The sequence below is a fragment of the Nicotiana sylvestris genome, chromosome 3, assembly GCF_000393655.2.
Source record: "Nicotiana sylvestris chromosome 3, ASM39365v2, whole genome shotgun sequence".
Lineage (NCBI taxonomy): Eukaryota > Viridiplantae > Streptophyta > Magnoliopsida > Solanales > Solanaceae > Nicotiana > Nicotiana sylvestris.
The window spans coordinates 187,043,738-187,115,826 of record NC_091059.1 but is presented as its reverse complement, the minus strand read 5'-3'; the positions used below and the strand labels follow the sequence as shown (position 1 = coordinate 187,115,826).

General features: G+C 37.7%; 5 protein-coding genes across 7 annotated transcripts; 2 read left to right on the top strand and 3 right to left on the bottom strand.

Annotated features, from left to right (window-relative positions):
- Positions 1–23,555: 23,555 nt before the first annotated feature.
- Positions 23,556–28,043, bottom strand: LOC104215625 (AP2-like ethylene-responsive transcription factor AIL1). Its single transcript, XM_009765468.2, has 9 exons — positions 27,575–28,043; positions 26,980–27,487; positions 26,791–26,873; positions 26,640–26,648; positions 26,365–26,453; positions 25,827–25,900; positions 25,644–25,694; positions 24,788–24,864; positions 23,556–24,343 (listed from the first exon to the last, which is right to left on the bottom strand). The coding sequence occupies exons 1-9, from the start codon at positions 27,768–27,770 to the stop codon at positions 23,787–23,789; spliced, it is 1,644 nt and encodes a 547-aa protein (XP_009763770.1). The 5' UTR covers positions 27,771–28,043; the 3' UTR covers positions 23,556–23,786.
- Positions 28,044–30,590: 2,547 nt separating this feature from the next.
- Positions 30,591–40,979, bottom strand: LOC104215626 (protein ROS1A-like). 3 transcript variants are annotated; one of them, XM_009765469.2, is made up of 21 exons: positions 40,791–40,979; positions 40,408–40,566; positions 38,259–39,086; positions 36,703–38,142; positions 36,248–36,622; positions 36,086–36,176; positions 34,794–36,009; positions 34,576–34,655; positions 34,395–34,479; positions 34,208–34,299; positions 34,060–34,128; positions 33,899–33,935; positions 33,716–33,798; positions 32,885–33,376; positions 32,561–32,597; positions 32,431–32,488; positions 32,248–32,333; positions 32,098–32,163; positions 31,876–31,990; positions 31,736–31,774; positions 30,591–31,206 (listed from the first exon to the last, which is right to left on the bottom strand). In XM_009765469.2, exons 2-21 carry the CDS (start codon positions 40,550–40,552, stop codon positions 31,115–31,117), a joined length of 5,526 nt encoding a protein of 1,841 aa, XP_009763771.2. In that variant the 5' UTR covers positions 40,553–40,566; positions 40,791–40,979; the 3' UTR covers positions 30,591–31,114. The 3 variants fall into 3 exon arrangements, 2 of the variants coding, with proteins under 2 accessions (XP_009763771.2, XP_070027375.1); XM_070171274.1 differs by having other exon boundaries at positions 32,248–32,324; XR_011406284.1 differs by lacking the exons at positions 30,591–31,206; positions 31,736–31,774; positions 31,876–31,990 and having other exon boundaries at positions 32,106–32,163; positions 32,248–32,331.
- A 754-nt stretch (positions 40,980–41,733) lies between these two features.
- LOC138888482 (uncharacterized) lies at positions 41,734–42,471 on the top strand. Its single transcript, XM_070170351.1, has 2 exons — positions 41,734–41,960; positions 42,120–42,471. The coding sequence occupies exons 1-2, from the start codon at positions 41,734–41,736 to the stop codon at positions 42,469–42,471; spliced, it is 579 nt and encodes a 192-aa protein (XP_070026452.1).
- Positions 42,472–43,136: 665 nt separating this feature from the next.
- Positions 43,137–43,913, top strand: LOC138888481 (uncharacterized). Its single transcript, XM_070170350.1, has one exon. The coding sequence runs from the start codon at positions 43,137–43,139 to the stop codon at positions 43,911–43,913; it is 777 nt and encodes a 258-aa protein (XP_070026451.1).
- A 10,280-nt stretch (positions 43,914–54,193) lies between these two features.
- On the bottom strand, positions 54,194–55,464 carry LOC104233833 (E3 ubiquitin-protein ligase RSL1). Its single transcript, XM_009787287.1, has 2 exons — positions 54,654–55,464; positions 54,194–54,411 (listed from the first exon to the last, which is right to left on the bottom strand). The coding sequence occupies exons 1-2, from the start codon at positions 55,400–55,402 to the stop codon at positions 54,342–54,344; spliced, it is 819 nt and encodes a 272-aa protein (XP_009785589.1). The 5' UTR covers positions 55,403–55,464; the 3' UTR covers positions 54,194–54,341.
- Between the last annotated feature and the right edge of the window lie 16,625 nt (positions 55,465–72,089).

Sequence of the window (72,089 nt, the reverse complement as noted above, 5' to 3'; positions counted from 1 at the left end):
GAAGGTATGGCGGTAGCAGCCTTCCAAAATAGGTTAAATAGAAACGGGTCAAAAGCAACCAAAAAACTGCTAAGTAGACTCATGAAGTACCCTCCCACCACGTGGGAAGAAATCCATAATGCTTATTGTGCTAAAGTAAGGGCAGACGAGGATGACCTAAATGGTTCGATCCAATGGATGACGTCGGTCCAAACCGAAACAAGGAGAGATCGCCGCAATGATGGTCGAAGGGACCAACTATCCCATTTCAATCGAGAAAGGCACCAGCCCTACATCTAGACATCCATCCCACCTCCTCCACAACATGCAAACGTTATGCCTCAACACACCGCGCCACATCAAAACGAAAGAGGTATGCCTCCACTGTTATCTACTCATAACTTTTGTGTTTCTCCTTCAGAAATAGTGTATGCACTAGAAAAGCTCGGCACAAAGATGCAGCGGCCACAAAAGATGAAGTCAGATTCGAGCACCCGGAGATCGAACGTTCTGTGTGAATTCCACCAGGAAAGAGGACACAAGACCGAAGACTGCATAGGTCTGCGATAGGAAGTGGTAAGAATGCTAAATCAGGGATACCTGAAAGAACTGCTGAGCGATCGAGGACGGGTTAACTTCGCTCGTGGACGCGATCAACCTCAAGGACCCCCAAAACCACCTTCACTAGATCGTACCATACAAATGATCATTGGCAGCGGCGATGATACAGTAATCAACCATGTGAAATTCACCACCACACACAAACTCAAGCGGACAGTCGCTCACGAACGGTATGATGACCTTAAAGATAGTATCATCTTCGATAAGTCAGATACCAACGGTTTGTCTTTCCCTCACTATGATGCTTTGGTTATAACTTTATGTATCATGGATACCGATGTAAAAAAGAATAATGGTGGATGATGGAAGCGGAGTGTGTATTATTCATCTACGAGTCCTCATACAGATGAGACTCGAGGATAAGATAGTACCACATTGCATAACACTAACGGGTTTTAATAATGCAGTGGAACGAAACTCTGGAGAGATAGTGTTACCCGTTCTGGTAGGAGGAGTCACACTGGAAACAATGTTTCACGCTATGAACAAGGAAACAGCCTCCAACGCTATTATAGGGCATCCATGGATACACCCCATGCGAGCCGTCCTGTCAAATTTCTATCAAGTAATCAAATTTCCTACCCCATGGGGAATATTCAGCATCCTAGGCGAGCAACGCACCACCCAAGAGTGCTACTGAATCGCCCAAGATTGCACACACACCCAACAACTAAAGGGGGCAAGTGCGGAAGCATAGAAATCAGCCATATCGGGAACCAAACCCGACATACAAATAGAGGCCATCAAAAACCCGGATGTCATAGAAGCATGTAAGGCGACCGTAGAAGACCTCAACCCCGTTCAATTGGACAACACCAACAACACGAAAAAAGCCTATATCGGACACAACCTCTGAGAACCAGGTAATTTCCATGAGTTCTTAACTAACAATGCCGATTTGTTTTCCTTTTCCCATTCAGATATGCCGAGAATCCCAAGGGACATCGCCACACACAGGCTGAATGTCGACCCTCTTTACCCGCGAGTACGACAAATGAGGAGAAAGTTCAATGCCATAATCAATGAGGTAGTCAGCGAAGAAGTTGATAAGTTGCTTGCTAATGGTTCCGTCCGAGAATCAAAGTATCCTCAGTGGGTCGCCAATATGGTCATAGTAAAAAAGAAGAACGGAAAGTGGCGGATATGTGTCGACTTCACCGACCTGAACAAAGCATGCCCAAAAGATTCTTTTTCGTTACCACATATCGACCAACTCATCGATGCAATGGCAGGATACGGACTATTAAGCTTCTTAGACGCTTATTTTGGTTACAACCAGATTCTAATGGCAGAAGAAGACCAAGAAAAGACCACTTTCATCACTCACCAAGGAACGTACTGCTAAAGAGTCATGTCGTTCGGACTCAAGAACGCAGCAGCGACGTATCAAAGGTTAGTCACCAAGATGTTCAAAGAGCAACTCGGAAAGACCATGGAAGTCTATATCGACGACATGCTAGTGAAGTTGGAAAGGAAGGAGGATCACATTGGTCATCTGAAGGAAGCCTTCAAAATATTGAGGCGATACAGAATGAAACTGAATCCCAAAAAATGCACCTTTGGCGTAACCTCAGGAAAGTTCCTTGGTTTTTTGGTATCGCAAAGGGGTATCAAGGTCAACCCGGATCAGATCAGGGCCATCGAAGGAATACCGGAGATATTAACCAGCAAGAAGCAGGTGCAGAAATTGACAGGACAAATAGCCGCCCTGTCGAGGTTCATCTCACGATCATCAGACAGATGCCATAAATTTTTCAATGTACTAAGGAAGGACCACGGGCTACAGTGGAATTCAAAATGCGTCTACGCCTTGAGAAACTGAAAGCGTACCTATCCTCGCTGCCATTACTCGTCAAGGCAAACCCAGGCGAATGCCTCTTGGTGTACCTAGAAGTCTCCGAAGTCGCGGTAAGTGCAGTTTTGGTCCGCAAAAATAAAGGTAAGCAATCTCCAATTTATTATATTAGCAAAACCTTAATTGATGCCGAAACAAGGTACCCCCACCTTGAGAAACTAGCTCTGGCATTAGCCATAGCTTTACGAAAGCTTAGACCATATTTTCAATGTCACCCCATAAAGGTGGTGACAACCTTCCCCCTCAGGGGCATCTTACACAAACCCAAACTATCGGGTAGGTTGGCCAAATGGTACATAGAATTAAGTGAGCACAATATAACATACCAACCGTGACTGCTATAAAGTCGCAGGTGCTCGCTGATTTCATCGCCGATTTCAGTGCGAAAGTATTACCTGAAGTAGAGCAGGAGGTGCTCCGCGCTTTCGCACATTCCGACCTTTGGGTCCTCTACACCGACGGTGCATCTAATACATCGGGATCAGGACTAGGACTCGTCCTTGAGGTCCCTACGGGTGAAGTAATTTGCCAGTCCATACGATGCCCCGAGATGACTAACAACGAGGCCGAGTATGAAGCTGTGATTGCAGGATTGAAATTAGCCCTCAAATATGGCGCTCGACAACTCGTCCTCCATTGCGACTCTCAACTCGTGGTGAACCAAGTCACTGGGACTTTCCAAATCAAAGAACAGAGACTAAAAAAGTACCAGTCAAAAATTCACAAACTGCTGGCAGAATTCGACGAATGTCGCCTCGACCAGATACCCAAGGTGCAGAATATCGAAGCGGACGGTCTCGCCAAGCTAGCAGCAGCCACCAGAAATATCAACAAGGAAAACGTGGTCACTCTTCTCCATTTATCAATAGACCAGGTCGAGGTTTATTCTGTAAACCTAACTTGGGACTGGCGCAACCATATCGTAACATATTTGCAGGATGGAACGCTCGTACAAGATAAGAAAGAAGCCAAAAAGCTTCGAATACAGGCGGCCAGATACAGCCTCATAAACTATGATCTTTACAAAAGAACGTTCGGCGGCCCCTGGCTAAGTGTCTTGGGACAAATCAAACAAGGCGAGTACTATAAGAAGTACACGAGGGACACTGCAACGCCCATACAGGAAACTGTGTCCTCATCAGATGCCTCATCCTCGCCGGATACTACTGACCTACCATGAAAAAAGAAGCCGCAGATTACGTCAGGAAGTGTGAACAGTGTCAAAAATATGCCCCTATGATACACCGAGTAGGAGAACTCCTGCATTCCGTCACTTCACCATGGCCATTCATAAAGTGGGGGATGGATATTATCGGACCTCTCCCACCAGGACGAGGTAAGGTACGCTTCCTTTTGGTTTTAACTGACTATTTTTCTAAATGGGTGGAAGCAAGTGCATACACTCAAATACGTGAGCAAGAAGTTATTGCGTTCATATGGAAAAATATAATATACTGCTTTGCCATTCCCAAAGAAATCAGATGTGACAACGGACCTCAGTTCGTCGGAAAGAAAACGACTGAGTTTTTGAAAAATGGCACATCAAGTGAATACTTTCCACACCATACCATCCTATCGGCAATGGCCAAGACGAATTCTCCAATAAAATGATACTGTATATATTGAAAAAGAAACTCGAGGACGCTAAGGGGTTATGGCCTGAATTACTGCCAGAAGTATTATGGGCATACCGAACCCCTACAGGACTTACGCGGTCATACCCGTCGAAGTTGGAGAACCTAGTCCGAGATATTCCAACGAAAGCGGACCAAGCAACAAAGAAAGTAGGCTACAAGATCTAGATGAAGCCGAAGAATGAAGAGATATGGCCCACGTAAGAATGGTAGCCCAAAAGCAACAAGCAGAAAGGTACTATAACAAGAAGGCCAAAGTACGACCGCTCAAGGTCGAAGACTACGTCCTCAAAGCTAAAACACAAGCAGCGAAAGACCCTAGTGAGGGAAAACTGGGACGAGCCATACAAAATCACAGCGGCATCAAATAAAGAAGCATTCCAGTTAGAGACAATGGAAGGAAAACTACTCCAAAACAATTGGAATGTCGCCCATCTCAAATACTTCCACTTCTAAAAAGAGACACCACCTAAGTCTTACTCTTTTTCCCTCATTCGGGTTTTGTCCCAATCGAGTTTTCTCGGTGAGGTTTTTAATGAGGCGGCAAGGGGGACATCTCGAGGTCCGAAGTCATTACCCCGCCCATCGACGCGATCTCCAGGCTGAGTAATGAAGGGACTAGGTAGAGATAGCCAAATCTCCATTGTATGTACAAAGTCAACAATTATTTCCTACAGGAATATAATCAAATCTCCAATGTAAGAATGAAAATCCCAATGGCCAAGGCCATCGACAAAGATACAAGTTCGACTTCGTTTGAACTACGACGGGATACTACTTCGACGCCAGCTCGAAAGTAACATCTCAATGGCCAAGGCCATCGACAAGAATGTAAGTTCGACTTCATTCGAACTACGACGGGATACTACTTCGACGCCAGCTCGAAAGTAACATCCCAATGGCCAAGGCCATCGACAAGAATATAAGTTCGACTTCAATCGAACTACGACGGGATACTACTTCAATGCCAACTCGAAAGTAACATCCCAATGGCCAAGGCCATCGACGAAAATATGAGTTCGACTTCACTCGAACTACGATGGGATATTACCTCGATATCGGCTCGAAGGTAACATCCTGAAGGCTAAGGCCGTTACCAAAGGAAAGGATCCTACTACACCGAAATTGACAAAAATATAACAAAGATTGCCACAGAATCGACAAAACAATTTTTTCATTACAACAAAATATTGCCGACACCTATCTTTATAATGGGCTCAAAGGCGCCCTTACAAAAATCCTGAAGCAAAAGTAAGTACAAACCAAAAATTACACATCGTCTATAGTACCATACACATCTTCGTACCAAGAGTCAGAGGCAAGACGTTCGCATCATCAGAGTTCATATCATCTTCGTCAGGCGTAAGCGGGTCATATCTGTATGCCTCGTGAGCTGCCCGAGCTTTGGCACGCATATCCTAAAGTTCAACTTCAGATGCCCTCCCATCGGCGTGAAGATACTTGTACACATTGAGCTGGGCCTCGGCGTGAACCCACAACTCATATAAACGATGGGGCATGATGGGATTGGTCGAGACACGAGACGTAGAAGGTTGTGAGTGTCGACGCGCGTCCTCCATTCTCAACGATGCCACTTGTCCGGTCAATGCGGATAACTCCACCTCAAACTCCTTAACACGCCCCTCAAGCCCTGCTACCTTAAGCGCGGATGTCTCCTTCTCCTTGGTCAGCTCCAACCTACAGACATAGAGGGTATTTTCCAAGACTGCCGCTTCAGAAATAGCAGTCGCCAGCTTATCGGCACTGACACTCAACTCACTCTTAAGCCCATCAATCTCCGCCGCCTTCGTACCCAATTAGGTAGTCAAACTGGCCACCTTTGCTTGCAAGTCGATATTCTCGGCCATCACCTCTCTACTTAACTCGAGCTCATCTTCCTTCACCTTAAGGGATGCCTCAAGTTCACTGTTGCGGGCGACGACCTTCATAAGGTCCTCGTCTCGCTCCCTCAGCTCCTCGACCTTGTGCGCCAGTTAATCCTCCCTCTGTTTAAGCCCCTCGCGAAATAGTTGGAAATCAGGGTCATGATTATAGATGTCGGCCATCACACGATGCTTAGTGCGATATTCTTGATATTTGGAAGACATCTTCCCGTAGATGGCCGTCCTCTTCCTATCCCGGCGCTCGCGCTCGATCTCCATGATAAGGGTCTGGCACAACAAGAAATAAGTTAAATTAAATAGACAAGTCGACAATAACGACACAAACCCAACGACGAAAAGGAAAAGAAAGACATCTACCCGCAAGCCCATGCCAGCGACATTCCAAGATAACTCCCTGTCGCTCATCGCTCTAAGCGCCTCGCTCTCAGGGGTAGCACATAAAGGGGATAAAGCAGACGCCACCTGATCACAGTTTGACAACAAGTTGTAGTCCCCTAGGACAACTATATTCCGATCAGCACCCTCCACTCTGACCTCCACATGAGTATGGCATTCTAAAAACTCACGAACATCCTCCGGGTCGACATCTGAACTCGAGCCTTCGCCCTCGACGTGCAGGCCCCCTCCAATGTTAGATGATGTGCCACCCTCAACAGAGTGCACGGAGTTGCCTCCTGGGTAAACCCCTTCCGTTTAGGGAGACCTCCCCGCCAAGATAGTGTCATCCATAAATGTGGGCATAGGTGCCGTCTGCAATGCACCCACCCTACTTCTACTGGTGTCCACGGCTACATATTTCCCAAGCTCGACTCTCCTCCTTATTCTCAGTGACGACTCATCCCCGTTAGAGGATTCGTCCAAGAGGTGAGGGGTCGGTATGGAAGATGCCTCTTCCCTCACGACCATATCTCGAGAAGGACCTTCCATTTGTATTGGCTGAGTACGACCCCCTCGAACGGATTCACTCAAAGTAAAATGCATTCCTACTATAGCGATAGCCTATCAAAATGCAGGGACTGGGGCCCTCTGCCTAGAAGCTCCTCAAACTGTCATCACGAAGAGTCATATCAATAGACGACGGTATATAACCAACAAAGTGATATAAGGGAAGACATTTACCAAATGAAACTCTCGTCCCATAACATTTTACGAGGCAAGCCAACCTCGGGTCTCTGCTGCATGGGGTAACAGACGGGCTACCCAATCCTTTATACCTGTAATAGGGTGGGGTGGACACCCTATAGCTGCATACGAGAAGCAAACAAACCCTATAATGAATGAGAAGGAAAAGAAAGAGGAAAACAAGTAGCGACACTTACGATTCTCGTTCCACCGCTCCGGGAACCTAGCGGGGTCAGACACTATGTGTTCGATTTTGACAAAGAAATACTTATGCCAAAACTTGCGACTTGCTCGGTCATCGGTCCCAACCACCAGCCTTTTTGTTCCACGGTGCCTCAAATGCCCCATAGTGCTCCTATGAAATCTGGGTGAGAACAAGTGCAAGAGTTGGTGAACAGTAACCTCGCACCCCGCCAACTCCGCGTACTTTGTCAACAGCAGAAGTATTTTAAGCATGTATGGGGAGAGTTACACCGGGAAAACTTGATAAAATCTACAGAACTCTTCCGCTAATGGAAGAAGGAGGAAAGAATGACCGATCACGAATGGGTACTCATAAAAAGCACAGTACCCAGGCCTATGGACTTCCACGAAGTCCCTTCCCGCTGGAACCATATCAACATGAGCGGGGATGCTATACTTTGTACAGAGAGCATCAATATGAACTTGTTCCATTTCAGAGAGCACGGGGGTAGGAGTTGGAGGAAGATCCTTAAGAAAGTCGCTTCGAGACATGGGGTGTCTCAGCAGTAACTTCTCCACGGTGGAAAAACTTTTCCCCTTTTCCACCGTCATGTCCTCACCGGCAGAGGGGAGCGCCACGGACAATGAGGCGGCGTCAAAAAACCCCTCACGAGATCTATGTGTTCTAGGCATCTCTTTGATGGAAATGGTGTTAAAATAGCAGAGAAAGTTGTGAACAAAGAATGGGAGAAGAGGAAGCAGAAAGTTGTTGGAACAAACGCGGAAGGGATGAGATAGGATAACCAGAAATGAAATGGCCAAGAGTTTTTGAAAAAACAAACCCTCTACCTATTTATAGGATTGGGTGGCACCAAAATCAAAGTGGAAGGATCCAGAGTGGCATCAAAATTGAAGTGACAAGCCCTCAACCCCTGTCTCAAAAACACGCATAATGATGACGCACATGGAGATGATGTCATTTTCGGATAAGATACACTATCCGGTGTCTTGTTGAGCATGCTGACCTCCCAATAATGGCCAAGCTGTAACGCTTCGTAAGACCAAATTTCTCCACAAGAGCGAGTGATGTCCGCTGATAAAGGACGCACCAAGTTGCAGCCTCGACAAGCGGAGGGACTAACTATATGGGTCCAAATTTGGACGACCATGACCGTTGATGAATACGATAAACGACCGGATCCTCGTAGCTCGACATCCCGTGGAGGGCAATAGACAAACTAATAGAGACTGCACGACTTTTACAATAGTGTAGGTCCAATAGGGGGCATTAGGAATATCCTTTCGAATATTCCCTATGATTTGTCTTTTAGGGCTTAGAAGGGGTTTGTCCCTTATATATAGCGGAAAAACAATGTGGTAAAGGGGGATCTCTCTCTCTCTCTTTCGACCTTTCTAGAAAAAGAACACTGACTGTAATACTTGCATACATAAATGATTGGTATCCTTAATGCTCGATCATTCATCTTCACAAAATCAAGTAATATTATCCTCTGTGTTCACATTACATACCTTTTGTTTTAGAGATTATTATACTTAGCTACAATTTACCCCTTCATTTTCTTTAATTGATTTATTAAAAAAGGTTCCAATATCTTTTGAGTCAAACAGTTCTCTCCAAAAATCTCCTTCCATATTTTTAAGCGTGATCAATAACATTAGATACAAGATGAAAAGGAAATTTCATGGATGAGGTAGCAAATAAGGTGATAAAATACAAACAAATATATATACAAGATTCTAAAAATCTAAGCAAAAAAGACTTTTTTCAATGGGTAGGGTTGAAATTCATTAAAACATATAGATGAGTCAATATACGAATTTTGAGAAAGATTGGAGGTGATTTGGACTGATTTGATATCAAAATTGGTAGTTAAAATCAAGTTCAAAAAATTCTTCTGCGACATAGGTATCAAACATGTATCACGCATGTATCTCACACACAGGTATATATGGATATACATGTGATACACATTTGATACAAATATGATACATATGTGATACACATATCATTTGTTTTTTATGTTCATCTTCTACTTCGAATTGTCAATCTCAAAACTCCACCAAATCATTCCATAACTGAGATTCAAGCTCTTCAATATGTACCCAATCTATTCTAATAACACCCACTCAAACAAAAAGCAAAAAATTGACCTTTTTTGGTGTTACACCCCTTGTTTTTGTACATAAGAGTACGTCGTAAGTCAATTGATGTAAGCTCAGAAATGAGATCACCTTTGAAAGTATATAAAGTAAGTTAATCATGTTACCATGGAGGTTACAAATATTTTAGATCATGAATAACAAGTACCAAGAGATTTAGAAGGCTTAGATGCTAAATGAATTGAAGAAAATAAGTCTCGTCAAAAGTCAACAAGTTGGGAATGTTATAATATGTACTTTTGGGGTGAGACTAGGGTGATTAACATATTAAGAAGGTTATGCTATGAGTTATTTTAGTCATATCATAGTCATGTGTTATGTTTTTTAAGTCAAGCGAGTTGTGGAACAAAAGATTGCAAAGGTCATCACAAGTTACATTCATAAATATGCTGAATATTAGGTCAAATGTCATTACGATTTTATCCAAATATACTTAGAGTTATAGGGTGATCCACCCATCAAATTGACGATCTATGAGTCTATTTTCTAATTCATTAAACTGTTTGTCAATACGACATCAGAGTAGAGAGATATTTGCAGTTTCGCTAGACTACACAGACTGCATAGGTGACAAGTATGTGTGTCACTGAAGCTCTTTGAGCAATACATTTCGTGTGTTATATAAGATCTTCTGGGGATATATTATATACAAAATTTAAGGGCTTGGAATTTAGTTTCCAATGCTCTTAACTGTTCATTCATACGATATCCGGATAAAAAATATAAGCATCGGAAGAAGGGTCAATGCGAGGGTGCCAAGTTAACACCTCTTTGACTTTTCAAAAGTTGATATATATAGGTTTTAAATTGTTTTTCTCTTCATTTTATAACACGACTAGATAACCCCCATAAAATTATCCTTAAACTCTCTACAAGTGTTCTAAAGAAGATTAATATCCTGGGTACGAAATCAAGAAGCAATAACATTAAAACGATCCCTACGATTTAGTATCGCTATATCGTCTCTCTTTTTCTTTGTAGTTTGAATTTTGGAAGGTACTTCATAGTTAATAAAATGCCTACTTTCTGTATTTAAGATCTTAAATATCAAGGAAAGTTGACAAATTCACTTCCTAATAGTTAGAGTTCACGGGACAGTGATCGGAAGCCGTGAGTTCGATTTAATTCACTTCTAGTGGACTGTTTTGTAGTCCACTCGTGTTGGCCTATTGTGCTACTGACTTATGGAGTTTGGAAGGATAAAATACGTGGAGAAACACCACACGTGGTAGGCTAGTGGGATGGTCGCTCGTCGTTGCAATTTCAGACTAAGTAATAATTTGTTAATTGGGTGTGTTATGGTATGTATGAGTAAGTCTCGAATTGTAGTTAGGTTGTTTTTGAGTTGCTGGTTGTATTGTGTTGTTGTCTCGATTATTGTAGGCTTGAGGGAGCCGTAAAATCTAGGGAAATGCTGCCCATTTTATTTTAGAATCGAGTTATCGTTTGAGATACGTGATATACTAGCGTCATCTAAGTTGTACATGTATTTCTTTGTTATAGGGTTGGCGCTTTAGTTGTCGTAAGCTTGTTGTTGAGTTGCATTGATGACTTGAGGTATGTTAAGACTAAACCTTTCCTTCATTTTGGTATGATCCCGTTACTACATGCGTTTGATAACGAGGCATAAAGAGAAGTTTGTATTCCTGAATTTATGTACATTATCTTAGTCTCATAAGCTACAGTATTCTCCCTTATCGAGACGTTATATTCAGTTAAGTATTATCTTCTTTCAGTCAGGGGAGCGGAGAGTCTATATATATATATATACAATATTAGAGTATTTTCACCACTACCAAGCTATAATCGATGGGCAGGCCCCTGTTGGGCAACCTCAGATAAGATGGTAAGTTATATACCGAGCCTACTGTGGCCGAGCGCCTATGAGCGAGCCAGGAAGCAAGGTACAAAGCCTAGTATGACCTAGAAGTAGCATATATTCGAATTATATTTCCCTTTTGCTGGGGACGCTGTATTTCATGCATGTGGGTCCTGATAGACAGCTGGATAGACCTTCCAAGTAGACAAAGTCAAACATCAGCTTGGTTGGTAAGCTCCACTTCCTCGGAGTTACCAGGTCTATACCTTGGAGTCCATTTTATATATACAGGTTTGATGGGTAGGTTGAGGCCCTGTCCCGACCATGATACAGTTCAGTTATCACTAGAGGCTTGTAGACGAGTCCTGTACATTTTTTATATCAGTATTGTGGCTTTTCCCAGCCTTATGTAGATGTTTAGTTTGGTATTGCTGGTTGTAGGCGTTATTTTCAGATGATTCAAGATATGGCCTTATCAGCCTAAGTTGAGGGTTACCCCTCCAGAGTTCACAGTTACAGAGTGGTACGTTCGGGCCGAGTATGGCACCGGGTGCCGGCCACGCCTCTTCAGGTTCTGGCACTAGGTGCACTGTCATCCGAATTGATTAAGAGGTCTCCCTCGTATTTCATTATCAACTTTCCTCTCTTATTTTTAATGGCTTACTGTCTCGTAAAAGTCATAAATAACATACTTTGAAATCGCGGAAGATAAATTTTTCCTTGTAAAACATTTTATGTGGTATGAAAAACAAAAACAAATAGAGGGATTGGTATAGGGAATTTTTACACAATATAGCCGCACTCCAATATACTAACCGGTAAATATATGGAGAAATTTTCAGAAACCACTATGTTTTAGTGATTATTAGCTTGCTATAGCTATCATTTACTAAATTACTTTCTATAGCTATGATTTTAGTTGTTATAGACTGTATTCGATGTATTTTTGCTACTGTATTCATGAATACAGTAGCAAAACTCGACGGAAAACAGGGGAGTCCAGCTAAACAAAGAATGTATTGGACTGTATTCGCGAGTTGTATTTGTGAATACAATAATGGAATTTGCGGGAAAAAAGGTCTTTAACTGTGTAAAAACGGTAAGTGAATCAATTAACACGATAGACTCCTAATATAACTCAACAAACTCAATTATAACACACAAAATTTGTATTTCCAGTTATAGAAAGATTCTCAACCGAAAAATACCCCAAAAACAAAGCAATCTTCAGAGATTCAATCTATCGTTTCTTTTTTTAGTGGTATCTTTACCAAAATATTTTTTAGTGGTATCTTTACAAATAGATTTGTATATTGAAATTATATAATTATATTGAATACATTTAAATACATAAAAATGCATTGAATACATGAAGTATAGCATGTCATCTATAGTGCAAAAACACATGAATACAAACTGCAAATACATTTGAATACATAAAGTATATTAATTAAAAAAACATATGAATACATTCATGAATAAATATGAATACATACTGCAGATACATTTGAATATATATATATATATATATATATATATATATATATATATACACATCTGAATACATAAATTATATTAATTAAAAATATATGAATACATTCCATGAAATACATGGAATACAACGAGATACATTGAAATACAATGAAAAAAAGATAGTGAATACAATGAAATACATGGAATACAAAGAGATACATTGAAATACAATGAAAAAAAAGATAGTGAATACAATGAAATACATGGAATACAGCGAGATACATTGAAATACAATGAAAAAAATATAACAGACTCTTCAAGGCAAAGCAGCTACTTCTTTTTTTCCCTTTTGCCGTTTTATTTTCGCATTCCTTCACCTTATTGAAATATTCTTCTTATAATCTCGTAGAATGAATTTGAATTAGTTAGACCGTGAATTTTGAATAACGAGTAGTTAAGCAAAAAAAGCACTTCTCTACTTTCCATTCAAAATGACGTGAAAAATGTTGGATCTTAGAGTTTTTCAACTTCAACTAATTTAGATCGTCACGTTTGGAAACCAAATGGTTTTCTAATGTAATCATCACTTCAGAAAAAGAAGAAAGTATCGCTGGCCGGAGGAGGGGGTTAGGGGCAATACAACAACGAATGGGGGAAGTGGTCGCCGGCCGGATCTGTCGTTGGTGGAACACAGCCCCTGCTAGGGTTTCTAAAAGCAGAGGAGAAAAAATCTGGGGGGAAAAGAGAAGAAAGAGGAAAGAGAAAGGAGGAGAGAAGGAAGAGAGATAGAGAGAGAAAAATAATACACGGCGTATTTAATGGCTTAAAGGTAGGACGTGACCATAAATAGATATTTGGGGATGATTGTCATAAGTATGTTTATCAGATTATTTAAAAATAAATTATAAATAACTTTCTAAAGTAAGTACTTACATGTATGTGTAAGTCAATTTCTTTTAATTCACATTCTATTATTTTTTTTTGGATTCAGCTTTGTACATTATCTGTCACGACCCAAACCGAAAGGGCCGCGACGGGCATCCAATGCCTTACTCAACCGAGTACCAACGTAACATATCTTTCTTATCATACTATCATGGGTAAATGAACTAGAAAATCCGTCATGAGATAATAAGAATAAAACATAAGAGAAGACTCAACATATGACGACCCAACATGATATACAAACGTATACATGTGACATACGGGCCTATGAGGTCGACATGACGATTTGAAAACTCAAAACATAGGCTGACAAGGCCATACAAGTATCCATACACCTGGCATCTGTCTAAAAACCTCTAAGAGTACATAAAATCATAAAGGTTGGGACATGGCCCCGCCATACCAATCAATACACATCCAATGCATACTGACCAAATAGGTAACTCCGGAGCAAGTGGAGTGCACCAACACCTTCTACTGAGCTGATAGCCTACTTGGAGAATTGTCAACCTATCAATCGGGACCTGCAAGCATGAAATGCAGCGTCCCCAGGCAAAAGGGACGTCAGTACGAATAAAGTACCGAGTATGTAAGGCAGGAAAACATAAACAAGAACAATAATGTAAAGAGAGATAGAGGAGATACAACCTATAACAACTGAGTGCCTCTGGCGGCTACTGATATGAAATGCATAATACATATATATACATAAACTTTTAAAAACATACGCCTCTGTGGGCATCATCATCATCATATCGTACCCAGCCTCAAAGAGGACTCGGTAAAAACGTACCCCACCATCATAAGGCTTGATAGAATCGTACCCGACCACGTGGAGCTCGGTAAACCCAACTGAACAGTGGTTGCACAATAGGTGTCGTACCCGACCGACTATAGCGCGGCTCAATATAGTAAAATAGATACTATATATAATGTATGCTAGACTCATGGAATCACGTTTAAAAACTTTCGGAGGGACTTAAGGTTGTTGCACCTTCGATTAACGTTATGGGCATCCATACCCTCAATGTGAATCTCAGTAGGATTCAAGAATCATACACACTTGCTTAGAATAACTTTATAAGGAAAGAACATCATGGACAACATTAGTTCCTAGGAGTAGATCCGTTATGAATTAGCGTATCGTTTATGTTCATTCCACTTTAGATCATGCCAAAAGAAAGAACGAAGTGCCTTAACATACCTTAAATCCGTTGAGTCCTTAATACCTTCCAAGCAACTCTTCAAACAAGTCAACTCAATCTATCATAGTATAAGGAGATTTAAAATCAGTGCTGAGCAAAGGCTAATTCTGTAACTTAAGCTAGTAGCTCATTTACGTAAATTCGGGCAGCATCTCCCCTGTAACAAGGGCCTCCTACAATACCATATACCAACAACAACAACCAGAGATATCCATCAACATATAAATATCAATAACAAGACACCATATAACAACAACAAGTCCTAACTACTTCACGACGAGCGGCAAGCTCCGATTGGAATCTGTATAACCCATATCAACCCATATAGACTTCTTACATTAACTTAACAATATCATTAACATGATAATGAAGTCATTCATCATTGATTCCATTCTTATACCATATATTTATAACAAAGGAAACAATTCTCAACTCCAACTGTCTTCAGTTAGTAACTTTATTTAATATAGTAACAACAAATCCTAACTACTTCACGACGAGCGGAAAGCTCCGATTGGAATCCGTATAACCCATATCACCCCATATAGACTTCTTACATTAACTTAACAATATCATTAACATGATAGTGAAGTCATTCATCATTGATTCCATCCTTATACCATATATTTATAACAAAGGAAACAATCCTCAACTCCAACTGTCTTTAATTAGTAACTTTATTTACTAGTTCATGTCTACTCCATCCATTTAACTTAATCAACATCAATATAACCTTAAGCACCTGCAAGAACACAATACACATACCTCCTACAGTAACTTCAAGTCGAAATCCAAGTTATATTCAGCTTACAACAACCCTCAATGGCAATACAACACCATAGAAGTGACTTAAGTTAATCCAAGTATTATCTTGTAGTTTATCATCATAACAACTTAACCAACATAAAAGCAAGCTTAAGCACAATTAGTAGGTTGTTATACTCACCTTAGCTAGTAGCAACAACTTGGAATTTCAGTCAAACACAACCCACAATAATCCTCAATGACAACACAACCTCAAAGAGGTGTTGTTCTTCACTAGAACTAAGTTTTGATGTTAAAATATGGTGTAATCACTTTGGAATCACTTCAAACTCTTGTGGTATCTGTTTAGAAGGGTTAGGAGAAGTTTGGAGATGAAATTTAGATGAAAATGAGTTAAAAATAGGCATCCAAATAGTTTATAAAGTGAAGTAGGTCGACCACCGCCTAAGTGGGTCCCATTGGGAGCTGCTTGCGCGGTCTCGCGAAAATGCAAATATCTCTCTACTCCATGTCGTATCGACAAACGGTTTAATGTGTTATAAATTAGACTCGTATATCTTCAATTTGGTAGGTAGATCACCCCATAATTCCAAGTTTATTTGGAGAAAAACTCAGCTATATTTGACCTAATTTTCAGCAAATTTATGAATGTAACTTATGATGACCTTTGCCAACTTTTGTTCCACAACTTGCTTGCCTTCAAGACGTAGAAAATGACTATCATACGACTAAAATAACTCGTAGCATAACCTCCTTATCATGTTAAGAACCCTAGTCTCACCCCAAAGTACATGTTATAACATTCCAAACTTGTCGACTTTCGACGAAACTTATTTTCTTCAATTGGTTTAGCTTCTAAGCTTTCCAACCCTCTTGGTACTCGTTATTCATGATCTTAAATATTTGTAACCTCCAAGGTAACATGATTAACTTACTTTATTTGCTTCCAAATATAATCTCATTTCCGAGCTTACATCAATGGCTTACAGCGTACTCTCACATATGAAAACGTGGGGTGTAACATTATCAATGCATTTTAACCTACTGTGCTAAATCATTATCAAGTTTTTTAAGTTACTAATTCTACTTATGATAAACTTATTATCTGTACAAAAAATCAATTACATGATAGCATAAAATATGTTGAAGTTCAGCAAATATAGAACAAAACTTCAGCTAAAACATGCTGAAGTTCAGCAAATAGAGAACAAAACTTCAGCTACTAGAATGCTTAAGTTTAGCAATTACGAACAAAAACTTCAACAAATAGAGAACAAAACTTCAGCTACTATGCTTAAATTCAGCAATTAAAAAAAAACCTCAACAAATAGAGAACAAAACTTCAGCTACTATGCTTAAGTTCAGCAATTACAAACAGAAACTTCAGGACGCTTGATTCAGCAATTTTTGCTACTTCAGGTCCGTCTACTAGAATGCTGAAGTTTTGCGTGATTGTCTTTGCTACTTCAAGCCCGTATGCTGAAGTTACGCGAAAAAGTGGATACGCTTGCAATTTTTTTTCAAAGCGGGCACAAGTTAAAACGTGACCCAAAAAGCAGGTATAGATACAAATGCCCAAAGAACTGTTTGTAAGATAGAGCCCAAAAATTGTTGATCTGATTGGGATATGAAACTCAATACTGGATCTAGGCCCTAATTCGTGAGGCCTGGCCTTTGTTTGTTAACACCTAAGGTCACAACGCTCCTCTGGCACTGTTCATAAATTAGCTAACCTTCTTCAGGAAAAAAATTACTACTACTAGTATTTGTACTCAATGGAAACATATACTCTCTCCGGTCCACGATAAGAAAATCATTCGTTACAAATTAAGACGCATGAAGTTTGTTTTTAATTCTTCAATCATGAATCTTTATTATGAATTTCCAAGTGTTATATTCTCAATTCATTTTTTTAAAAAGAAAGGATCAGGATATCACTAAATTAAAGGCAAATTTAGAATTTAAAGCGATGAATTTAGAACAAGTATAATCTTATTTTATATGCATAATTCGAACGAAAAGTAATGAATTCCCTATTTTGTTTTCTATTCCCTTTTTTTCTTCTTCTAAAGAATGCATTTCCTTATTGATCCCTAAAAAGAAACATAATGTGCATACAAAGAGAGATGTTGGAATTGAAGAGGCAGGAGTTGAAATTGTACAGTATTAACTCACTCATCATTTAGGGGGGTATGGGCCATGAATATGGAATGTGGGCCTAATACGTATTGGGGCCCATTGCATGTGCGTATACTGTTGTATCTTTCAAAACACCAAAAAGGCATTGGGAATTGTTGCTTCAAATATATATAGATATATATATATATTTAAGCAAAACATAATAAAAACTGCATATTAGAAGTTATTGTTTACTGATTCGTAGTATTGTTTTATGATGTTTGCTTATTCAAACAGAAAGAAGGAATAGAAAAGGAAAAAAGAGAAATGAATGATGAGCAGAAAAATACAAAGCTCAAAACCCCAAAAGTGTGAAGCAGAAGAAAAAGGAAAGGATATATGTGTTGGCGTTACGTAAAAGATGGATGCATGGGAATGCAGCATTACCAGCTCTGAGGAAGAAAAAAGAGAAATGTGTCAGTACGTAGCTTCTTCATTTTGCTTTTTCGTACAATTAGCTACGACCAAACCAATTTTCAGTAATACATTCAGAAACTCAGTAGTCGAATCTATCCATGTATATTCTCAACTCATCTTAACATTCTCGAGAAAAGGGCTACTTAATTTAAATCTTTACACAAATAGCTTACCAGTTTTAGTGTTTACTTTTTTTAATCGATATACATAGATTATACACTAATTATATATAATTATACACATATTATACTAATATATTTTACATTCTCTGGCTATTTTTAGTTTAAATAATTGAGTTGGCTGCTATTTTGATTAATTCTTCTTGATGTAAAAAATATTCATGTTACTAATTACTATAAGGAAATTTTAATAATATATATTCATTGATAATATGGGAATAGATTTAGAGTAATATTTAGCTATCACATGTTAAACTATAATATGAGTAATAATTTTTTGTATACTTTATATATTTTAAATTCATTTAGATATAACTTAAAATATTTGGTAAGCGTTGAAATTAGATTTTACGAGTTTATTTCAAATGTGCAAAGGAGCCTCATATATTTACTTAACATGCATACAAATTAACTGCAGAATGAACATATCCAGATCACGAGACTGCATATAAAAAGGTTGATAGTATATTGTTGATGTTATCTCTTTGTTTTATTTGATATTTTTGTTTTAGACTGAATAAACAAAAGCAAAAGGGAAAATAGAAAACTACTGAAAACTTTTTGCGATGGTGTTTTGTTCTTTTGTGATGGTCAAATTGTAGGTTCAATAGGCTGACGGTTGAAATAAATGGGGGAATAAAATCAGTATAGGAAAAAGAAGAAACTCCTCCAGCAGTTGTCACAAGAAAAAGAGAACCAGAGAGAGACTTGACATCGAGGCACGCATATTAAGGCAAAAAGTCTTCTTGTTTCTTTTGTAAAAAGTTTCGAAATAAATAAAAGTAGAAATTCTAATATTAATACGTGTAGTACCAAATAAGAGTCCGGAACCAAAATGTGATTTTTTTTACTCAAAATACACAAATAAGTGTTAAAAAAAAGTTACCAAACTATATATAACGCCACAAATAGTGGCGCTACACAGTAACGGTAATTGCACCGTAAAAGTGGCGCTATACATAGTAAAACTGACACATCTTACATAGCGCCACTATTAATGGCGATATACCCCTTATTACCTAACCCCACCAATAATTTATGGGTTCAATAATTCAAAAGCGTATAAAGCCATTTTTTGTGGCGCTATATACAAAAAAAAAAAAACCTCCCCGGCTAGCCATTTCCTATATAAACATCGTAGAATCGCCACAACTTCATTCAAAAAATTTTTTTAACTCTTGTTGGTTTCTATTGTTGTTAAATTCTCCAGCATTTTTTCATTATGTCTGAAGAACGTAGAATAAGAGTATCATTATATTGGGGGGGGGTGAGGTTGTGATGGAGAATAACTCTGTGGGCTACAATTTACCTGCTAAGTGTAATGTTAAATTGCCACTTTCAATGGAGTACGAAACATTGATATCGTTGTTATGCAAAAAAATAAGTGTGAGAAAACGTTCAGTGATACTCAAAGTAACCGGAATATATCCGTATTCCGTTACGCCGCAAGGGGTTGCTTTTTACTCAGATGATGACACTTTGAGTAATTTCCTGAGGACTCCGGACGAATGCCGGGAATTTCTTGTAATCACAATGTTGGAGATGTACGTGAAGGTCGAAGACGTTCCAAAAAACGAGGTTGTGCGTAGTAAAGATAACCCCCAGTCATCGGGTAATTATTCTAGATCAGTTTTTGCCGGACATGTTCCGGATGAAAGATTTTTTCTTGATTTAAATTTACCACCGTCGGCGAATGAGCAGCGAGAAATAATGCGGTACCATGCCATATAAACTTCGATAGGAAAGTGTTGCGGAGCTGGGGACAAGTCCCCTCGGCTGTCCCAAATACCCAACTATGCTGTCAGCCAATCAATAAATGTGTCGTCCACCCTCATCCGATCATCCCTCTCATAATGTAAATGATCCCATGCAGGCCGAGTCGGTATAGGCTGCGGAAATTCAAACTGACGAAATACTCGCCTTGAGGCATGATGCTCGACAATATCGAGGCACGTGAGAGGGACGGAAGCCCTCCAAATATGGCGGCCGTGCGTGCAATACGCTGGCAGGGTACCTATCAGCTCTTCGTTGTACGGCGTCCAGATGAACTATCAAATAATAACACAAACCGTTAGTATGCGCAACACCTAGTTAAACAATAATTGGTAAGTTTAGTTAGATATTCACTTGTGTGCATCCTCCAGAAAATCCAACACATCCCTACAGAAGGGGAGATTATGATGGCCATGATACTCTCGTGCAAGTCTACGACGCAATACCCACCTACAAGCTAGAGGGAGATCAGGAATATGTACATTAGCCGGTAGCTGTGGTAGAGGTGGCCGAAGCTGCAGAAATCGCTCCCACGCCCAAACCTAACATACAAAGTTGACGTAAAGATTAACTATAACTAGGTAGAATTGTAACTAAACGACATATTATTTGAATAAGTTGTCACCTGTAGAAGTGGCAGAAAGCCAGAAACGTCTCTCTATGTGCCCATGGATGCCCGGCACATCTGCCTGTACAAAAATGATAGGACAACACCACCCCAGTTGTAGCTGACTGTATCATCGAAGTCCGCAATATGATGCAGAAAACGGATGCTCACTAGGTTCCTCGAAGTATTCGGGAACAAGACCCCCCCAAATAGAAGGAGAAACAACAACCTCGTATATTGCTCCACATCCACCTCCGCTGAGTCGTCGGTGGTAGTATCGTGGATCTGCACCAAGTGGTCTCTAATGGGGACCAACTGCATACGACTGCTCCCAATTGCTACATCTAGGTCCTCGGACCTGAAGCCCGTGAGCCTGCGCAGCATATCTATATATGAAGCCCGATTAAAATATCTCATATTCCCAGGCAGTAAAACTGGCAAGCCATCAGTGGACAGGCCATATAAAATCTCGACGTCCTGGAGTGTGATGGTGGCTTCGCCGATGGGCAGATGGAAAGTGTGCGTCTCCGGTCGCCACCGCTCAATCAACGTCGTGATCAAAGCATAGTCGAGCTGTATCCGACCAATGCTAATGATCCTATATAATCCCATCTCCTCCAGGTGATGGACCACACGGGGATGTAGAACGCGGGGAGGAGTCAAAAACTCCCACAATAAATTCACTCTCCAGCACCGAAAAGTCTGCGTAAGTAACTCTCCCCCCCATATATGCTCGGATCTATGCTGGGGTTATAGGGGTAGTAGCTCCGACGTCCGAGGGCCGGGATGTATAGGTGCATCCATGTCGTCAACTGCAAATTCATAATTTTTAATAACTATCATTAATAATTATGTGTTTTTTTATAATTTAAATTCATATTTTTTAACAACTTAATTGTAAAAATTATATATATACTTATGGGTTTCGTGCTAGATTTTCTGAGGCCTAGTGGTACCAAACTATCATTAATAATTTTATGTTTTTTTAATAATTTTTATTCATATTTTTTAATAACTTAATTGTAAAAATTATATATACCTATATATAATTTTTATAATTATGGGTTTCGTGCTAGATTTTCTGAAGCCCAGTGGTACCAAACTATCATTAATAATTTTATGTTTTTTAATAATTTTTATTCATATTTATTTAATAACTTAATTGTATAAATTATATATATATATATATATATATATATATATATATAATTTTTATAATTATGGGTTTCGTGCTAGATTTTCTGAGGCCCAGTGGTACCAAACTATCATTAATAATTTTATGTTTTTTTTATAATTTTTATTCATATTTTTTAATAAATTAATTGTAAAAACTATATATATATATATATATAAAATTTTTATAATTATGGGTTTCGTGCTAGAATATAAGATAATTAAACAAAATGAATTCTAAGCTAAAATACTACACAATACTACGCTACAAGGCTCTAAATTTTACTACGCTAAAAGGGTCTACGTTTTACTACGCTAAAAAGGTCTACATTTTACTATGCTAAAAAATAATCTAAACTAAACAGCATAAAAACACATAAATATACATGAGGATATTAACAAACACATTTTATACAACACTAAAATTAAATCCGGATAAAATTTAACATGCTAGTTTCGAAAAAAATAAACACAAACCGAAATAGAACACATACAAATCAAGTAATATGCATTGTTATATAAGTTTCAACTTAAAATAAATCGAAATATCTCGATTTAGAATTTTTGGAATGTAAATAGATCGTAATTTTGACTCCGGAAGAGTGAATCCACAATAACACGAAGCTCTACTAGACAGTGGGACCACCAATCTTCAACTTTTATGTGCCGGTGGGACCCAATTTTTTTTTTAAAATTGGGGCAGAATCGGGGGGGGGGGCAAAAGGGAGTAAAAAATGATGGAGATGAAACGAAGAAGAAGAAGACGGGAGGATTTTTATTAAGGGGTATAGCGCCATTAATAGTGGCGCTATGTGAGATGGGATTTTGGGGTATAACGCCACTATTAATGGCGCTATGTAAGGTGTGTCAGTTTTATTATATATAACGCCACAAAAAGTGGCGCTATACAGAAACGGTGCAGTTACCGTTACTGTATAGCGCCACTTTTTGTGGCGTTATATATAGTTTGGTAACTTTTTTTTTAACACTTATTTGCGTATTTTGAGTCAAAAAATATCACATTTTGGTTCCGGACTCTACCAAATAAACATACTTACACTTGACTCATCTATTTTTTTCTCTAGCCAGGTAGGCGCAGTACTACATGAAAAATTGACAAGCTCAAGTATAATTTACATTGAGTTTAACTTAAAAGCCAATATTGTATAGTCCTAACTCAAGTATTTTGGAATATGAATCTCACATAAATTGGAACCGAAGGAGCACAAATTATAAATTAGGCTTCTGAAAAGATTTAGACAAAGACTTTTATCTCTTTACTCTTCTGTACTTCATCTTAATTTTCTCTAATAGCAGATAAACTTTTCGCACCAACACTTAATATAGACGAGAGCGTAGTAAATTGTGTGTGAAGAAACTGCATGTGAATTTTCTGGAGTTGATCTACTGCTCGAATAGTCGAATGTCAATATATTATAATGCATGCTTTATAAAATAGTATTCTTGACAAAGGATGGAATAATGAGGTAGGAGAATACCACATAAGTTTCAGAGAGTTCTATGAGCAGAAAAACCGCTTCAGACTACCAAAGCTGCATTCATCTTTTGTTTTCATTGCCATCGAATTAACATCCAAAACAGTGGAAACATCTAAAATTCTAATCTAAGGCATTTTAGATACTATCAAGAATTTAATTTTCCTTCGGGCCAGTTAAGGATTGAGAGTTAAGACTAAACTCTAGAGAAATATACCATCATTCACTAATCATCACCAGTTGAAAACACCAAATTAAGGGTCTCGGTATTTAATTTTCATTGATTCCACAACGCAAACATGGGAACTGGATGAACTAGGTCCATATTCCCAATCCGGCCTGAGCTCTGAGGATTTTCATCATTTCCCTTGCGTTCATCTTCAAACTTGTGGCCTTGAATATTTATGGACGAATAATAAGCCTGGGGATACTCTAATCCAACTCCGAAATCACAACTCATTTCAGCAGAGCCAGAGCCCGAGCATTTGGGACTCTGGGCACTAGAAGAGCTCCTGCTGCTTGATCCTGCAGTCATCAACGGCACCATGTCCATGAATGAATTATCTGCAGGCTGCTGCAATTGCTCCCCATTTGTTATGGCCAAAATGGGTTGAGGTAAAGATGTGCATGAATTATTATAGTCCTCAAAGGAAGACGGGCTGACGCCAGAATCCTTTGATGGGGAGCGCTTGGCTAGATCACTAGCAATTAAAGTCGAGCTTGAGCAAATCCTCTTGACGTCGTACCTACTAATATCAAAATTGGTTACAGCGCTTGTTCCCCTGAACTTGATTGCAGCAATATCATACGCTTCAGCTGCTTCCTCTTGAGTACCTGAAATTAGATACATTAGTAATGTTTGTCCAAGCCCGATTTAGTAATGTTTGTTTTCGGTTAATATTTTGTGAGATGAGAATTCTTTTTGTAACTACGTAATTCTTATATTTGGGTCTCACGAATTAAAACTTGCTTTCACCAATCTGTAACAAGAGAAAAACACATTGGTGTACATAAGTCGCTCAACTAATTTTTATCACTTTAAAATTACTGAACTTATGGTTCGTTAGTCATAAGAAATTTGGCCCAAAATTCACTTTAAAGACGTAGAAGTAGTTCCTTTTCAATAACTTTATAGCACATTGAAGAGACTAAAAGCAAAATGGCCTGTTAGAAAATTAAAGGAAAAAAAAAGAAAAAGAAATAGGAAGACAGCTACACGAACAGAAAATGAATAAAAAATTTTACACACTAAAACAATAAGACAAGCAAATTACTTACTGAAGGTACCAAGGTACAAGTCCTTGTTGCCTGCAACTCTTCCAATTCTGGCTTGCCACCTCCCATGCTGATGATGCCTGCCCAATTTCCCATGTTTAATCAATGGGTATTGCCCAATTCTATACTACTCCTCCCTCCGTTTCAATTTAGATGAGCTAGTTTGACTTGTACGGAGTTTAAGAAAAGAAAAGAAGACTTTTAAAACTTGTGGTTTTAAAAGCTTAAGTGTTAAAAACTTTGTGGAGCCATGAATTTTGTGTGGTTCTAAAATAAGTCATTAAAGGTAAAATGAGTAAAATTAAGAGTTTAAAGTTGAATTATTTCCAATTATAAAAATGTGTCATTCTTTTTCGAACGGACAAATAAGGAAAGTGTGTTATCTAAATTGAAGCAAAGGAAGTAGTACTTGTTGGAAAACTAATCGAAAGTTGTACTACAAAATCTTAATTGTTTAGGATTTGATATTTGCTAGTTTATTTAATTCATGTCTAAATAAAATTTGTAGTCAGAACTAATATGGGTTTCGTACTATTATAAATAAAGGTATTAATAGTTTATTTTATGGGCAGCGAAGTGTGTGGAGAATTGGAGATTTGTGGAAATTTATTAGAATGGTAAAGAGCTTTCATAGAACTAATACAATATATTTTCCTTCAGCACTAGATTTTAATAGGTATGGTTCATTGGTTTGCATGATTGCACATGCATCTTAAAGTTTGCCTGTTGCCCTATTATTGAACAAAGATAATTGCATTCAAAGAAAGCTGCAAAATTTTGCAGCAAAAATAGTGAATGTGAAAACACTTTAATCGTTAAAAAAAAAGGTTGCCTTTTGATTTAATGCTATGCTACGAACCTCGTTACTCCTCTGTACATTGATGCCCCTCTTGAAAACCCACTGCTTTTCCTGTTTAACATAAAAATGGGAAGGTCAAATTTAGCAATTGAGTTACAAGTATGTTTCATCTTTTTCAGTGTAACACACCATCAAAAAGGAAAAGAAAAATAAGACTAGTGAAAAAAATGGAAGGAACATTACCTTCTCAAGTGTGCAACAAATTCTTGCCTATTCATGTGTTTCATCTCCTCCAGCTCCTTTTCATAAGTGTTTAGCTGATACAGAAAATTTCACTGTTTAATATTCTTATCATTAAAAATTAGCAGGGAGGATCAGGGTGTAGGCACCTTGCTTGAAGCGGTGTCACAAGACATCGCTTCGTCAAACTTTTTTTTTTAAACTGTATGCATAAATAACAAAATAAAATTAAAATATTGGGTATATACATAAAAAATGACACTGCTTACTGTTACAGTAATTTATTTATTTGTTCACTTTTACAAATATTGACACTGCTTACAAAAATTCCTACATAAGCCATTATGGAGGATGTTGCGTAAGCTAAGGGATCAACTGAATCCAATATTTTTTCAACAAAAACGAAGTATAGAGACATGTGAAAAATAACTAAAATTACAACAAATATACATGTAATGATTTAATGGTGAGAGCAGAAAAGTTAGAACTAGTCAAGTTTAAAACTTGATTATCTGAAGATTATAAAAGGAAAGGTACTTACGGGAAAATTAATATGCGTGGTGGGACCCCAGTATTTTAAAGCAGCTAAATCGTATGCTCTAGCTGCCTTTTCCTCTGTATCATAACCACCTGAAGTTTATTTAAGTTGAACAATTAATTTAATCACTAATACCTCCATCCAAACCGTTTAAACACACTACACATACACAGTTTTCCTTTTGAAATGTCAAAAAATATTTTAATAAAAAAAAAACAATAATAGAAACTATTGTCAGAGATTCGAAAAGAAAAAAGGGATAAGAGAATATCGAATACCTAGATAGACTGATTGATCCAAATGTTGGAGGAAGCAAAGGTAAAACAACAAATTAAACAAGAAAAAAAGGTCAGTATATTCGCTGAGGAGTAACATTTTCAAGAGAGAAATTAATTAAATTTCAGTACATGAAGCAGTAATAATACACACCTTGTCTGCCTTTCCTAGTTTGCCCTTCTTTTCTGCAGCTGTTATCCCACAAATGAGCCTCGTATCTTCCAGTCCACCGATGTCTAATTTGGTCCATTAATTTCACAAATCAATGATATTCGAAATTATTAAGCAGTTATATCGTTAACATAAGTTTAAACAAAGAGTTTAAGGTAATTGTTTTTTTACCTTGTGACACCGCGATACTGAGAGGTTCTTTGGCCAAAAGTATCAATGGATTTTCTCGGAACCGGTTCCCTTGAACCGGTAACATTCTTAACAGCAACTGGCCGCTTTTTCGGAGCCGCAGCAAGCGACAGCGTTTGGCAATTGTTAGTACTATTTTCTTCAGCAGATGAAATTAATGGTGCAGCAGCAACAGATTGGCGTAACCAAGATTTAAATCCAGAAACTGAAGTAGCTCCATCAAATGGCAAATGATAGACACTACCAGTAGTAGAGTTTGCAAACTCATTAGAGCTCTGAAATTGGCCGTTTGGTATCATTACCTGAAATTGTTGTTCGTGATCAGAGGGGTTTATTGTTGGTGGAATGTTAACGTTGATATCAGCAATTTGTTGTTCATTATCAGGAGGAGAATTTGAGCAACAACATCCTAAGAAATCTTCAAGCTTTGGGCCTTCTTCGCCCGGATTAGTAGCACTAGTCATCTCATGATTCTCATACCTCCAACAATCTATTCAAATAAGGAGAAAAATATTACATATCAATTTCGTAAAAATGAACAAATTAATAAGTAAAACAATGTGTGAAAAATTTAGACCTTCAGTGGTTGTGTCACAGCGAGGGAAAGGGTATGAAGGCATAACCGACAAATGAGTTTCTTCTACTGAGTTAGCGTCATTTCCAGTAGCTTGATTTTCGTTGCGACTTTGATAATCTTTTATTACTTCTTCTTCTTCGTCATCGTCGCCAATGTTGAAGTCGGGAGTGAGAGAGAAACCCAACCAAGTACTCATTTTACGGAGCAAAACGAGATAGAAAAACTCAAATGTTATACTCTGAAAATATATGTTTCTCTCTCTCTCTCTCTCTAGAACTCCGTGAGCGTTTTTTGTGTTGCTTCTATGGAGTTTGAGCTCATACTTCGAAGATTCAGTGAAGGAGACTCGCGTGTACGTACATATATATGTAGGATGGATTTATGTTGTATTCAACCGGTGCCAATTAAATGTCTTATTTTCGCTAGTCAAGTGGACTAGTGGAAAATATAAGATGAGAACAACAATTTTTTTTGTATTCACATTCATATGAGCATACATACAAAAGTTGGACACTCCACAAAATTAATTTGAGAGAAAATGAAAAATTAGTTCAAAAACTTAATAATAATAATTATTATTATTAAGTACGTATTATTTAACCCTATTAATTATTATTATCACCGCCCCTCTTTTTGTTTATGTATAGATGGTTAAACTGATTGAATAAAGTTTCCGGTATAAACAATTGAATACATAATAGGAGTAGTAAGGTAATGGCTGACTTTGGCATATGACGATAAAATTGTATAGTGCCATTTTTTCAAATCATATACAGTAATAAGTCATGACAGTCAGGTGAAAATGCAGAGGGGCAGGTTTGGTCCAACCCTTCCCCTCTCGCCACCCCCCACCAAATAACTTGAAAAAATTAAATGCTTTACAATCCATTAAATTCTTGCAATTTTAGAAAATATACCTTTAAAGGCTTTTTCTATTTTCTGTTTTCGTGTAAAGTACAGTTGAAAAATTACAACTTTTAGTTCTGTTTACCGTATAAAGACTTTTTTCTCACTGCTTCCAAATTCTTCAGTGTACCGATGGCTAGTATAATGGGGTTTGGATATTCATAACAAATACAGTAGTGGGGAGGAGTATATGAGAATCTAATATTTTTATCGGATTATCAAAGAGTCTGAGACGTACGCAGAGCAGGGAGAGAGTAGACCATGGATTGTGGTTCATTATAGAGGTGCCTCGATTTTCGTTCCTCCCCTTTCGTTTCCTTTCATTTCATTTCGTTTCTCAGCTTTGGCAGTGCTGAAGGCCGAGCACAGACCAGCAGTTCGTCAGGTGTGAACATTAGGGAGAGAAACGCCTTACAAATGCACACCATTCTTGTATGCTTCTGCCCAAATGCACTGTATTCCTACACTTCCAATCTCTACCCTTCAATACTTTTTTGTTTTGTTTTCCTTTCGAGTCCGATTTAGGGCTCGTTTGGTAGGAGAGATGAATAATTAATCCCGAACTAAATTTAAGAAGAGTTTATCCCATATTTGATTGAGAGAAAATTGCGGAATAATTAATCTCGAGATTAATTATCCCAAATTATAGTATTTTTTTATCCCCGTAAAAAGTTGAAATAACTAATCCCGGAATAATTAACTCCGGGAGAACATCTTTCCAACCAAACAACCCCTTAGAGTTCGATTAATACTAAATCATGCATGAAAGTCTCACTTTAGGGGTGAAGCGTGTTCTACTAAAAGCGACTTCATTTCGAAGGCTTAAACATGAGAATGGAGGGTACTTACCATCTCTGGGTGATACCCTCCAACTTAACAATCTCATTAACTCCTTCAGGTACTACCCCTTTATCAATATACTATGACAAACATTTTCACGGTAGTATTATTATTTACTGTATAATAATCCAGGTATTACAATCCTTGTATAACTAAATACCATGGCAGGCAATGGACCTAACCTTCGCGGCTTTACATTGGGCCACCCATTTTAGAGGGATCTTTACACAAATAGCCGATCGCTTCATACATAAATTACGTAAACTAATTCATACATGGATTATAACAGCTATAAGACCTATATTAAAAAAAATTGCTGTAGAACAACTGGGCTCCAAGCATAGAAGTTAGAACTTGAAATTCTTAGACAGCATTTCTGTTGGAGTTCAACATCAATAGATATGGTGCTTCACTGAATCATCCTCTCAAGTTTTAACTAAGTCTCATTTCTTACAAGACCCAAACATTATGTGCAAACCTAATGGTATGGATGGAAATGCATTCTAAATGAAATCCTCTCAGCGGTTGCCAAGTTGAAGAGCATAACATCCTTCAAGTGTTCAGAGTACAAGTTAAATTGAACTAAAGAAATTCCAGTTGTTTTCTGAGGCCCTCTACATTACAAAACAATCAGAAGTATGCTAACCATACAGAAATCAGTGGGTGACAATGGTGGGAGCAGAAAGAATTCTCTGAACTTCCGATACTTATGGAAAACATCCATGTATACTTCACAGGATAATGGTATAGCAGTTCAACGTTCAGGATCGATAATGTTAATCATACTCTACGAAATCTATTATAGAAGAAATTAAATTGTACTTAGATGATAAGGAGTGATATAAAAGTTATATGCTTACCTGTTAAAGGCGTTATGAACCATGGCAGGGAGCATGCATAGTTAACCAACAACTTACCGTCAAACCAAAGTTATGCTGTGTCAGAGAGAATAGAAATACAATATATCAACAATCAGCTTTGACATAACTGCACGCAGCTACAATCCCTCAATTTTAGGCACCTATGACCTGCTTAAACAAACAATCAACATACGACTCTACTATATGAAGCAATTTAAGGATGAATTTAGCTAACATAAGACTATCAAAAAAAAAGGGCAGCCCGGTGAACTAAACTCCTGCTATGCGCGGGTCCGGGGAAGGACCGGACCACAAGGGTCTATTGTACGCAGCCTTACCCAGCATTTCTGCAAGAGGTTGTTCCCACGGAAAAAATAAATAAAGAGGGAAAGAGCAAGTACCATACAAAGAAGAATAAACAACCATAAATTTATAGTGTCCAGAATACATCAAACACTTTGTATGACAATGAGCTGACTGACGTATGTTCGACTCCTCCTAAATAAAGGCACTCAAGTCATACACCATCTTTTTCCTTGATATTTTTCAAGTCATATACCATTTGAGTGCATCCCAAATGAGAATAGATATCTTCCTTTGTTTCACAGAGAATAAAGGTCTCCCAGGATCTAGCATAAGTTATGTCCTTGTAACTTGGCAGGATAGCTCTCAATCAGGAAAATAGACTAACCAAATGATCAAAGCAATGATTGGAATAACTACAACAAGAAAATCCTGTCAAGTAATAGAAATAGCAAAAGAATGAAACAATTCTAGCAACTATATGAGCGACTAGGATGACCTTTTCCATCAAAGGACGATCATGATTCTCACAAGAAAATTATGTTAAACGAATGATAAATGGGTACAGTTTTACGCTTTTATCACCTATCAAATAATTTTGCCACCTCTAAATGCAAATCATCAGAATTGACTATCTTTTACTTTTTGATCCTGAATGGAACCGATCATGGAGGGGTCTGGGTGCCCTCTGCTCTCTGTCATATCCTCTCACAGTCATATATCCTGCAAAAAGATACAAGATCGGAAACATAAGACAATTTTTTCCTTCAGCAAGAAAGTACTGTTTCTTGTAATTTTTATTCATCTAAACATAAGGTGATTGTGAATTACGGTCATGATATTACTTGCCTTGTTACGAAACTTACCATCATCAAATCAAACATAAAAGATGAACAGGGCTAATATGCTTGTGGAAATGCCTTTTCACTGTCATTGGAGTATAATATTTGGCCCGACGTTGTATACTAAAGACATGATACTGTATTTTTTCCAACATTTCTCTATCACCTAGTTCGTAGGCAAGATATCCTAGTCATTTCATTATGTATTTCCAAGATTTCCACAATAATAGAAACTTATATATTGTGAAATCCATTTTAGCCAAGATTTCCTTTCAATTTTCACTAGACTTCTGACAATTCTTAGTAATTCTATTTAATATATCAAGTTCAGAAGAGATATGAAGGTGTAGAACCTCACAAAATAGCCACACTTTTTCCAATTTTGTATATACAGAAGAGATGTGCCATACCTCTCCAAAAGCAATATTGAATGTCTTCTGTTGACATGCCTGGTTTGAATTATGAGTAATATCAGCTTTTATGAAGCCAAGTCTTGATAAAACATGACCAGATCAAAGTGAAATATTACAAGCAACAGAATATTTTCTACCTTTAAAAATGGTCGTAACTGAAGTTCCACACAATAAAGTTCTTCGTCTCAAATGCCATATTGACGTCCTCGGAACAGGAATTGGGTTTTTGCTTGACTCATGATCAGCAAAAACCTGGTGTACAAGAAAAATATTTGTGAGGCTGACTGTAACACAATGAAGTAGTGACTATGCAGCAACAAAGAGGAGTTCATGGGGAAACAATATCACAATCTGAGTACCTCATTAACTTGAAAGTACGTTCCATTAAGTGGAAAACTTCCCCTGTTCGCCGTCCGACATGGTATCTGTATAATCATGGTAGTATGTCTCATATCCAAATGAAGAATCTCTTAGGAAACAATCTGAAGTAATGTTCATGATGAACTTACCAAAATAGTTCCATAAACTATCTGATCATATTGGGAGGAACTTGGACTGCCTGAACATATCTCTGCATCACGTCTTTCTAGTTCCTCTTATAGTTAAAAAAAATAGTTAGTTTGAACTACGTCAGGAGAGATGCATTATTAGGAGATGACATTCATAGTAAGCATCCACCAATACTTCTTTACCTGTTCGGCAGATGGCAAGAAGGTAAGGGCAGGGGTCATCAGGCTCCCGTTCCTCAAACTGTAAAGTAGTAGACATTAATGCATGTAGTTGCATAAAAAAATTGACATATTAAGATGTATAAGAAATTACCCCACTCAAAAGAGGATGTGAATCTGGAAGCTCATACCTGCAACCGAATGAGGAATTGTTAGCTTTTATGAAACTTTCTAGATATTTTCTCACATAAGAAATATAAGTATCAAGACTTAGTAATATGCTGCCTGATGAAAATTTTGATGTCAAAAACATCAAACCCTGTCATAGTTATAATCAGCCAAATGCTGTATGCCAAAAGCTTAAGCAAATAACAACTGCATGTGTTCAATTTAACATACTATTTGCTCGTGTTATAAGCATAAGGTTCTGTTACTTGAAATACTTGCTATACGCAAAAAAGATGGAATTATTACTTACACTAAGTGCTCAGTCCTTAGTCGACTCTCATACTTCAGTTTACGAGCAGGATGTGAAGCAGACACTGGATTCAAAAGAACCAAGGCTTTTGACACTTCTTCATCTCGATTCAATGTACTGATCTCATCAACAATGTTCAACACACTTTCTTGAAACTCTTTAGTGTTGGACTTGTTGATAAAGTTCAAGACATTTTCTCGAAACTCTTCAGTGTTGAGTCGGATGGTAGGTATCTCCTGCTCATGCTCCACCTCATAAGGAAAGTCTTCAATGTCTCGTTCCAGTGATTCTAGAGGTTTGTGCTCCGGAGATGCTGGCATTTCTATGATAGGCTCACAATCTTGATTCTGGAACCCGGACTCCAAGAAGCTTCTGCTAGAAAGGGACAAAGCTGGTGACGGCAGACACATGTTTGGGACTTCATCAACTCTAACAGGCTGCTTAACGGTGACCACTCCTTTCTGCTGTGGTCCTGGGAGGCGAAGCCTAGAACTGCATAGTGCAAATTTATAAATATTCTGATGCACGAGGATGAATTTGACAAGGTTTCCTGGAATATGAAGTATTCATTGTTTGGAGAATCATTTTGTTGCACCTGAGGTTATTCAGGTATATAGGTTTTTCTACCAACACCAAACAGGAAGTAACCAACTAGTGATACTTCTTTACCAAATTTTCTTCTCTTCTTTTCCTATCTTGTCTCCTTCTATTTTCTTTACCTATGGGAATTGTTAATACTTCAGATATTTTCGTATACTAAACAGGCCTAGATATCAATTGCATCAAAAAAAAATTGTTTATTTTATAGTTGGGCAGTAATCCGATGCGAACCTTGCAAATGCACTTGCAAAGTGTCTGCAGTCGGCTCTCATTGGGCAGGCATTACAGTTTGGACTTCTCTTCGTACAGAAAACCTGTGTGATATTGAAGAAAACTCCTCCTGTTAGTGCTCTCTGAAGAAATAATATAGCTAATCAAACTCTGCTCTCATTGACGGTTGAGTGTAAATCTGACCTTTCCAAATGTGATCATGTGATAATGCAGTTCATATCTGCCACACGTACCAAACTTAATGAGCATAAGATTTTCCGGAACAAATTTTCGGTTACTTAGAATTAAAGGTAACAAGCAAATCCATTAACACGAAAACACTAAAGAAAGTGGAAATTCATTACAGTGTTAGCAGATCAAGGTTGCAAAGACGTGGCCAAAGGTACTTTTGTATGTCACTCTCCAGGGGGTACCTAATTGGAACGAAAATCAACACTTAATATACACTAGCTCAACCTTAGCAACACTAAATAGAATTTATTCAATTAAAACCTCTCCAGAAGATGCATCTGGATGCCATCAGGTAATGGTTGCAAAGGGACCCATCCTAGACGTACTGCTATTCGAGCAACATTTATGTCAACCTTGTGAGCAAAAAATGAGAAAATAAGAAAAACACAGAATGTTGAGATTCCTAAGGCCAAAAAAAGTGGACAAAAACTCCCTGCTGAAAACTTACAGGAAAAGCAAGATTCCGAAGTGTCAAAAGTCGAACACAATCCACACTCTTCGGTCCAATCCCATCTATGCTCAACAAGTATTCTCTGAACAGAAGCAGAGTAATAAAACAATGCTCGACAACATCTTAACTTTAAATATCACAATGACCATAATTTTGAGTAAATAATTTACGTTCTTACTTCACTTTATCTCGTGGGACATCTCTTAACCACTCAAGGTCAATGCTTCCATGATCTTTAACCAATCGATTAAGAAAATTCTGAAAAGATTAAATCACCAACCGATTGATTAAAAGAACACCAATGTAAGCAGATCAATCAATCAACTATGCCCTACTCTAAGTGTGGTACACATAGATTATAAATAAAATGAGAGAACTGAAACCACTACAGTGTACCTTGATCTTTGCAGCAAGAACATTACCCTGTCCTCGACCTTTGATTGGCTCAAAAATCTTTTCAACATCTGCATGTCTAACGGCTTCCCAATTGACAGAATCCCTATTTCTTTCGGTAAGAACACCGGATCTACCAGTAGAATAGGTCTTCCTCAATTCATCCCAATCAATTTCTTTTTTTGGGAATTCATCTTTCTTTCTCGATATTGTCTTGGGCAAATTGACCGCTTCATTTCCTAAATCACCACTCTTAGCGGAGATTATCACTTCTGAACTGCAAGAAATGGCTGTAACCTGACTTCCACAAGTATGCTCAGCTATAATTTTCTCTTCTCGAGTTCCATCCGATCTCTCATTTATGTAGTCACCACTGTTAGCGGAGATTATCACTTCTGAGCTGCATGAAGTGACTGTAACCTGACTTCCACAAGCATCCTCTCGAGTTCCATCCAATCTCTCATTAATGCAGTCACCACTGTTAGCAGAGATTATCACTTCTGAACTGCAAGAAGTGGCTGTAACCTGACTTCCACAAGTATCCTTAGATCTATTTTTTTCCTCTCGAATTCCATCCAATCTCTCATTTATGCAGTCACCACTGTTAGCGGAGATTATCACTTCTGAGCTGCATGAAGCGACTGTAACCTGACTTCCACAAGTATCCTCAGCTCTAATTTTTTCCTCTCGAATTCCATCCAATCTCTCATTTATACAGTCACCACACTTACTGGAGATTATCACTTCTGAGCTGCAAGAAGTGACTGTAACCTGACTTCCACAAGTATCCTCTCGAGTTCCATCCAATCTCTCATTTATGCAGTCACCACTCTCAGTGGAGATTATCACTTCTGAGCTGCAAGAAGTGACTGTAACCTGACTTCCACAAGTATCCTCAGCTATGTTTTTTTCCTCTCGAGTTCCATCCAATCTCTCATTCATGCAGTCCCCCACATGAGGTAAGTGGCTATATGATGTAGGCAAATTTTCTGATGTATGTATATCATCTACAAAAGATAATTCATCTAAACTTGACCTACATATGGACATTGCACTTCGAGAAGAGCCAGCAAACCCAGGATCATTCTGATTGGCACAAACTTCTCTTTCAAATGAATCTCGCATTCCCTCTCCTATCATAAAAGGTTGTCCTTGCGGGGTAGTCATTTCTTGTTTATTTTGCGGTGGGAATGCTGAAGCAAGAAGCATGAAGGCATTGCTGCATAGTGGGTGCAATAAGATTATTTAGACTCCAGGAATGAAAAAAATTGGGCATGTAATACAATGAAGTTTACCTTGAAAGATTATCTGATACATTTTGTGTTAGGTAAACGCCAACCACAGAGTCTACCACGGACCCTTTCCATTGGGAAAAGCGCCTATCACCTGGAAGTTTCCTTTTAGCATGAAAGTTAAAGCATCAAACTACTTGTAAGACAGAAAAGTTTAAGATGTACCTAAGACAAGACGCATGCGGGCAATGAATGATGCCGCCCTTCCTTGAAATATTTTTCTTTGCTCCTCCCACCATATCTCCTTCTCTTTATCCAGGTCTTCATCAATTTCACCTTCATTTTCTATAAGTAGTCTCCACACTCGCAGTGACTCCGTATCAATATCAACCTTGGGCAGTTTTGGTCTCAAGGGTTTATACTTTCCCTTGTGAACAGTTATTGGACCAAAAGGATTCCACAAGACAAGCTGGCCAGCTTTATTACTGGTTTTTTTCTTACTGATCGCTATTCTTTTTCTATAGGTTCTCTGATCGCAGATTCTTATATTCTCTAACCTCTGAATAAGTGATGCAACCAAGGATTCCAAGTCCGTTGAACCTGCAAAATTGTATCAATATATACATTACAATTATTACAATAAGTGAGAAAAGGATAAATGCAGGTCAGAAGTAGATTACTCTGTGATCTGGACCACAGATTTTCATGCCGTAGGCATTCTTGAATTTCATTGCAAGCTGATTTATCTGTTCTACGCCACAGATCTTCATGTCGTGGGCATTCTCGAATTTCATTGCAAGCTGATTTATCTGTTCTAGGCCACAGCTCTTCATGTCGTGGGCATTCTCGAATTTCATTGCAAGCTGATTTATCTCTTCTAGGCCACAGATCTTCATGTGGTGGGCATTCTTGGATTTCATTGCAAGCTGATTTATCTGTTCTAGGCCATATATCTTCATGTTGTTGGCATTCCTGAATTTCATTGCGAGCTGATTTATCTGTTTTAGGCCACAAATATTCATGTTGTGGGCATCCTTGAATTTCACGGCAAGCTGATTTATCTATAAAAGGTTCAATCCTGTTAATTGCACTTATTTCTGATGTAAGGCAGAGGGAATCTAGAATAGCAGTTGATCTTTCACTATTTTTAGATCTTTTCCTTTTGGACATGACTAGTGGAGGCAAAGTTAAGGCAAGACTTAAAGGTTCTAGATCTGTGTTTTCTTCCCCATAAGCAGACTTGGTCCTCTTAGGATGGATAGATCTCTTCCTCCGAGACTTCACTATAGGGGACAAGCCAAACACACAATCAAAAGATTCTGGATCAGCCATTGCAGCTCTAATTTGATATTCGGTAGGTAGAACCTCTCCAACAAAATGTGATTTTAAGTTTACATTCTGCTCCAAGTTCACAGTTGAAAACCATATCTTTTTAGTACCACTGGCAGTTTTAGAACTTCTCCTTGTAGCTCTCTTGGCAATTATAAAACAACTCTTTTTAGCTCTCTTGGCAATTTTAAAACGCTTTTTTGTAGCTCTCTTTGCACCAAATCTTCCATACCTCCTCTTTGCACTGGAAGGCACTTTGCACCTCATATCAGTATTCAATACATTCTGGCCTTTGTCTACATGATGAGCATTCAAAAAATTGAAAAACACAAGTGCTTTTCTCCTTTTTGTCCTCCTTTTCTTGCATATTATTGGAAAATGCCAACCAGTCTGGTCCGCAGCTCCTCGGTCATTCTGGTAGAGATTAGCTTCATCTCCTATAAAAGATATAGTACCAATGTCACCTCTTGTCCTTCTTTTATAAACTTTTGGAAAATGATGCTGAGAACCACTTTGATCTGGGGCTTCATGGTCATTTGGGTAGATATCAGCTTCATTTCCTGCCAAAGACAAGGTACCGATGTTTCTTCTTCTCCTCCTTCCATAAACTTTCAGAAAACGATCCCGACAACTAATTTGGTCCGTCGTTCCATGGTCATTCTGGTAGATACCAGCTTCATTTCTTGGCAAGGACATCATACCTGTTTTACTTTTGGTCCTCCTTTTATAAACGTTCAGAATATGATGCTGACAGGTTCTTTGGTCAATTTGGCAGATACTAGCTTCATTTTCTGCCAAAGACATGGTGCCAATGTTAATTCTTCGAAAAGTGAGATCAGTTCCAAGAATTCTTTGAGAAGTAAAAGACTTACAACAAAAGAATAGTCATACAATGGAATTTGGTTACCTCGGTTGGGCTGCGAAGTTGACTCTGCCTCTAATTTATGTTCTAAGCCAGTGGTGCTAATATCATAACCGTCATGTAAATTAGCTTTCAACAGGCTAGCACGTGTGACATGGCTGCTTTCATCTTTTGCCAGAACAATCAAGTTCGGAATCAGTGACTCCTTGTCTACATTTGTAGCACAGTTGATATCAGTTTCAACTGCTTGCTCGTTAACACCGTCCAGTCTATTTGTCAAGAATTTGTTGCAACTATGTGTTACATGATCTCTGATCACTTCTGCAGCTCTCTCGGAAATAACATCATTCTCAATTTCCAAATTAAAATCTAGAGCTCGTCTGCATGACTTCACATCATGCCCAAGATCTACATGAATATTATGCTCCATTTCCGGCTGAGGAGTTGAAACCTTTAGGACTAGAGATTCAGGAATAGTTCCTGGAGTCTTTCTGTTAGGTGCTTGCATATCACTATCTCCTGATAAATCATCTGAGACTTTGTCACAGTCCTTTCTTAGTTTACTCTTTGTCCTAGCACTTGCCTTTAAGTTAACTGGTTTTGGAGTCAAAGGCTTTATCTTAGGCTTTGGAGTCTTTTTGGGCTTGCTTTCATCAAAGATTTTTGGTGTGTGTTTTTTCAATCTAGGTTTCTTCCTTGGTCTGTCATTCAGGTCAAAGCTACCACCCTGTTTCTTCCTGGGATAACCCTTCTGGATAGGAGTTGAAGGAAACATGGAAGCTGATCTAGAATCACAATCCAGTTTTCCACTTTGGACTTTGATCCTCCCTTCAATCACAGCAGAAACCTCCTCATCCTTTTTTAGGCTGTTATCTGCAAAAAGAAATTTGGACGCTCAACATTTAAAACATTTGAACTTACTAGAAATTTGGACATGGATTAGTTGACAGTGATTTTGTTGGTGCCCTTTCTTTTGAAAAATTACATCAATTACATTTAAGTACATCAAAAACAGGTAGCTCATTATAATTCCAACAATAATACAAGGGAAAAAAAAAAAAGGAAAACTAAGAAGAATTTAATTAAGCATCAAGGAATCAAAATTGAGCCACTAAGTGCAGCATTATCGTGTATTCTACCATTCTAATACCAATCTTCCAGTGGTTATTGTAATGAATGCTTTGCAGTGTTGTCATGTATTCTACCATTCTAACACTAATCTTCCAGTGGTTATTGTAACGAATGGTAGCATGAGGTTCTTCCATCCTTATATTTTAGTCCTACATTTTTTGTTAATTTCAGTAGCAGCAGCAGCAACAACAACAACAACAACAACAACAACAACAACAACATCATCAACAACAACAACAACACGACCCAGTAAAATTCCACAAGTGGGGCATGGAGAGGGTAGTGTGTACGCAGACCTTACCCCTACCCCAATGGGGCAGAGAGGTTGTTTCCGATAGATCCTCAGCTTTTTACGGAAAAGACGAGAAGAGACAATATATCAGTACCGTCAACAGAAACTTTGCTAGATAGTTCATCATTAGGTTTTTACTTCTCGTTTAGACTGAGCATCGTAAAGCATGACTTGAGTGAAAACTAATCTTTTCTCTCTTCCTTATTCTTACTGTTTTCCTTCTTTTCTATCTGCATGGCTTATTTGGGATTAGCTTCAGCTGTATTAATTGCTTCAGTCATACATTCAACTACGATCGCTAAGTTCCATTAACTATTCGGCAATCTAAAAGAATTACTCTCAAATGTTGCTATAATAGATGCCGCAGTTACTTAAAACAACATTGGATGGAAAGTTTACTAAACTACTCAACAAATTACATCATTGTTAGTTACATGAAATGACCAAAAAGCATCATTATATAAAGTGTTACTTATACATTGAGAAGGTTATACAAAAACTGTTGGATATTTGCAGAAAAGGAGCTTGCATATACTTGGAAAAAAAGTGTTCCATAATCTATTGATGCAACCATCACGCAGAAACAAAATACACAGGATCAATTTCTTATAATAATTATTGAAAAATCCAACCTACTGAAACTGTGATACTAAAATTACAGTAAAAAAATATTTGTACAATGAGGTCACTTTAATGGTAATTAACCGTTATAATAGGTAAAGCTATACTGATCCTATAAAAATATCAACAGTGTCAGTGTATATAACTTACCTGAACTACTTATGGACGAAACTTTGTTGAAACCAGCAATATTAGAGTTAAATTCTGGTGTTGCTAACATGCACTTGTCGGGTGTTATTGGTGCCCATGAAACTGCTTTCTGCAACTGTTCCTGCGCAGCATTGCCCAGTTCCATCTCTACTTCTTCTCCTATTTCAATTACATGAAAAACACAAGAAAAATCATCAGGATTAAAAACCTAAAAACAGTAACGGAAATTAAACTAGCAATTGAATAAGAGATCGAAGTCAAAAAAAAAAGGAAGAAACTTTCCGTTTCTACAGCTAACCAAATTGCTTTTCGCAAAGTTAAATTTGTTTTTACCCACAGATAAATGTGTAACTAGAAACAGGTTCTATGAAATTTTAACTTACCTGTGAAAACTCCAGCTGGAAAACTGCCTAGAAGGAAGAGAAAAGCATCGCACAGAATTCCTAAAATTGATTCCCACAGCAGAAACAGGGACTGTATGTAAAAGTGGTGGTGTATGAGAGAGGTGGAGGAATGGGGCAGTAAAAAGGGTAAAGAGAGGTAGGGTTAAAAGAATTTGACTTCTACCATAATAGTACAACGTATGACGAATTGTGATTCTTATAACTGTAAAGCCTGAAATTAAGTTGACTTAACCAACTGCTTCCTAACGATAAAAATTTACTATAAACATTTATTGCTTGATTATATTCTTACTTTAATTTTAAAATTATGTGATTTAATTTGAGGTAAACAACTGATAAACTAAGTATTTACCCTTAATACCTCTTCTCTTTTTTATTATTTTTTCCCAATTCGACATACTGATCGGTAATAATGAAATATATTTTTCCATAATAAGTTGATTAAATAAGTACTTTACATGATTATATGTAGTTCAAAATTTTTGTACCTGCATTATTTTGGCTCATATAGTGCTTTTCCTCTTTTCAGAGACCAGCCTAAACGATTTTTGGAGTTAAATTAATTTAATTTAATATTCCACATTAAAAAATGCACACATTTCATTTAAAGAATTCAATCAAAGATTTCTTTCAAATTATTCTCATAATTCAAAAAAAGAATTAAATAATGAAATGTATAACCAATTATTCTACTGATCTTACATATTGAGTAATATTTTGTTTTTTAAAGGGAAAATTATACAGTATAACCGTTTCAAAAAATAATAGCTGATAAAAAATATTTCTTTGTACATTAATACATAATATACATGTATATTCAGACAAAATATAGGAGGAAGCACCTTTGGGGGCTCAGAGGGATAAAACCACAAATAATCCAACTGGAATGAAGGAATGAAAAACCCTTTTTGCGGGTAATAAAATGGCGGCAAGGGGCATGAATTTGAGCTTTATTGCCTCAATTGTGAAGGATGGGGAGAAAACTATTGAACTAAACAAGGAGGAAATAAAAAGAGAAAATGCTAAGTGGAGGCAAGCATTGATACTGTATGTGGTTGGTGATACCCCAACTATTGAAGTTCTTGAGAGGTTTATTTCGGTGCATTGGAACTTTTCCTCGAAACCAAAAGTGTTCTATCACAATGATGGGTAATTTGTAGTAAGGTTTAATTGTATTGGAGCTCTTGAGAGGTTTATTTCAGCGCATTGGAACTTTGCCTCGAAACCAAAAGTGTTCTATCACAATGATGGGTAATTTGTAGTGAGGTTCAATTGCATGAACGACATGGATGATGTACTTTACTGAAGTCTATACACAATCAGCAATAAGCCAATAATTATAAAGCTACGGACAGCTGAGTTTGATTTTCAGGCTGAAGTCCTACAAACTGTTCCAATATGGGCTAAACTCCCCAACCTTCCCCTAAGCTGTTGGGGAATGGATTCTCTGAGCAGAATTAGAAGTGGGTTAGGGGTTCCTCTATATGTTGATGAATGCACAACAAAAGTGGAACAGATTTCGCATGCTAGGATCTTGATTGAAATGGATGTTTCCAGAGAACTACCAGCTATGATCAAGGTGTTAGATCCAAATGGGAGGATATTTGAACAAGAAGTAGAGTATGATTGGGTACCAGCATACTGTCCTCATTGCTTGTAAGTTGGACATATGTGTAAACCAGTGCAAAAACATCCTCCAGCAACAGGTCCAAAGATAAGGAATACAAACCAAAAGCAAGCTTGGATAAAGAAGCCTGAGAAGACTGTGGATACACGGGTGGAAGCTACAAAAGGTGATCAACTAATACAAGTAGTGAAGTTAACCCATGCCACAAAGGATTCCAATCCAGCAGGGAAACCAACAACAGATCAATGGCAACTTGCAAGGAGAAATTTTTCTATGAAAGGAGTTCAGAATGTAGCTAAGCAGGTGGTGAATGTGTCAAATGGATTTAGTCCTCTTGGTGAGCATTATTCTCAGCACCTGGTGCGTAACCGTTTTGATGAGGGGAACAGAGGTCAGAGTAGTTGTAGTAAGGATCCTAGGGATTCAATCACTCCTTTTATCCTAACATGAATCTCATAACTTGGAATGTGAGAGGCTTGAACAAGACCTATAAGCAAAAGGAGTTCAGGTCGTTTATAAAGAATAACAATGTAGCAATTATAGTTGTTCTTGATCATAGGGTGAAAGAGCAAAATACCGCTAAAATAATTAGAAAAATTTCTAGAGGTTGGGGCTAGTACCATAACTATAACTTTAGCAATAGAGGTAGAATTTGGATCCTATAGGATCCAAACTAAATTAATTATAGTATGGTCAGTATGTGTGATCAATACATACATGGGGTGGTGACCATTCAGAGGCTGAATTTGATGTTCAATTTTACTGCCATTTATGAATTGCATACCATTGAGGACAGGAGGAAGATGTGGGATGATTTGAGATCACTGAACCATCTACAACTAGAGCCCTGGTTAGTCATGGGTGATTTTAATATCATCCTACATGTAGAGGATAGACATTGTGGAGCACCAGTTCAAGAGATGGGGATTAGAGATTTTAATGATTACCTATTGGATACTAGTATGAATAAAATAAGATACATTGGTAGGTGGTTTACATGGACGAATAGCCATGTATTCAGTAAAATTGATAGGGCCTTAGTCAGTGCTGAGTGGATGATCAGGTTCCCTCAAAAAGAGGTTATTGTCATGGACCCAAATCTTTCTGATCATTCTCCTCTATGTATAAAACTGGATGAGGAGATCTTTCAGGGGCCAAGAACTTTTAGATTTCTAAATTGCATAGCTAAGCACAATGATTTCCTGAAAGTTGTTAATGATGCGTGGCAAATACCTATGAGAGGAGGTTGGATGGATAGTGTGTGGATGAGGCTGAAAGGTATGAAAGAGGGGCTGAAGCAGATCAATACAAAGGAATTTAGAGGGGTAGATATGAGAATCAAGACCTTGAGGCAACAACTCACAGAGGTGCTAGTACAAATGAGGAGCCATAAGCACACCCCAACTTTCTTTGAACAGGAAAAAGATATCAAAATAGCTGGAGAAGTGGGATACCATAGAGGAAAACATCTTTAGGCAAAAGTCATGTGTTCAGTGGTTAAAATTGGAGGATTCAAATAATGTTTTTTTTCTTTGCAAACATGAAGAATAGGGTGACCCAAAATAAGATCAGGAATTTGATCAATGTAGATGGTGTTTTACTACAGACTCAAGAAGCCATTACTGAGGAAATTACTATATTTTACAAAAATTTATTGGGCTTAGCAGCGGCTCACTTGCCAGCTATCAATCCAAGTGTTATGAAGGAAGGTAGTATCTTGGATAGACAACACCAACTTTATCTTATAGCACCAGTCACCAATGGTGAGGTGGTTTAAGCTCTGAAGGGTATAAATGATTTAAAGGCATCGGGGTGCGATGGTTACAATGCTTTGTTCTTCAAAAGAGCTTGGCATTATTAAAGTTGTTTTGGAGTTTTTTTCATCAGGTTGCATGCATGAACATGTAAATTGCACCACTACTACTCTCATACCTAAAATAAAGAACCTTTCAAGAGTGTTGGAGTTCAGACCGATTTCATGTTACATTATACTCTACAAGTTGATCTCGAAGATTATAACACACAGATTACAACAAGTCATGGAGATGTTAGTTGATTCTAGCCAGTCTGCATTTGTGCCGGGAAGAGTGATTACTGACAACATTATCATGAGTCACGAATTGGTTAAAGGGTACGGAAAGAAAGGAATCTCGCCTAGATGTATGTTGAAGATTGATATGAGGAAAGCATACAACTCGGTGGAATGGCCTTTTCTGGAGCAAATTCTTACTAGCTTAAACTTTCCAGCAATATTTGTCAGATGGATAATGGTATGTGTTAGTACTGTTTCCTACTCAATTATTATCAATGGTGTACCTACTGCCCGATTCAAATCAAAGAAAGGGCTCAGGCAAGGGGATCCTTTGTCACCGTTTTTATTTGTTTTGGATATGGAATATTTGAACAGGCGATTGAAGACTTTGAGAAGGCAACCTGATTTTAATTTCTATCTGAAATGTGAGAAGCTGAAGATAACCCATCTTGGGTTTGTAGATGATTTATTATTTTTCTGTAGAGGAGACCCTATATCGGTTAGAAGGATGTTTGACTATTTTTAAGAGTTCTCCATAACCTCTAGTTTGTCTGCGAATGCTGAGAAAAGCTCCATTTATTTTGGAAGAGTATGTAGATAAGATCAAACTGCTATCTTGCAGACCTTAGGGTTCTTACAAGGGGAGTTGCCTTTCAGGTATTTGGGGATCCCACTGAGTACCAAAAAGACTAATGTGATGCAATTCAAACCATTGTTGGACATGATGCTTAGCAAAATCACATCATGGACTGTAAAATTCTTATCTTATGCTGGACGAGTGCAGGTGATAAAATTTGTATTATTTTCTATACAAATCTTCTGGTCGCAAGTTTTTGTCCTACCAAAGAAAGTCGTGCAATTGATTGAATCATTGTATAGAAGGTTCATGTGGACTGCTGGAGATGACATATCAAAGAAAGCATTAATTGCTTAGGACCGACTATGCTATCCAAAATCTGCTGGGGGTCTAGGACGACTTGATATATATGGTTGGAATAGAGATACCATATGCAAACATTTATGGAATGTGTGTGGGAAAAAGGACAAGCTTTGGATTCGATGGGTTCATGCCTACTACATCAAGTAAGGTAGGATATGGGATACAAAGGTTGATAAAGCTTCATGGGTGGTAAAAAAGATTTTGCATACAAAAACAGTATTTGAGCAAGCTAGATATAATAAAGATCAGGTAACTCAAATAACTATTTTCTCCACAAAAGAAGTGTACTGCAAGATTAGAGGGGACTTCCAAAAAAGTCGGTTGGAAGAGACTAATTTGCGACAATCCTGGGTCACCAAGGTGAGTCTTCATTCTTTACATTGTTGTCCATAGAACTACTTACCAAAGATAGGGTCGCAAAGTGGAGGCATGTTGATGACTTGAAATGCGCTCTGTGCAATAATGAAGATGAATCTATTGATCACTTGTTTTTCATTGACATTACTCTGCTACCATCTGGGACAAGATATAGATGTGGCAAGGGATTTATAGAAAGTCCATGGGGTGGCAGGAGAAGCTCTATTGGGCTGTGAGGTATGGGCAGGAGAAATCTACTGATGCAACTCTATATAGACTGACGTTGGCTTGCTGTTTATATTGTGTATGGCATGAGAGGAATACAAGATTGTTCCAACATAAGTGACGAACTGCTGAGATGCTGGAAAGGCAAGTTATTAAATATGTTCATTGTAGAGGAGCGAAGGTACCTAAATTGAATAGGAAGTTGGATAGTCTGAAATTTTACCCTTAGTATTGGGTAATAGTTGTCTTAGCGTGTAGGAGATGTAGTGATGGTTGTTGGCTTGGAACTGCATGTCCAAGTCTGCAATTTTTTTTATTTTATATATATATATTTTGAGCTGTACATATTATACTTGTTAAATAAAATTTAGTTACCAAAAAAATATATGTTATAATTAAAAGTATTGCAGTAAAATGTAAATAAGAAGAGATAGAAAAAAGGGAGAAGTGTTTTCTTCTTTCACTTTGGTGTATTTTTCCATTGCAATTACATGACCTTTTATAGGTATAAAAAGTAAAGATGATGGACATAAAGTAAGAAATTTAATCTTTAAGTTATTCACAACATGGGCATCCAATATAGTATCCAATGTAGTATCCAAAGTAGTATCCAATGTACAAACTATTCATAACACTCCCCTTTGGATGTCCATGTAAGATAATGTGCCTTATTAAAAACTTACAAAAAAAATATTGGGATGTCCATAGTTATTTATAATATGCATTGCTTGCTGTCTCATTAAAAACTTTACCAGGAAAACCCAGTGGGACAAAACCTTAGTTAAGTAAAAGAGTGCAGCGTGTAGTTACTCCCCCTGATGAAAAATCATTTAATGTCTCAAAGACGACGCATTCCAATCTTATATATCAGCTTTTCAAATATTGAGGTTGGTAACGCCTTAGTGAATAGATCAGCCAAATTATCACTTGAACAAACTTGTTGTACATCTATTTCACCATTCTTCTGAAGATCATGAGTGAAAAAAGAATTTCGGTGAAATGTGTTTTGTTCTATCTCCTTTGATATATCCTCCTTTCCATTGAGTTATGCATGCAGCATTGTCTTCATACAATATTATTGAAATATTCTCTTTCGAAAAAAACCCACATGTTTGCTGAATGTGTTGAGTTATAGATCTTAACCAAACACATTCTCGACTTGCTTCGTGAATGGCTATTATCTCTGCATGATTTGAAGAAGTAGCAACCATAGTTTGTTTTGTCGAACACCATGATATGGCTGTACCTCCACTTGTAACTAAATAGCTTGTCTGGGATCGACCTTTGTGTGGATCAGACAAATATCCTACATCTGCATAACCAATCAATGATGGCTTGGATTCATTTGAATAAAATAAACCCATATCAATGGTCCCTTGGAGGTATCTGAATATATGTTTAATACCATTCCAGTGTCTTTGTGTTGGCGAAGTACTAAATCTTGCCAATAAGCTTACTGAGAAAGCTATATCTGGTCGGGAATTATTGGCAAGATACATTAATGCCCCAATTGCACTAAGATATGGTACTTCGGCACCAAGAAGCTCTTCATCATTTTCATGAGGTCGGAATGGATCTTTCTTTATATCAAGTGATCTCACAACCATCGGGGTACTCAATGGATGTGCTTTATCCATATAGAATCGCTTTAAAATCTTTTCGGTGTATGTTGATTGATGGACAAATATTCCATCTTTCATATACTCAATTTGTAGACCAAGACAAAATTTTGTCTTTCCAAGATCTTTCATTTCAAATTCTTTCTTCAAACAGTCTACTGTTTTTGGAAGCTCCCCAGGAGTTCCAATGATATTTAAATCATCAACATACACGACGATTATAACAAATTCAGATCCAGACCTTTTTATAAAGACACAAGGACAAATTGGATCATTCTTGTACCCTTCTTTCAACAGGTATTCACTCAGGCGATTGTACCACATACGACCTGATTGTTTCAATCCGTATAAAGATTTCTGAAGCTTTATTGAACAAGTTTCTCGAAAACTTTTATATGCTTCTGGCACTTTAAATCCCTCAGGTACTTTCATAAAAATTTCGTTGTCTAATGATCCATACAAATAGGCTGTAACAACATCCATTAGATGCATATCAAGTTTTTCTTGCACTGCCATATTTATGAGATACCTGAAGGTGATAGCATCCACTACAGGAGAATATGTTTCCATATAATCAATTCCAGGCCTTTGGGAAAACCCTTGTACCACAAGTCGCGCTTTATATCTAATGACTTTATTTTTATTATTTTGTTTTCGCACAAAAACCCATTTATATCCTACTAGATTTATGTCTTCAGGTGTTCGAACTATAGGTCCGAAGACTTCACGTTTTCCAAGTGAAGTTAACTCTGCCTGGATAGTGTCTTTCCATTTTGGCCAATCATTTCTCTGTCTACATTCATTGACAGATTTTGGTTCAAGATCCTCATCTTGTTACATTATTTCAACAGCAACATTATAAGCAAAAATGTTATCGATAACAATATTATTTCGGTTCCATCTTTTCCCGGTTGAGACATAACTTATTGATATCTCTTCATTTTTATTATTTTCAGGTATCTGGACCTTTCCTAAGGTCTTATCATTTGTTACGTCTTGGGGCTCTTCTTGAGCCACTACCTCTGTGTTATGTTCACTTTGATCACTTGCTCCTTTTCTTCTTCGAGGATTTTTATCTTTAGAACCGATTGGTCTACCACGTTTCAAGCATGGCTTAGACTCATTTGCTTTAATTAATTGTCCTGCCGGGATATCAACTCGAATTGGAGCATTAACAGCTGGAATATGTGACTTAGTCACCCTTGGTAGATTAGTGAATACATCTGGCAATTGATTTGCAATATTTTATAAATGAATAATCTTTTGAACCTCTTGTCCACATTGATTTGTTCGAGGATATAAATGAGACAGTGATAATGCATTCCAATCTATCTTCTTTTCCAGCTGCTTATTTTCTCCCCCTAATGTTGGATATACTGATTCATCAAAATGGCAATCAGAAAATCTTGCCGTAAATAAATCTCCAGTCACCGGCTCTAGATATTTTATAATAGAAGGAGATTCATATCCAACATATATCCCCAACCTTCTTTGAGGACCCATCTTTGTGCGTTATGGTGGAGCAATTGGAACATATATCGCACAACCAAAGATCCTAAGATGGGAAATATTTGGCTCCTGACCAAAAGCCAATTGCAATGGGGAGACTTTATGATAACTTGTGGGCCTTATCCGCACAAGTGCTGCTGCGTGCAAAATAGCATGACCCCATACTGAAATGGGAAGTTTTGTTCTCATAAGCATTGGTCTAGCAATTAATTGGAGGCGTTTGATCAATGATTCTGCTAGACCATTTTGTGTATGAACATGAGCAACCGGATGCTCAATTGTTATCCCAGTTGAAATACAATAATCATTAAAGGCTTGGGATGTAAACTCACCAGCATTATCAAGACGAATTGTCTTAATTGCATAATCTGGAAATTGTGCTCTTAGCTTTATTATTTGAGCCAACAATCTCGCAAATGCCATATTGCGAGTTGATAGTAAGCACACATGTGACCATCTTGTAGATGCATCTACCAAAACCATATAATATTTGAATGGTCCACATGGAGGGTGAATGGGCCCACATATATCACCCTGTATACGTTCCAGAAATGCAGGGGATTCCATCCTAACTTTAATAGTTGATGGTCTAATAATTAATTTTCCTTGAGAACATGCAGCACAAGAGAATTCCTTAAATTGAAGAATCTTCTGATTCTTCATTGCATGTCCATGTGAATTCTCAATTATTTTACGCATCATATTAGAACCAGGATGGCCCAACCGGTCATGCCAAATAATAAAATTATCTTGATTAGTAAACTTCTCGTTTACTATGGCATGTGTTTCAATCCTGCTAATACTTGTGTAGTATAAGCCGGAGGAAAGAGCAGGTAACATTTCAAGCACATATTTCTTACCGGACATTATTGTAGTAATATAAAGATATTCAATCTTTTCATCATTTGTAGTCTCAATATGATAGCCATTTTGGCGAATATCTTTGAAACTTAATAAGTTTCTTTGAGATTTACTACAATATAGTGCTTCATCAATAGCCAAATTTGTTCCTCCTGGTAGTAATAAATTGGCTCTTCCAGAACCTTCAATTAATCTTGTACTACCGGATATTGTATTAACATTCGCTTCTTTCATTACCAAATAAGAGAAATATCTCTTATCTTTTAAAATAGTGTGTGTTGTAGCACTATCCAGAAGACATATATCATCTTTATTAATCTTGAGTCCAACTGAAGATTGGGAAATTTTCATATTCTTCATAAAAAAAACAAATAATACATCATAAGAAATATGAAAGACAAGCGGGAAAAAAAACATTAAGAAATACATTAGGAATGTAGAAACTAGCAACACATAATGCATTAGGAAAATACACTCAAGAAAAATAAACTAGTTGCAAACATAAAAATAACAACTTTTATAGCTTCATTCCCCAGTAAGATGATTAGTTCTTCAGTCAATATCCTCAAAGAAGTCTCCAACTTCTAAATGAGTAATATTTGTTAGGCCTTCAAAATCATCATCTTTATATGCAAGATGTGCCTTAGAATCATATTTATTTGAGGGACCTGCTTCATCATCATTATTTTGAAAGGTCAAGTGTGCCTCCACATTATTTTCTTTTTTCTTGAGGGAGGCTTGATAAAGTTTGACAAAATGTTCTGGCGTACGACAAATGCGTGCCCAATGACCTCTCATACCACATCGGTGACACATACTAGCTTTACCTTTTGAATGATTAATTTGAGAACCCTTATTGTTCTCCAATTTATTTCCACCATAATGACGATAATTGTTTCGCCCCCTGCCACGTCCACGTTTACGACCATGTCCACGACCACGGTAATTATTTTGTTTTCTTTCAAACTTATCATATGTTGCTACAGCATTCACTTCCGGAAATGGAGCTGACCCAGTGGGACGGGCTTCATGATTTTTCATTAATAGAGTATTATTCTGCTCAGCCACAAGTAGGCATGTGATTAACTCAGAATATTTCTTAAAACCTTTTTCACGGTATTGTTGTTGTAGCACCACATTTGAAGCGTGAAAAGTAGAAAATATTTTTTCCAATAAGTCCTCATCTGTGATAGTGTCTCCACATAATTTTAATAGAGAACTTACTTTAAAGATAGCAGAATTATACTCACTTACGGTTTTAAAGTCTTGCAACCTTAAATGTATCCACTCATACCGAGCTTTCGGTAATACCGTAAGTTTTAGGTGGTCATATCGATCCTTCAAATTAATCCATAATTCAAGTGGATCTTTTACGGTTAAATATTCAGTTTTTAACCCTTCATGTAGATGATGACGAAGGAAAATCATGGCCTTCGCTTTATCCTGATTTGATGCTTCATTTCCTTGTATAATAGTATTTCCAAGACCTTTAGCGTCAAGGTGAATTTCAGCATCAAGAACCCATGATAAATAGTTCCTTCCGGTGATGTCAAGTGCCACAAATTCAAGTTTTGATAAATTTGACATAGTGAAAATTATCATAAAAGATGAATAAGTTAGAGAAATAATTATAATAATAAACAATTAATGAAAACAAAACGATTAAGGTAAAAGAAATGAAAATAGAGCTATATCATGTTAACAATCTACTATTTCATTTTATTCTTGCCATAAAGTAGAAATTACATACTTGTTTCATTTCACTTTATATTATTGATATATATGTGTTAATAGAATTGAACGTGACTAACATTATTTATATGTTCCAATAAATATAAAGTAATTAAAAAATTATTGCTTGTCAATTCATTTCTCACAGTTCTTCAAAATGCCTTAAAGATATGTTTTGATCCAGGGAGTCCATGACATTAGTGCATAGCTAGTTTGATGACTTTGAGGTCCTCTAAGAGTTGAGCACGGAAGGAAATAGTTATTTAATCACTGCAATGTACTTAAACTATTTAAGATGCCCAAACGCACAAGTAATCTGTAAACAGTGAGCATATGATATGTACTGCCATAAATAAGATGATTATAATGATACATATCTTAATAAAATATGGCTCAACTTAGCGGGAGTTAAGAACAAAATTAGAGCTTCGTACTGATAACGTGTTATAAAATAAAAGTAATGCAGTAAAATGTAAATAAGAAGAGATAGAAAGAAGGGAGAAGTGTTTTCTTCTTTCACTTTGGTGTATTTTTCCAGTGCAATTACATGGCCTTTTATAGGCATAAAAAGTAAAGATGATGGACATAAAATAAGAAATTTAATCTTTAAGTTATTCACAACATGTGCATCCAATGTAGTATCCAAAGTAGTATCCAATGTACAAACTATTCATAACAATATACATATTTTATCATATATTTAGCTAGAAAAGATAATTATTTTAGGCCGACGGGCCAAATGTGTAACTTACACTACAAATGTTGGTATATGAGCTCTGTGGTTCCAGTCCACGTTGGATTTGAAGGCCCAACATGTTATGGATCAGGTTTATAGCCCGTTTGGCCAAGCTTATTTTTGGCCAAAAGTGTTTTTGTTTTGCCAAAAGTACTTTTGACCAAGCTTTTGGAAAGAAAAAAAGTGCTTTTGAGGAGAAACATAAGCAGTTTTGGAGAAGCAGAAAAAAGTAGCTTCTCTCCAAAAACACTTTTTTGAGAAGCACTTTTGAGAAAAATACACTTAGAAGCAGTTTTTTAAAGCTTGGCCAAACACTAATTGCTACTCAGAAGTGCTTTTCAAATTAATTAGCAAAATAGAAACTGCTTCTCACCAAAAGTACTTTTGAGAAAAGCACTTTTAAAAAAAGTACTTCTCAAAATAAGCTGATTTTTACAGTTTGGCCAAATGAGCTATTAGACGTTTAGTTATCACATATGGCTGATGGACTGAAATAGCTAGAGTACAAGATATAAGGCACTGAAAGGTTGCATACATTTCCTTTAGTGTGGTTAGTGGTGGTAAAATTGATTGAAAAAATAGTTATCTACCCATATTATTCATTAAAAATGTGTTGATAATGAACTTCTTAAAAACGGTTCCAATATAGATAAGAACCATACTACACACTTAGAAAATGAATAACCAAATGGATAGCTAATAGATTAAAATTTTACGTTTGTAAAACCTTAGATGCGTTCTTCATATTTGAGAGAGTAAGAATTCTCTGATCATATTCAAGAAGCCTTGGATAATATGAATATTCATACTATCCGTCGATTAATTCATTTTTATCCGTATTAAATATGAGTCTGTCCTGATAATTTATTCGTTTTTGCATTACTCATTTTCGACTCGCTCATATTCGACCCAACCCGCACGTTTGCTATCCCCAAGTGTGGTGTTGGATCGGCTATACTTGCATTTTCAATAATACTGATAACAGTCATTGAGGCTACGCATGACTTTATCAAAGCCGTAGTAAGATCTTGGGCTTACTCTTCCCTGTATGAAATTCTTTACAAAGCATTTGATTTTTTTCCAGCATGAAAAACATGTTTGCAAAAGTTTAATTCAAATCTTTTGAGTTTTACGAAAATAAAATTAAATCAAAAGCGGACATGATTTCATTTTAAAGAAAATTTTAAAAGTTTGGGTATTTGTGAGTAAAAATCATAATTTCACTTGAACTGCTATTTATTTACACCAATATTTTAAAATTTCAACAGTATTTATATATTGAAGTTCAATATTTACAAATGTTGATGTTCTATATAATAGCTACAAATATTGAAGTTTAACCGTTAGTGTTTGAAATAGTGAAATACAAGTGTTTAATATTAACGAATGAGAAAATTACCGGCAAGCTAGGTGCAAGCAACCATCACGTTTTTTCAAAATAGATCTTGCACTTGGGATGAAATCTTTTTTGCTTATTTACCAAAGACGTATCATATTCTCTTATAATTTTTTTTTATAATTTATAACTAATTTCTTTTAATTAACTTAGTAGACTTCAGAAGTAACTACATTTCCATATGTAAATGCCTGTTTTTTTTTTGGGTTGGGTTGGGTTGGGGGGGGGGGGATTATAAACGGTTAAATAAAGAGTAAGGAGAACACTATAATTGAAAAGAGTGAACGCAGAATTAAAATCAGCAAGGACACCAAGAATATTCAACTTAATTACCGATTAAAAAGAAAAACAGAAGTTTTAAAAGGAAGCAAATAAACTCTAAAAGGAATAACAATATTCCCGATCAATTGCAATACTTGACGAGTTCAGAACGGGCCAACAGTAGTCGTCGAAAGCAATAGTATGTATGTAGGAATACTTGGACCAAAGTGTCTTTTTTAAGATCGCGGACAAACATGTCCCAAGCTGTGGTCTAATCCACAGCCATAGCAAAACTCATGGCCGCACCTGCATGCAACAAAGCAAAATTTTCTCAATTTGAACATACATACCAAGTCCAAAAAGAAAAATAATTGTCACCACTAAAACTTACTCTCCATTTCATTTTATATGTAATTTCTTTTTAATTTGCTCCTAATTTTAAAAGTTTTATTTGGTAATTATAACCTTAATATTTCATTTTACCTCTAACAACATGTTCTTGTAGCAAATACAAAAGAATGGAGCAAGTAATAAGTGCTTAAGATTACCCGCAAGTTATGTGTAAACAGCCATCACGTTTTTCAACATAGATTTTGCACTTGGGACATCTGCGCCATTTCTTGTTCTTGGCAAACTCCGTCAGCATCACATCTAATTCCTTCCCTTTCTCTTTTCTGCCCAAACGCTGGAACTCTTTGCAATCCAATCCCCTATGCCACGAGACATTGCACTGAGCACAGAACAATCGATGGCAATTTGGACACTCAAATTCTGTTACATTCTCGCTCCCATCGTCCACCAACATAGCTGCACAATCTTTATAAGGACAATAAAATTTCTGTGAACCCAAAATCAAAGATTCGCACAAAGAATTCTCCCATCTATCAAACACTTCTTTAGGAACAATTTCTCGCCAAAATTGTGGTTTAATTATGCCTTTACAAGCAATATTTGGGCACTTGATAACACTAATATTTTCTTGTATTTTGCTAGCAACATATTTGCTGATACAGAGTACACAAAAAGAATGTGAGCAATAAGAGCTGTTTCCGAACATTTCATTTATGGGTTTATTTACCATACAAATCATACATAAATTTCCAGAAGATTCTCCGATTTCCGTCTTGACGCTCTTAAACTTATTATATAAAGAAATGGTGGCTGCGGACATTAAGGCCTCTTGCAATTGCAACTCCTCTGCATATTTTTCATCTGAAATGGGGAACAATTGTTCCTCATCATGCAATGCTGAGAAGTAGAATTCGTCCACATATGCAACAGAGTCTTTGGCCGCCATCTGTTGATTCTGAGTTGCAGTTTAGTTTCCATTTTTCGTCGCTCTTCTCCACCTTAATATAGAGATATGAATTTCATGGGGAATCTGAAAAGCCTGAGGCGAAACGATTTCCTATGCTACCTTATTGAAAATCTAAAAAGACATTCAATTTTAAAATGCAACCTATTTTTGCTATTTCATTCAAAGAATGTGAAGTCTAGTTAAGTGAATTTATTTAGGAGATTACTATATGTTTATCGAAGCAATACTTCAATTATTACTAACTAGACTAGATGCATATAATAATGCGTCTGTTTTTCTTTTTTCCTTCTCATTTTGGACGGCGTTGTTCTAGTTCTGGCCATGTTATCACTTCAAGTTATAATCATTCATCACATATTTGCAACTTGATACGTTTAACATTCCGTTACGTTAATCGTCAAACTAAACGTTATATTGTTGTTGCAACAATTACAAAACGACACTTTTCAGGTTTCTAGTCAAAGAGGCCAAAAAATAAAAATAGCTAATTTCGCCGACCGGGCTACAAAATGTCACGTCCTCTCAAGGTAAAATTTATTGGCGCTCGATATTTGTATCAAATTAATTAATTTAATTACCATAAGCACAGTTAAGAAGTTAATAAAAAATATATAGGTGTTAAATATGTGTTTGAAGCCGACGTCTTCACTACAGAAGTTGACACGAGCGTGATTTCTGTCCGCCGAAACCAGCCTGCACGGCAGGCAAGTCACTCATTTGACTTTAGCCTTCTCACAACACTTTGCCAAAATTACAACAATTTTGGACTTAGAATATTTCAGGCAGCTTTCAACATAGTAAGTTTAGAAATGATTTAGGCAACGAAATTTAGTAAATGCAGGAGAAAATTAACAAGAACACAAGGCATAATTATAGGAAACTTTTTTCCCAACTTTGTATTTAACTCGAGCATACAAAGAAACTCAAACTTGAAGTACAATGCCGTGTACAAGAAGATCACTCTTGACCCTCTGATTTTCTCACAAGACTACTCTTAGCCTTAGACGTTTTCACTCTTGAAAACAGACTTAAACATGCACTCATACACGTTTTTTCTCTCCTCCCCACAAGCATAAGGATGCTGCCCATTTATAACACATTAGACAACCCCTTTGCCTTACACTTGTCGCACTTAGGCTTAGATATTTGTCTCACACAACTCACTATTTTAGCCTGGTGTAGTTGACATTCCCCAACTACTAGTATCATGTAAGATCATGCTAATAATAATGGAAATATGGCCCCAAAAACGTGCTAACACTTCTGCCAGCTTTTAGTAAAAGCCAACTGCTTCCCATGTGCACAGCATGACGTGCCGCGTAACCGCCCTTGACTTGGTCAATGTGAAGCTTGCTGCCCATGTCCGTGCCTTGGCTTGAATCATGCGCCTATGCCTTGTACTCAGGTGCATTGTAGCCGCATTTTGCCCATGCCATTGCCCACGCACATGGCCCTTTTCTGCACCCCAATGTCATGACAAGTCTGTCTTGCGCACTGTCTTCCGTTGCACATAGCCTGCCTTTGCCACTTCGTTTTTGCCTTGCCTTGGCATCACTGTCTCATGCCTTGATGCCTTTTCCATGATCAAGTGTTACCCTCAGCCCGCATCTCTTTGTCAAGCCCTTGCCAAACTGCCTTGTTTCCGTCAAAATTTTGGCCATCACTTGTCCGTTTTCCTTTTTGCCTTGGTGCTTACTCGTGCACCTTAGCTTTGCAACACTCTTACTGCCTATGACAATACGCTCGTTGTCAAGAAGCCCAAAGGCGGAGGGCTAACAGAAGCCTATATCACCCCCTGCATTCTCAGTAGTCAGGTCATGACGTGTCTTTAAGAAAATGCTATAGAAGAAATGAAAAATAGGAAAAATTAATGAAAACTTGTTGGTTGACTTCGTAATTATGCGTACGTATATATTGGCTAGGACAAAATTAGAAGGCAAAAGCCAATGTCCCATGTTTCTATAATATTTTAATCTTTACTGTGTTTGCCGTCCAATAGATCCCACGTGCCATAAAACAGAATAAATTATCCAGTGGGCCATAATAAGCTGTAGAAATAACTTTGGGTCCCCTTTTATCTATAATTGCCTGAACGTGGAAATGGTGTACTAGTAACTCAAAAGTAAATAAGTAATTAGTCAAAAACAACTCAAACGTGGTAATGAAAATGTTGACTTACGCATTTTCGTATAAGTGATAATTCTTTGTTCTCATGTGATGGAAGAAGAATTAGCGTGTCGACAATCCAGGACTTAAATTCTTTGGGTTCAATTTTAGAAATTTTTAGTATAGAATTCATTATATATTTAAAGTTATGGGTATATATGTACTATTTTGTAATTTTAATGAATTTTTACATATAAATATTTACTCAACGTCGAAAGTTATGGGGTCAATTGAATCCGTCGACAATGCACTACATCCGCCCCTGCGTGTCGCAAGTTAGGCCTAATCGCTGCTGCATATGCTATCAAGCTTTACAAACACAACGTCCCAACTAAAAAAGGTTCAAAAGCTAATTAAGTAGAAAGATAAACTGAAATTCGTAAGCTAATTTTCATATGTGTGCTGATATATTACTTCTTTAATTTCTTGAGTGCTATATGTATATGATCCACTCTTAATGTGTTAAGTATTCCAAAGTTAGTAATTTCTACTGACTAAGAAATTTTGATAGGAACCACATATTTCCAACAACCAAGATAGATATTTTTCGTATGAAATAAATATAAGATCTTTTTTCTTTAATTTATAAATGGTTTGTTGGCCCAAATGAAGGTTCGTTTTGAAGATTGACAAAGGAAGCTCAGGCATGAACCAGGTCTATCCCTCAGGTGCACAAAACATGGCAGATTCGAGCATGTGAGATGCACATGAAGGAGATAAGCTTAACTTGGTGTATTTAATATTTCCTGATCGAAAAGGTTGCATAATTGATAAGGAGAAGGACTCCTTACTTAAAGAGAATATTATCCAAGATAGGGAAGGAGTTAGAAGTTGAGATCAACTAGAACTCTTCCACCAAGGAAGAATTGCATTAGAACTCTAGTTATTTCTTCATCTACTAACTCTATAAATTGCAGGATGTTCTCTCACATTACAGGTGTTGCACAAAAACGTAGAAGTTAAACGTGAATTGAGAGCAAAATAGCAAGGTTTTTTGCAAGTAGTTCGTGTGTAAATTCAAGTGTGCAAACTTGAAGCTACATGAACCATCTCCATAAAGAGTTTTATGTGTCTTTCTTTATTTCTAGTTCAATTATAGTAGGTATTCTATATTGTACCTTTCAGCTTTATCTAGAAGCAATTATAATAGGTACTTTGAGTATTCAAGTTAGAGTTAACTTGAAATTGTCGCAACAGTTAGAGGCTGGTTGCTACAACGGGATTAGAGGTAATCCTTAGGTTTACAAAGAGTTTTGTAAATGTTGTTTTGGCTCAGTGATTTAGTGAAGTGTTGGGAAAAATCCTACTGAGTAGTAGGTCGTGGTTTTTTCATCTTTTTGAGCCGGGTGTTTTCCACGTAAAAATACATGTGTTCTTTACTTTCTACATTTATTATTCCACAACAGTAGTAGAAGGAACACATAGAAGAACCAGGTCCTTCCATAATCAGTTTTAGCAAAAAATTGGTCACCACGCAAATCACCCCCTTTTGTGTGGTATTGAAGTCTAAAACATCAATTGATATCAGAATAGATTATCCTTAAAGAGGCTGACACCTTAGGAACAAATCTAGATGAGCGCACCACCTGGAAACTGGGAAGGGCAATTCACTGATAGGCCTCCACTCTTTAATGGCCAGTACTACTCTTTGTGGAAAAATAGGATGAGAGATCACATCATCGGAGAAGACTATCAGCTATGGAACATTGTCACTAATGGTCACTTGGCTACCATGAAGAAGAATACTGAAGGAGTAGATGTGCCAAAAACAAGAGCTGACTGCAATATTGAGGACTTGGGGAAATGAGAAAAGAATGCTAAGGCCAAGAAATGGCTTGTGTGTGGACTTGGTCCAGACGAGTACAGTAGAATTCAAAGCTGTACCACTGCTAAGGAAATCTAGGACACTTTGCAAGTGGCTCATAAAGGAACACCTCAAGTGAAGAGGTCCAAAGGAACATTGTTGTATTCTCAATATGAGAATTTCACCATGAACGAAGGGAAAACCGTCCAGGAGATGTATACTAGGTTCACCACACTGACAAATAAACTTAAGTCTCTTGGAAAGGTTATTCTTGAAGAAGACAAAGTTGAGAAGATTTTGACAAGGGTTCTGTCAGTCTCTTGGGAAAGAAAAATCATTGCTATTCAGAAATCAAAGAACATTGCCACTCTTAAGTTAGATGAGCTAATTGGAAATCTCATTGCCTATGAACTTAGAAGACAAACCATGAAGATGGATGCACCCAAGAAGGAAAGGATCTTGACACTCAGAATCATTGAAGGTGCTGATCTAGAGGATGATGAAATGACCATGATCACAAAGGACTTCAAGAAGTATCTAATGAGAGGAAAAGATCCTTCAAGAAGTGGAAGCTACAGCAAACTAAGGGTTCCTGAAAAACAAACCAATGATGGGTTTTACAAGTGTGGGAAGACTAATCACCCCATCAAAAATTGCCCTCCATAGAAAATTGAATGGAAGAAGGAAAAAGCTGAACGAAGGAACAGGAAGAAGAAACAGGTTCAACCCAAGAAGAATAAAAGATCAACGAATGGTATGGTTGCTTCATAGGGAGAAAGCTCAGATGAGGACTCAGAGGGTGAAGATAGAGATGAACAAGCACTTATGGCAATTGACGAATCTGAAGAGGAATCTGAGGTAAGTATAATTCATCTCAAAGACAAGATTAAATTTTTATCTAAAGAAAGGCTATCTGAATTACTCCTGGATTTCATTGATGAATCTGAGGATTTAAACAATGAAAAAGAACAACTGTCTAAGGAGTGTGTGATTTTGAAAGTTATGTGCAAAAATCTGGAACTTAGGGCTAGTGAAAGTGATAGTGAAAATCCTAAGTTAAAGAGCCAGGTTCATGAACTTGACACCGCTATCCTAGAGCTTACATATGAAAATCTAAAATTGAAATTAGGAACTGGTAAAAAGAAAGCTGATCACACACAACTCACTTTAGAAGAAATGTAGGAAAAATGAAAGATGAGTTGTACAAAAGAGATGAGCAGATAAGAGTCCTAAAGGAGGATCTGAGCAAGGTCAAGCATGAGCTAGATAGAACCTGTAAATAGAATAGGTCCTCTGATGCACTTTCATGGCTGCACGAACACCATAGTAGAAACAAGAGAGGACTTGGCTACGAGACCCCTGCACCTAAGTGAGATCCCAAAAGCAAGTACCTCACACTTTCTGAGAACAAAATTTGCACACATTGTGGTAAAACTGGTCACTATGAAAGTGAATGTATTGAAAAAGAAAAGGCTAGTCAGAAGAATAAAGAATTTGTTCAAGGGAAAAATAGGCTGTCAGGTTGGGCTAAAAAGAATCTGATTCACCCGTTTGCCTATAGAAAGGGACCCAAACTAGTTTGGGTTCCTAAGACTAACCACTGATTTTCTTTTGCGGGTCCAAGTGAAGGGGAGTAACCAAATATGGTACATGGATAGTGGCTGCTCAAGGCATATGACAGGAAGCAAAAACCAGTTCCTTTCACTTGAGGACCTCAAATGAGGTAATGTCTTCTTTGGAAATAAGAAGAAAGGTGAGAGCATTGGGGTTGGAAAGGTAGGTAAGACTGATTTTCACTCTATCGAGAATGTTTACTTGATAGATGGCCTAATATATAGCCTAATCATTGTATCACAATTGTGTGATAGAGGTAACTTGGTAGCATTCACCTCTACCAAATGTTTTGTGATAAATTTTACCATTGACAAGATTATTTTGCAGGGAAAAAGAGTAAATAATATTTACATTGTAGATCTGTCCACACTTTAAGAAAATAAACTCACTTGTTTAAGTGTGTTGGATAATGATCCCCTCCTTTTGGCACAAAAGACTTGGACATGCCAGTCTAAGTCAACTTAACAAACTAGTCATTGTAAGCACGTGATTTTTGACCTTCCCCGAGAATTTTCACATGTTTAGCGTGAATATGTGAAATTGAGTCTAGTACAGCTATTTTAACTATTTTTACTTTATTTCGTTGCAAAAAGAAAATTTCAAAAATATATATATAAATTTTAGTTTATGTATTTCTCATAAACTTGAAAAATACAAAAATTGCACTTTATTTTTATACCTTGTATAATTTCAAAAAAATACAAAAATAATAATTCTATTAAAGTTTTATAGTCATTTTAACTTTGAAAAATACAAAAATATTACCTCATATTTTATCTTAATATTTAAAACGAAAATTACAAAAAAAAATAGTTTCATTAATATTTTGTAGCTATTTTAAATCTTGAAAAAATATTCAAAAAAGATATAGTTTTGTTTAAATACTAGTCTTATTTTTGGTAGTTATTTTGCTTACATAGGACTAGTTAAGCAACATGTTCCTATTTCTCGGGTCCTGGCAAAGGAATAATATTCGGGTTTAAACTACCCGATTTTAGGCCTAATTTTCAGACCTAGCCCATAATAAACCGTGTCCAGGACACGTGGGGAACCCCACCACACGTGGGGGACATATGCCTCGAACCCCACCACGCGTGGGGCTCATTTTTCTGGGCAGAGACTATACAAATACACGGACAAAACTTTGAAAAGGGGGACTGAAAAATTTTCGGAAGGGATTTTTTTTTGAAAAAAAAAGGGGGGCAACGGACTTTTGGGATTTTGGTCAGGAAAAAAGAAAAAACGGAAAAAATTCCTTTTGCTCACTGTTCATCTTCTTCTTCACAAAGAAGAAGAAGAGAAAACCCTACCGGACACCACCACCCCGTCACTTCCCCCTCGCCGGAACACCACCATTAAACCCCCCCGTCACCTCCACGCCATAACCATCACCCCAACCAGTCGGACCTCCCTTCCCCAACGCCTCAACACCACTGCCCACACCCCCTACTGTCCGAACGACCAAAAAACCAGCTGCGACATTCACTCCTTCGCACCCGTCGACCATCGTTCGCCATCGTCTTCCTCATCTCGCAACCAGTCCGTCGACCACTGCTCAAACGATCATACTCCACCGTCGTCGTCGCTGCCCCCGACCCACTGTCCGAACGCCATAACAACCAACAAAGACAACCTCCATCACGAACCAGTCGCACCTCCGTCAACCACCATTGCCATCCGCCACGAGCTCCAGCTCCACCCAAACCAGTCCGGCAAGTAGCATCGTCAAAACGTCAGTAGCCCTCCACTCCCTCACGTCCACGACCAACAGCTTCACTCCCTCATCGTCAAACAACCTCTCCTCCTCAGCCAACAAACCCTACTGCTCGTCAACCCTACTGCTGTCACCATTGTTGCGTTGTTCGAGCAGCAGCCACTGCTGCTGTGGTTCGGGTTCATCACTGCCCGTCGACGCTATGTCCAAACCACCAGCCCCCGGCCATTTCTTCTCCCTCGTCGTAACAAAAAAAAATTAGTCCGACGATCCTCCATTGAATCCGGCCCTCGCTGCTGTTCCGTTCAGCTCCCCCACGCCCAAATGACCGCCTGGAAAAGTCAGTTGTAGCCATGACTCATTGTTAGTCCGTTCGTGTTCGAGTTTCTGGCGCGAGCTATTCCGTCCGAGCTTCGATAACCTTTTCTATGGTTTCCCGGTCGCGGTTGTTCGTTGAAGTCGATGTTGAGGTTCGGTCCATGGCTCCATGCATTTCTGTTTATTCAGGTTAGTTAAGCCTCGATGTATTGGATTAAAGAAATTTTACGTTCAATGTTTGAAGTTGCAATATATCAATTGATATGATAATTTTCTGCTTATGTTTTACCGTATGCATTTTAGTTCATTTTTGTGTTATGTTATTATTGATTACTTGATGTCATTTGATTTAGTTGTATCAGTAGTCCCAAGATTAGTATTGTTATTATTTACGTTCAATGTGTTATGTTATTATTGTCTTAGTTTATTTGGACAAAATTAGTATTAGTACCTGTTGTTACTACGCCCGAAACACTCATTCGCCTAACTTCTTTTATTAAATCTTGACAAGTTATGAGATTTTAGTTGTACGGAGGCCGTAAGTTTTAGTATTGTTAAAGGCGTAGAAATGGCATCCTTTAAAAATAAATAAATAATTACAAAAAAAAAATGAATAAAAATAATAATAATAAAAATAAAATGAGACGAGCCTCGCCAAATAAAAGGGACAAATTGCGGGGCCCTCACAAAGTATATGTATTAAATGCTTAGATTCCGGGATGGGTCGTTTAGCAAATTTCACGGCCCTACCCCAAAATAGTAATGCGCTAGTTGTTTTAGGCGCGCCTTTAATAATGTTATCTCCCTAAGCTCGGGTGCACATTTATGTGACCCAAATCCAAATCTCAACGAAGTCGAAATATGTCTCTAGTCACGGGCGCATTGATTGTGGCGTGGCCCGAGATGCATTTCCATGACGTTGCAAATTCTTTAAAAAATAAGAATGAGATGAGCCTCGCCGAATAAAAATACAAATTGCGGGGCCCTCAGTAAATACTTGTTTAAAATTACTTAGAATTCAGGAGGGTCGTTTAGCGAATTTCGCGGCCTCCGCAAAATAATAACGCGATAGTCTCTTTAGGCGCGTGTTTAATAATTTACTTTCTTAAGCTCGGGTGCGCATTTCATGCGACCCAAATCCAAATCCTAAAACATCAAATAAAATATGTTTCGGATTGTGGGTGCATTTCGTGTGACACAGTCCAAAGATATATTTTAAGCGATGTTCACATTCTTATAAAAACAATAATAATAAAGCGGTTAAAAGATAAATTTGCACATAAGTTCATATTATATTAAAAATCAGATAAATAAGCCAAATATAACAGTTGAGCGACCGTGCTAGAACCACGGAACTCGGGAATGCCTAACACCTTCTCCCGGGTTAACAGAATTCCTTATCTAGATTTCTGGTATGCAGACTGTAATATAGAGTCATTCTTTTCCTCGATTCGGGATTAAAACTGGTGACTTGGGACACCCTAAATCTCCCAAGTGGCGACTCTGAAATAAACAAATAAATCCCGTTTCGATTGTCCTTTAATTGGAAAAAACTCCCCTGCGCCCCGCGGGCGCGGAAAAAGGAGGTGTGACAGCTCTGGCGACTCTGCTGGGGATTCAGAAACCCAGAACCACTGGTTCAGGGTTAAGAATTCGAGCTTAGAGTAATTATTATTATTTGGCTTTATTTATTATCTGATTATTACATGTTTTGAGCCTAATGTGCTAAATGCTGCTTTTACCGCTTTGATATTATTTGAACTGTATATAAACTGTGCCTAAACCTTTCTCTTCTTACCTCCGGGGATGTGCTTACTGGTTGAGACTCCCTATTCTGTTAGTGTCATACCCTAAATAAAAGAGGCTCGGAAAGTTTCTAAGCCGGCTGGCCTTTTGGTTCCCGGAAAGGAGCTCCTTCCTCAGCTCGAGTTGTCCGCTCGGGTACACTGTCTAGAACACCGACCCAGGTTTTTGAACCTAGTATAACAAAGCCTCATGCCGGATCCCTAGTAGGAACGTTTATTTGCATCATGTGCATTTGACTTAGGGGACTCAACACAGGGGTTGGGTCCGTCTAGGACAAACAACCTGAAAATAATAGACCGTCTTCGGCATCCTATGTGCTACATGTTGTATTTAGTCAAGGGCGTGTGGGTCATTTGGTCATTTCCAGCATGATGTTATTTTAATCAAAGCATGGGGAACATTTGTGGAATCCAAGAAGCCTTGGAATTCCCTGTGTCCCCCACGCTTGCTTTTGGGAAAGCACATGGGGAACATTTGTGGAATCCAAGAAGTCTTGGAATTCCCATATGTCCCCCACGCTTCATATGTTGGGAAAAGCGCATGGGGAGCATTTGCGGAGTCCAAGAAGTCTTGGAAATCATTATGTCTCCCATGCCACATTTTTGAAAGAAATAATAAATATAAAAAATAAAAATACAAATAAAAAACAAAGCATGAAAATTCAAAAAGATTTTGTATGTTGTCATCATTTTCCGCATATAAGAAAATCGTGAAAAAAGGAGAAAATAACAGCATAGAAGTCCGAGTAGAGTCGAAACTCTGCCGAAATTTTGAAAATGAAAAAATGTCTTGTTAGTTTGTTATATTTAAAGAAAAGAAAAAAAATCATCATTGTTCTGTCTTGTTTTTTTAAAAAAAAATATAGAAAAGAAAATATTTGTTTTGCCATAAAAATGAAAAAAAAGGGGTTTTGTTTTAAAACGGGTTTTTATTTGTTTATCTGTTTATGAAAATGTCAAAATAAAAATGAAAATAGTAAAATAAAAAAGAGTCCGGCGTTGAATGTGATTTTATTATTTGTTCCAAAAATAAGTATATATATAATCCAAAAAAAAATTTCAAAAGAAAGTTCAAAATTCAAAAAGATAAAATAGATAAATATAAAATCCGAAAATATTTTGATTCTTCTTTAGAAAATTCAAAGTTCAAAAAAAAAAACAGTTTAGAAGCATTTCTTATATTGAAGGTAAAATTCAAAAATATTTTCTTCTTTTCTTTAGAATAAAAAAAAACGAAAATTCAAAAAATATTAGTCTTTCTTTTAAAAAGAAAATCAATCAAAAATAATATTTCCTCGCTTCTTTTAAAGTAGTTCTTTTAAACGAAAATTCAAAAAAAAAGGGGTTAGTTCATCTGCTTATTATTATTTGCCTACTTATTCTTATTTGACCGAACTACGCGGGTTTGATTCTCACCGGATGTGAGATACGTAGGCAACCCTCATCGGGTCCAACCCCACCTTCTCAAAAAAAGAAGGAATGTTTTATGTTTTTCGTTAATTCGTTTGTTTGTTATAAATGAAAAATAATAGAGTAATAGTCTATTTGATTGTTGTGAAAATAATAATAAAAAAAAAGAATAGAAAATGGAAAAGGGTCCTTTCAAAAACAGTTTGTTTGCCCGAACTACGCGGGTTTGATTCTCACCGGATGTGAGATACGTAGGCAACCCTCATCGGGTCCAACCCCACCCTTTTGCTAAAAAGCCAAAAAACAAATGATAATGAAAAACAAACATGTCAAAGATTTTTATTCTGTCGTAAATAAGTCTAGTGATGTAACTTCCCCTTTTTACAAAAAAAAATATAGCAAAAATATATATGTCAAATTTCATAAAGAAGTCGGGTGACGCTGTTTTATCAAGACATAGCCGAATGTTCCCGAAAGGGACGCCGGAAGGCTGGCTTTGCATAAACAGCCACTTTTGGGTCACTTTTAAGACTTGGTCCAGTTGACCCCCACAGCCTAAAAATATTCGTCCCCGAGACGTTGAAAGGCCGTGTTTGCAATATTGACTTTTCTAATTTGAAAAACAATAAAAAAGAGTTATAAATAAGTCAGGTGATGCTGTTTTGTCATAAATAGCCGAATGTTCCCGAAAGGGACGCCGGAAGGCTGACTTGGCATAAACAGCCACCTTTGGGTCATTTTGAGATATGGACCCACACAACCTTAAAAAAACTTCCTCCCCGAGACGCTGAAGGGCCGTGTTTTGCAACACCAAGTTTTTCTTATAATTTGAAAAAAGGAGTCGACGGTCAGGTGAATACCGTTTGAATTTTGTCATAATAAGCCGAGCCAGCTTCGGCCGCGTCTTAAACCGTTCTTGCCGAAATAGCCTTAGAGTATCTTTCAGTTGTCGAAAGGTTATTTTCGTAAAAGAATGGACAAGTTTTAAAGTGTCAAAATAATCCTCCCCGGCCTCAAAATTCATGTGAAAATTGGAAGGGGCCACATTTGCAAAAAATAACCATTTGGTTGCATTTGTCGAACAGAGAAAGGGAGCTGGAATTTTGTTTTTTAAGTCTACCAATCTTTTGATTAGAACATGCGGGTTGTTTAATTTTCAAGCTGGTGGGTAATCTTTAAATCCTTGAAACCCAGTTTGTTTTAAATTTAAAAAAAAATATGTGTTTAGTGTTGTTTATCTTTTATTGGTCCGAACTACGCAAGGTCTGATTCATGCGGGGTCATGATACGTAGGCAATCTCCATAAGATTCGACCACAGCAAAAAAAGAAATGAAAAAAAGAAATGAAAAAAAAAATGAAAAAAGAAATGAAAAAAGAAATGAAAAAAAAATGAAAAAAAGAATGAAAAAAAAAATCGAAAAAAGAGAAAAAGAGAAAAGATGTTGTCAATAATGAGGACCGACTGAGTCCATTCTAACCTGTTTGTTTTGCGAATAAGTTAAGGTGGTTGGTTTGTGGTAAGCCGGACAATGACACCCAGAATCCTTTACTTGCACCTCCTGATGCACACTCTGCGGGGATCAGGCCTGATGATGGAAGCATTCGAGTCCTATTGGGAACTTATTGACGGAGGTTGATGATATTGAAGCTGGCAATGGTCCTGACAATACTAATGCGAAGCTCAGTGGCTAAGACGCCAAGTTTGATAAAGTGGGAGGACGCTCCGTTCCTTGGTTAGCAAGAGAGAAGCTTGTGGTGGCTTATTTTGTTGTCATTTCTGTTGTCCGGATTATTAAGGTTGTAATTTGGATTTTGTCCTGTGTCAAACCTTCTTATCTTTCCATTTTGTCATAGCAGTTTGTTTAAATTTTGTCCAGTTTGTGTTAGGATTTTATTCTGGTTGTTTTGTTTGTTTTTTTATTCAAACCATTTCGCCGGTAGTCTAATGCAAAATCCGGTCTTTGATTATTCCCAATCATCCTTTTGTTTAGTCGTGTTATCATTTCGTTCAATGCCGATTCTAGGGACATGACATGCGCACACACTTTGGGCCTAGTCTTTAAAGTTAATCATAAAACCCTGGAAAGGCGATCAAACCATTTAAAGAAAATAAGGACGGTTTGAGATTATTTGGAGCTCGAGTCATGTGGAACTGGGGCAAGTAAAATATGAAGAAAAACCGTTAAAACCAAGATTCGCCAAATTGGCATGAAGGGTGTTCATGATAATGAGAGTATCGCCCAGCGGTGCTTAGAAGTGACAGATGAACAAACAGATGTTGAATATAATTATCAAGTCTAGCACCATCGGAAGAGACTATAAATCTATTGTTTAATTGTGTTGTTTGCACTTGGCATGTCTTGAAGACTGGAATGACGAAGGCATTTTGTTCTGCTACCCAAACACTTTATCCTTCGTTACCCCTTTTGAGCTTTATTTATTTTCTTTCATACCCCTCGTTCGGAATTAGTAGCAACGAATAAAATACACGAGCATGGCAGGTAAGAGAAAAGAAAGAAAAGAAAACAACAAAATGGGAAAAGAAGAATAGAAGAAAAAAGAGAAAGAAAATGAGAAAAGAAAAATGATAACGAAAAAAAGAAAGTCAAATGAAAAAGAGGAATTGGGAACTACGTTTGACCTGATTCCTCAAAGAGGATACGTAGGCGCTTCACGGCTCGGTCATAGTTTTGAAAATGAAAAAAAAAAAAAAAAATCAATTAAAATATCCCCAAGCAAGAAACTGGGGCAAATGTTGCGTTTATTGTGAATAAATCTAATTCCGAAGGTTGTAACTAATAACCCAAAATTAATGCATTTTTGAGCCTTTTATACCCTTTCTTTCTAGCCCTATCCAAAACCCACATTACGGTCCAAAGAAAGACCTTCTGACCAGTCTTCAAAAGATGCCAAGTCAGACAAATGAAGAGTCTTACCGGCGCACATAACATTCTGTTCCACAGCAGAAAGGACTCTAATCTCCAACAGAAAGAGTCATACCGGCAACACTCCAAATCCCCAGCTGGAGAGAGACATAAAACGAGAGAGTCTTATTGGTGAAAACCTTCACAGGCACCATAAGGCGATGAAAGCTGAGAGAAGAACCCAAAAATGAGAGAGACTTGATAGTGAAAACCCTTCGGGCACTACAAGTCGAATAAGATTGAGAATCAGATGGGGAATCGCCAATTGAAGATCTTGAAAGATGATTGACGGCAGAGGATAGGCCACATACGCATGTCATGGCCATTAGAGTCGGTATCTGCGTTTGATAGGTTTTTATTTATAGTTTCTTTTATAAAAGAGTCATCGTGTCCTTTGTCTTTTATTTTGTTTCTGTTGTTTTTCTCCTTTCACAAAAAATTTCCCCAATAGAGTCTGTCCGGTCAGAACAAGTATGAAATGACTTCAAAAATATGCCATCAGCTTTCCAAGATGAGATCTGACTAGTATATCCAAATGGTATAGTCAGCAAGGAACAAGCGCGAGGCCAGTGTCAAAAAAGATATCCCCAGCAAAGGGAATTGACAAAAGGATTGACGAGCGTCAATAGAGATATCCTTGCCAAAACCAAGGTTATAAACCTCAAAGGCCAAGGCCCATGAACAGAGCAAGGAGAGCGGCGAGCATGATTTGGCGAAATCCATACTAGACTAAAAGGTCGGAAAAATGCCAGTTTCCGAGCTATGCCACAAAAGAAGAGGGATATCTCCAGCAGGAAGGGATTATCCCCAACACATAATATCATCCCCAACAAGTTGTGCAACACAGAGCAAGGAGGGAGAAAGGGAACACCATCCCAGTAGGAGTATCACAACCAACCACCATGTTTTAAACTAACAATTTTGTTTGATTTGAAACAGGTAAAGGAAGGGCATTGATGCCAGAGCTGCGTGCCACAAGGGATATTATCAAACTGGGGCAGAAAATTTTCCTTCCATTTAGAAAATTTTCTGGAAGTCAGGTACCCCCAGCTGATAACATTTTACCCCCAACAGGTAAGTAAATCAAGGGAGGTAGTCTTTGAAGGAAGAAGCTATGCAAAAACAAAACAAAAAAGGAATAATAAAAAAAAAAGAATAATAATAAAAATTTGGGGAAGGTAGAAAAGGAAAATTCATCCCAATCCCCAGCAAGTATTCGAGGTAAGACATTTTCAAGTCTTAAAGATATTTCGGGTTCATCCGCCCTCAAATAGGATCTGTTGGGTTCATCCGCCCTCAAATAGGATCTGTTGGGTTCATCCGCCCTCAAATAGGATCTGTTGGGTTCATCCGCCCTCAAATAGGATCTGTTGGGTTCATCCGCCCTCAAATAGGATCTGTTGGGTTTATCCGCCCTCAAATAGGATCTGTCGGGTTCATCCGCCCTCAAATAGGATCTGTTGGGTTCATCCGCCCTCAAATAGGATATGTTGGGTTAATCCGCCCTCAAATAGGATCTGTTGGGTTCATCCGCCCTCAAATAGGATATGTCGGGTTCATCCGCCCTCAAATAGGATATGTCGGGTTAATCCGCCCTCAAATAGGATCTGTCGGGTTCATCCGCCCTCAAATAGGATCTGTTGGGTTAATCCGCCCTCAAATAGGATCTGTCGGGTTAATCCGCCCTCAAATAGGATATGTTGGGCTCATCCGCCCTCAAATAGGATCTGCCGGGTTCATCCGCCCTCAAATAGGATCTGTTGGGTTCATCCGCCCTCAAATAGGATCTGTCGGGTTCATCCGCCCTCAAATAGGATATGTCGGGTTCATCCGCCCTCAAATAGGATATGTTGGTTTCAGTCTTTTTATTTTAAGTTTTGAAGACAGGCGCCCACCTGAATAACGAGAGGAATACATTTCTGTCTTTTTTTTAAGTGTTGAAACCAGGCGCCCACCTGTATAACGAGAGGAATACATTTCAGTCTTTTTTTACTTTCAAGTGTTGAAATTGGGAGCCCGCCCAGATAATAGAGGCATACATTCAGTCTTTTATTTTAAGTGTTGAAATTGGGAGCCCGCCCAGATAATAGAGGCATACATTCAGTCTTTTATTTTAAGTGTTGAAATTGGGAGCCCGCCCAGATAATAGAGGCATACATTCCACGTCTTTACCCATAGGAGATGCATTTCCTCCTAAGTTTGTTTAGTTTCACCCATAGGAGACGCATTTCCTCCCAGGTTTGTTTCAGTTTCGCCCATAGGAGACGCACTTCCTAAGTCAGTTTCACCATAGGAGACGCACTTCCTAAAGTTCAGTTTCACCATAGGAGACGCACTTCCTAAGTTCATTTCACCCATAGGAGACGCACTTCCTAAGTTTAGTTCTACCAATAGGAGACGCACTTCCTAAGTTCAGTTTTACCATTAGGAGACGCACTTCCTAAGAATAGGTTCACCAATAGGAGACGCACTTCCTAAGTTGATTTCACCAATAGGAGACGCACTTCCTAAGCTAAGTTTTACCAATAGGAGACGCACTTCCTAGATCCATTGTACCAATAGGAGACGCACTTCCTAAGAAAAGTTTCACCCAGTAGGAGACGCACTTCCTAAGAACAGTTTTTCCCAATAGGAGACGCACTTCCTAAGTTTATTGTACCCATAGGAGACGCACTTCCTAAGTTTATTGTACCCCAGGAGACGCACTTCCTCAAAGTTCAGTTTCACCAATAGGAGACGCACTTCCTAAAGTTCAGTTTCACTATAGGAGACGCACTTCCTAAAGCAAGTTTCACCAATAGGAGACGCACTTCCTAAGCAAGTTTCACCAGTAGGAGACGCACTTCCTAAGCAAGTTTCACCAGTAGGAGACGCACTTCCTAAGCAAGTTTCACCAGTAGGAGACGCACT

Excerpts from the sequence above, each read along its gene's own strand:
- LOC138888482 (XM_070170351.1), top strand. The coding sequence starts at position 41,734 with ATGGCGGCAAGGGGCATGAATTTGAGCTTTATTGCCTCAATTGTGAAG. Across the intron at positions 41,961-42,119 it reads GTGTTCTATCACAATGATGG|TCTATACACAATCAGCAATA; the intron begins GTAATTTGTAGT and ends ACTTTACTGAAG.
- LOC104215625 (XM_009765468.2), bottom strand. The coding sequence starts at position 27,770 with ATGAGTACTTGGTTGGGTTTCTCTCTCACTCCCGACTTCAACATTGGC. Across the intron at positions 27,488-27,574 it reads CTGTGACACAACCACTGAAG|ATTGTTGGAGGTATGAGAAT; the intron begins GTCTAAATTTTT and ends TTATTTGAATAG. Across the intron at positions 25,695-25,826 it reads TTTGTTGCACACTTGAGAAG|GAAAAGCAGTGGGTTTTCAA; the intron begins GTAATGTTCCTT and ends TATGTTAAACAG.
- LOC104215626 (XM_009765469.2), bottom strand. The coding sequence starts at position 40,552 with ATGGAACTGGGCAATGCTGCGCAGGAACAGTTGCAGAAAGCAGTTTCA. Across the intron at positions 36,010-36,085 it reads GTATCAGATAATCTTTCAAG|CAATGCCTTCATGCTTCTTG; the intron begins GTAAACTTCATT and ends CCCACTATGCAG. Across the intron at positions 34,480-34,575 it reads GTCCCACGAGATAAAGTGAA|AGAATACTTGTTGAGCATAG; the intron begins GTAAGAACGTAA and ends GCTTCTGTTCAG.
- LOC138888481 (XM_070170350.1), top strand. The coding sequence starts at position 43,137 with ATGTGTGATCAATACATACATGGGGTGGTGACCATTCAGAGGCTGAAT.
- LOC104233833 (XM_009787287.1), bottom strand. The coding sequence starts at position 55,402 with ATGGCGGCCAAAGACTCTGTTGCATATGTGGACGAATTCTACTTCTCA. Across the intron at positions 54,412-54,653 it reads TGTTTACACATAACTTGCGG|GTGCGGCCATGAGTTTTGCT; the intron begins GTAATCTTAAGC and ends TGTTGCATGCAG.